The sequence below is a fragment of the Oreochromis niloticus genome, linkage group LG15 (genome assembly GCF_001858045.2).
Source record: "Oreochromis niloticus isolate F11D_XX linkage group LG15, O_niloticus_UMD_NMBU, whole genome shotgun sequence".
NCBI lineage: Eukaryota > Metazoa > Chordata > Actinopteri > Cichliformes > Cichlidae > Oreochromis > Oreochromis niloticus.
Window position 1 is genome coordinate 29,625,794 of NC_031980.2, and position 72,089 is coordinate 29,697,882.

Consider the following 72,089-nt stretch of genomic DNA (forward strand, 5'->3'; position numbering starts at 1 on the left):
CAGTGTGTTGGGGTGCATTTGCAGCCGGTAGGGATATGCGTGGTCTGCACAGTGCTCAGCAGTGATGCAGGGTCATCCAACACTGGCCCAGGGAAGAAGGAGGAGTGGGGCCTTTCCGTGAGACCCCGCCGGTTCCACCGGTAATTCACTCCATGGAAGATTTTCCACTGGAGCAGTCTCGTGATGATACCCTACGCTCAAGCACTGATGTTTCCTCATTTTGTATTGATTAGGGACACATGGGATATGACAAAACTCTGGATAGAATAATGGCCCGATTTTACTGGGCAGATGTGTGCCCAGAGGGTCAACTGGTTAACCAGCTGGCCATTCCAAAAGCACCTTTGTGTCCGCTACCATTAATGGATATCCTATTTGAGCACATTGGCATGGACCTTATCGGGCCATTTCACCGGAGTGCACGCGGACATCGCTTTGTATTAGTTCTGGTGGATTATGCAACACAATATCCGGAAGCACTACCACTGCACACCATTTCTGCGAAGAGTGTGGTGCAGGCGCTGTTTAAGGTAATCTCTGGGGTTGGTAAAGAGATACTGACTGACCACAGCACGTTGTTCATGTCTCGTACACTAAAAGAGCTTTATGAATTTTGGGGCATTAAAATTGCATGTATCACCCTCAGACTGATGGGCTGGTGGAGCGGCAGAATAAGACTTTAAAGTCCATGATTTGGAAGTTCATTCTTGAGGATGAACGTAATTGGAATTACTGGTTATACCCCCTGGCCAGACTCAGGCAATTTTCACTGGGAGATAAATTGCTTGTGTTACCTTTTTCTAACTCAAAGTTACTAGCCAAGTGGCAAGGACCACTTGTGGTCACACGACCAGTGGGGAATGTGGACTATAAGGTGGTATGGTAGGACAGGGGTGGAGCCACACAGATATATCACCTCAACGTCTTTAAATCATGGAGAAAGGCTGAAACCACTTCTCTGGTGAGCCTGGTTAAGGAGAGAGATGAGTTGGGGCCGGACGTGCCAAATTCCATCATTCCCGCTTCCCTCCATTCTGATGACCATCTCACACAGGCCCAGGGAGCTGATGCTGCTGCATTGCAACAGCGTTTTCCAGATGTATTCTCCCCCTTACCTGCCCGTACGAATCTCATGGAGCATCAATTTGAAACACAGCCTGGCATGATGATGTGTTCATGGCCCTACAGATTACCGGAGCACAAAAGAGATGAGGTGTCAGACTTTGATGCTTATCCCATGCCCCGGGTCGACTAACTCCTGGACCGGTTAGGCACTGCATGCTTTTTTATGAAGCTGAATTTGACCAAGGGCTACTGGCTGATTCCCTTATTTGAAGAATCCAAGGGTTGTACAATTTTGTCACACTTCCATTCGGCTGGACGGTGGGGGTGTATGGCGGGGTGTGGCTGGTGGCTCGGTTGCAGGGCAGGAGTGGACTTTTTTCAAAAGTAGCAGTATTTTGAAAAAAATGCTAGACATATTGATTTTGATGCTAGGCCCTTTAAAATAAGGAAACATGCCCTCCATCCATCAGAGTGCATAGGTAAATATCAAAACATTGTTCTACCTTCAAGGTTCCTTTATTTGTGATTCACTTCTTAAAAAGATGAGTCTTTCTGATAGTAATAGGCAACGCAAAAATTCTCTCACACAGTCGGTAATTTTAATATGCCAACATATGCTGTAAAAATAAAATAAATTTAATTCCCAAATCAGTGATGATTGGCCTTTGTTGAAAAACTGATCAAAACGCTAATGGTGTTCTGTATGGGCTACTCAAGGGCAAAAGTTCAAAGAAAAGATTGGGAGGAGTCTGATAATTCCATTATGATATATATTTCTTTCTGAATGGGATGTGAAAATATCATTCAGGGCAGGTATGCATGTATTTATTTTATTTGCAGTTTTAGCAATCTCCCCAGGGCCTGAAAGGCTGCAGAGCTGCTGCTATACCACACTAAGATGCCATAGGTCAGGAGGCTTTCAATGGAGCAGTGACACCAGTAGATGATGTGGCACGTTAAGTCATAACCATGTCTGAGGTTTTAATCGGGCAAGCCTCCTGCTAGTAAGCACTGCTAGTAACAATGTTCTAATCATGTGGACCTGATGTGCACCTATGTGTTAATTCAGGCATTTTAAGTGGTAATAAATATGGGGGTGTCCTAATTTAATCTTCACCATTAACTTGCATTTTTAAAGAATTTCCGTTTTAAACATTTAGTAATATTACTGGAATCTCCCACTAATGTTAAAATTGATATTAAATATATTTCCAAATATATTAGTAAACATACAGGATTTTTATAGGGTGTTAACATTTTTTTACATGAATGAATTTGCCCAGGAACTTGTTGACACCCTCTCTACACCTGCCCTACAGGGAGTGCAGAATTATTAGGCAAGTTGTATTTTTGAGGAATAATTTTATTATTGAACAACAACCATGTTCTCAATGAACCCAAAAAACTCATTAATATCAAAGCTGAATGTTTTTGGAAGTAGTTTTTAGTTTGTTTTTAGTTTTAGCTATTTTAGGGGGATATCTGTGTGTGCAGGTGACTATTACTGTGCATAATTATTAGGCAACTTAACAAAAAACAAATATATACCCATTTCAATTATTTATTTTTACCAGTGAAACCAATATAACATCTCCACATTCACAAATATACATTTCTGACATTCAAAAACAAAACAAAAACAAATCAGCGACCAATATAGCCATCTTTCTTTGCAAGGACACTCAAAAGCCTGCCATCCATGGATTCTGTCAGTGTTTTGATCTGTTCACCATCAACATTGCGTGCAGCAGCAACCACAGCCTCCCAGACACTGTTCAGAGAGGTGTACTGTTTTCCCTCCTTGTAAATCTCACATTTGATGATGGACCACAGGTTCTCAATGGGGTTCAGATCAGGTGAACAAGGAGGCCATGTCATTAGTTTTCCTTCTTTTATACCCTTTCTTGCCAGCCACGCTGTGGAGTACTTGGACGCGTGTGATGGAGCATTGTCCTGCATGAAAATCGTGTTTTTCTTGAAGGATGCAGACTTCTTCCTGTACCACTGCTTGAAGAAGGTGTCTTCCAGAAACTGGCAGTAGGACTGGGAGTTGAGCTTGACTCCATCCTCAACCCGAAAAGGCCCCACAAGCTCATCTTTGATGATACCAGCCCAAACCAGTACTCCACCTCCACCTTGCTGGCATCTGAGTCGTACTGGAGCTCTCTGCCCTTTACCAATCCAGCCACGGGCCCATCCATCTGGCCCATCAAGACTCACTCTCATTTCATCAGTCCATAAAACCTTAGAAAAATCAGTCTTGAGATATTTCTTGGCCCAGTCTTGACGTTTCAGCTTGTGTGTCTTGTTCAGTGGTGGTCGTCTTTCAGCCTTTCTTACCTTGGCCATGTCTCTGAATATTGCACACCTTGTGCTTTTGGGCACTCCAGTGATGTTGCAGCTCTGAAATATGGCCAAACTGGTGGCAAGTGGCATCTTGGCAGCTGCACGCTTGACTTTTCTCAGTTCATGGGCAGTTATTTTGCACCTTGGTTTTTCCACACGCTTCTTGCGACCCTGTTGACTATTTTGAATGAAACGATTGATTGTTCGATGATCACGCTTCAGAAGCTTTGCAATTTTAAGACTGCTGCATCCCTCTGCAAGATATCTCACTATTTTTGACTTTTTTGAGCCTGTCAAGTCCTTCTTTTGACCCATTTTGCCAAAGGAAAGGAAGTTGCCTAATAATTATGCACACCTGATATAGGGTGTTGATGTCATTAGACCACACCCCTTCTCATTACAGAGATGCACATCACCTAATATGCTTAATTGGTAGTAGGCTTTCGAGCCTATACAGCTTGGAGTAAGACAACATGCATGAAGAGGATGATATGGACAAAATACTCATTTGCCTAATAATTCTGCACTCCCTGTATTTATAACCAGATGCTGGTGATTCACCATTTTTCTTCTAAAATCAACAATGAATTTCTTTGTTTTATTGGTGTTTAAATTCAGGGTGTTTACTGCACACCAGCCTGTCAACCACTGCACCTCCTCCCTGTATGCTGTCTCATTTCCTCTTTTCATAAGGCCCATCACATTTGTATCATGTGCAAAATCCACTCTCACCGGCATCTTTTGTCCTGCTCTGTCTACTCTGTTACCTGGCTCTGCTATCATTGAGTTGAGCCATGTCTCCATAAACACCATGATGCGGCAGTCTCAAAAATTCTTCTGAGCAGAAAAGGTGAGTGTTAACTTACTAATTGGAGGCCTGCATAAGTTACGTACACAGTCTTGCTATTGTTTCCTGTTTCTGCACTGCCTCTGTCGCCTCCCCACTGGACAGTAATCCACTGAGATCCTGGTAGTCTGACGATCTCATCCCAGGTCACGGTGGTCAAAAAAACAAATAGACCTTAAACTGATCTGTCTATTAGTCCCTGATGACTGTATTTTATGCTCATATAAGCATATGTGGTACTCACTAACAAGTCAAATAATATAACCATTTCACAGAATACTAAGCCAATACAGGCACTGCCATCTTGATTTTATGTTATAAACAGAAAGGAGAACATCTGATACTCTTTTAGGGTAGAGTAAAAAGTAAGAGAAACAATTAAAGAAAGTCTGAAGAAACTATGCAAACTATAAATGCATAACTGAGTACTGCAATGTGCGTATGTACATATCACCTGAATGATATAGCAGTGGATTATTTCACAGTGTTCATCAGAGTGACAGCCTGGGGGAAGAAACTGTCTCTGTGGCGGCTGGTTTTAGCAAACAGCCCTCTGTAGCTCCTGCCTCAAGGCAGCAGTTTGAACAGATTATGTCTGGGATGTGAGGGGTCTGCATAGATGTATTCTGCCCATTTCCCTTGACATGTAGAGGTTCTCGATGGAGGGAAGATCAGCACCAATGATGTGATTGTCCTGATTGTCCATTGCAGTTTGGCGCTGTCCTGCTTCCTGGCTGAGACGAACATGGCAATGATTAATAAACAGGAAACAGGACATACTGGATGATGGCAATGTGGAAGATGACCTGCAGCTCCACTGGCCTGAATTGCTAAAGGAAGTAAGACCTTTGCTGAGCCTTCTTCCGGAGGACCACTTCAAATCCCATGAAAAGGTGGAATTATGATCGAGGAATCTGAAGTGACCAACAGGCACTTCCTGTCTGTACGGATTTCTTAATAAAGCCTGACATTTTCTTAGCAGTCGAGAGTATAAAAATAGTAAAAGGAAAGAACAAGGGAAATCACTCTGTATATATGTAGAATCACCTAGACCTTCTAATGATTATTACTAATCTTTATATTGAATATTGAAGTCCATAAAAGTATTATACTGCTCAGTGCAGTAAAATGGAGATGGAAAAAAAAAGACCTAGAATTCCCTTTAACAGGCTTTATTAGCATTGCATAATTTTCAGATTTACCTGCCAACAACGCATTCTTATGGTGGCACGTGTTCATCATACATGTCCTTATAAACAGCAGTTTTTAAAGGAGTAAAAGTATCCTTAAGATTCTGTAGTGCATCAGAACCTTCTGACTCCGATGAACTACAGACTTCGACTTCATCGTGAGTAAATACATTGTCTGTCAACTCCACTGAAAAAGGCAGTTATGTCAATGTTCTTGATGTTTTGATATGAAACAGAGCAAAAACAGTTTGACTTACATAATATTAAATTGACATTAAAAGATACCAGACCAGATATGGGAAGGTCAAATAATATACAGTTTTGAGAAATAACACCAGACTAAAAGATAAGATCAAGAATATGGCTCTTAGAGGAAGTTGGAAAAATCAATAAATTGCTGTAGATGAAAATTATTATAGACATCACAAAAAATTTCTCGTAGGAATATTAGTTACAGTGTCCATATGTATATTAAGATCTCCCAGCAAAACAACATTAACATAGACATAAAAGGAACAGTGACCATACAGTTCCAGTGGTGGCTAAGAAGAATGACGTTAAAGCTGAAGAAGTTTGGCTGCCGTGTACTGAAATACCAGACTCACTGGGAAACGATCAAATCCTGGGGTCCAAGCTCCATGGGAAGACTCTGACAAATTTCAGGAAATATTTTAAGTAATAAGTTTCCAACTGAGCAAGGCAGTTACAGCATAAAGGCTGACAAAAAAAACTCTGGGAGACAATGACAGTATAACAACCTCACTCAAACAGATGATAAGACAGTAACTTAAGTATTACAATTAATCAAATTACAATAAGTATGTGGAGAGCTGCGGCAGCCATTAGACCCAGCATTCGTGCAACTGGAAATCAATAATAAAAGCTTTCTTAACAATAACTCACTATTTTTAATTTTTTTTTATTATTCATTTACATTTATAGTTAGATTTTACCGTTTAACATGCAAAAATAACTCATATCAAACAAATATTATTATTATTATTATTATTATCATCATTATTATTATTATATCTCCTTGAACCATGTAAGGTGGAAAGAGTGCTGCTGAGTTCATCCAATGCTCAGATGAAGTGGAAAGAATATTTTGAGGATCTTGTCAATATCACTAACACACCTTTCCCCCCCTCCCCCTCCCCAGACCCTGCTAAAGGGTCTGGGGGATGACTTGCCCATCACTAGGGCTGAGGTCACTGAGTTAATTACACAACTTCTTGGCAGGAGAGGCCTTGGGTAGATGAGATTCACCTAGAGTTCCCTAAGGCCCTGGTTACAGTAGGACTGTCATAGCCTGTTAGTGTAAAGTCACATAGAGATCTGGCATATTGCCTTTGAAGTGGCAGAATTGGGTGGTGGTTTCCATCTTCAAGAAGGGGGAGGGTGTGCTTGAACTACTGTGAATGCTGGACCAGCTCTTTACTCTTTCATTGTTATGAGCCATTTGTTCACTGTACAATTGTAGTGAGAGCTTGGTCTAAATTGCAATAACTTGGACTCATTCTCAGTTGGCCACTGAACTCTGCCAGAGCTGCTTTCTGTGGCCACTTCCACTGATTTTTTTTTTTTATGGAAAGAATTTCTAGGTGGTGCAAATTGGCAGAAGGCTTCCAGTTTGGTGGCCATCAGTTTCTCATCTCTAGTTTTTGCAGATGATGTGGTTCTCTTGGCTTTATCAGGTAGTGGCCTCCAGCTTCCATTGGAGCACTTTGCAGCCAAGTGTGAAGGTTTAGGAATTAGAATTAGCACCTCCAAATCTAAGGTCATGGTTCCCTCCCGAAAAAGGGTGATGAGCCCATTCCAGGTCAGGGGAAAATTGTTCCTCCAAGTGTGTTCAAGTAGCCTGAGTTCAAGTATCTTGGTTCTTGTTCACAGGTGAAAGCGCATTAACAGAAGGAGTAGGGCCACGTCTGTGGACTCTCCCAAGTCCAAAGACTGAACTTCACAACCTATCTCAACAGCACAGGTTAGGTGCCCTTTAGAGAAAGCTCATTTCTGCAATTTCTATCTCCAGCATGCATCTATTCTTTTGGTGAATATCCACAGGTTTCTCCAGAGCTCTGGGTAGTCACTTGCTTGTTGTACGGGTATGTTGTAGTGAGGAGAGAGCTGAGAGTAAATGTGAAGCTGCTGATTGCAATCTACATCCTGTAATCACTGAAAGAAACAGATACAAGCACTTGATACAAGTGACATATACAAACAACTGAAATGAGCTTTTTTCAGAGGGTAGCTGATTTCTTTATTAGAGATAGGGTGAGGAGTTCAGTCATTCATGGGGGACTAGGAGAGTAGAGTCATTACTCAACCGCATCCAAAAGAGCCAATTAAGATGTTTCATGCATGTGACTAGGTAGTGCCTCCTGGGTGAGGTGTTCCAGGCATGTCCCAACAGGAGGAGGCCCAGAGGTACCCAGAGGACACAGTAAAGAGAGATTGCGTCTCTCTGCTGGCCTGTGAATGTCTTAGCGTTGGAACCAAATTGGAAGCTGTTATTTCTTCTCACAAGGATGGAGAATATATTTGTTAATCTGACAGCAGTTTGGAATATTGAAACAGGGTGCAGATAAATTCATACACTCCATGAAAGAATATCAAGTGTTCTCTAATTTGTTTTTGCTGCTTCAGTAGGAAATGTATTTTTAAGTAACAGATAGAAGGTGCAAGCATATGTTCATACCCTATAGTGTGACAGGTACAATACCTCTCAATAAAATGCATATTTGTCTTTTTTTTCCCTTTTTACAGACAAGGAAGCAGCACACTCTGCTGAGAGTGCAGTTTATCATTCTGCAAAGTCACAAAATCTGAAACTGCTTTAATCAATGTCATACAAGTCACCTGTATTGTCATAGTGATGACAATACACTTCTATTACAATACACTTTGACTACTACTTCTCTCACAGTGGCAATGATGTCAGAACCTTTAATTATTTGAATTTCTAAGAGAGTTAAAATCTGTGGCGTCTGTCTGATTACATCATTGCCTCAGTGCACACCTTCAGAAAGAAACTAGCACTACTATTTCCCCAAGCAGTGTAAGAACAGCTCTACTACAAACATTCATGTTTTAAAAATGTTTGCAAAAGGTTGCATGTAACTACAGGATGATTTCCACTAACTTCATGGAAGAAGAAATAGTCAGTCCTCATGATTCAACAGGGAGCAAATGAAGAGAAGCAAATATGGCATAGCATTTTGGATCAACATAACACAAAATTGTGTGTCCAAGTGGCGAGTCCAAGCAGAGGTACTCCACAGTATGAGAATCCAGTTAAACATGGTACCGCAATTAAGAATTCCAGAGGGAGAAGACGTGATGCTGAATCACATGCAAGGTAATAAATGTAGAAGTTTAGATTTGGAACCTAACATTATAACTTGTAGATAGTTGAATGATCTGATGATCAATGAAGGAAAAGCTTTTTCTGGGCTTGGGACCAGTACCTGGAACACATAACTATAATTTATCACATTCAGGTATGTAAAATCTTAGTTGTTCTTGCATTTGTTAAGGAAAAATGCTCCCTGGCACGAAATATCCATCCCTATTTTTGCATAAAAAGTGTTCACAAACAAACTGAGCCATTTAGAGAGGTCACATGGGTTGAGGTTTTTCTAGCAATTATTCCAGAACTTTATTTATGTGCTGAGGATTGTTGGTGTCATTAATATGAAGCAGATAAATGTGAGATATATGGGATGGGTCCAAGTAGCAGTAGCTGAACGCAGGACCAGTGGGAGCTTGCTGATTGCACGAGTATTCTATGGACATTGCTCTGATAAAACCGAGAGAGAAAATGCTTAAATGACGGGGGCAAGGAGCTTACCTTAATGGTTCAACCTCAGCCCCAAGAGGTTCCTTCTCAGGTTCAGCTTCCCAACATGAGAGGGTAAAGTCTTTTATGGGGCATCAGAGAGTGTTACAATCAATATGGCTGTACTGCTTCTCCCTTTATAAGGTTCAGTGTTATGTAGAGGTGTAATTTTAATCATATTTTTAATTAAATTTTGCCTCATTGAAAATCTCTCCAGAAAATAGATAAGTGTCTATGGAACTATAAAAAAATCAAACCACAGCATAGATGTGTGTTGGCGCCTTATAAGTGAACACATGAGCTGAATTAGTGGATGTGTTATTTTGTGGATCAATATTTACTCGTCCCCTGTGTCGTCCAGAGGCTGAGAAAAGTGTAGCTGAAGGCTGTATTTTATTCAGGCGTATTCATGCATTTGCTTAATAGGAGATTACCATTTTAACTACTCCTCACAGGACCCGGTACAGCCAAAGAAGAATGACGGTACTTTCACAGAAAACATGAATTTTGTTACATAATGGAAACAAGCTACAGAGAAGCTGCCCGAAAAATTAAATGATAAAAGGTAACAGATTCTGTGAACTAACCCTGTTTGATTTAACAAACGCCGAGATTATTTTTGATTGCTCCTCTCCTGCTGCACCTGAACCAGCTCACTGATACTCCACTTCAAAAAGTGGGTATGGATAGAGGAGGGATCAATCATTTGTCCTATTATAAGCAGTCACACCAATGGCAAAATGTCTGTCACAGTTGGATCTTTGAGATGATGTAAATAAATGAGTGAAGATGACGTTGAAATGAATTTAGCACTGAGCAAAATGTATTTAAAGTAACATTTTAAATGCAGTTCTGACAACTTTGGGGTGGCCGTAGCTCAAGAGGTAGAGCAGGTGATCTACTGATTGGAAGGTTGGTGGTTGAATCCCGCAGTCTACATGCCAAATGTTCTTGGGTAACATACTAACCCCAAGTTGCTCTCCAGTGCATTCACCACAGTGTGAATGTTAGTTAAAAAGCACAGAATAAAGTGCTTGTGTGCATGTTGTGTAAAGCGCTTTGAATGCTCTGGGAGAGTAGAAAAGTGCTATATCAGTCCATTGACCATTTCATGTTCACATATTGAGATACAGTCATTAAATGCAGCATGTTGAAAAGTACACTTTCTGAAATTCCGAGTCAGCATATTTTTCACTGGAAATCACTTAAATCATTCTCAGTGGGTCAACCCACTTGATTCCTCTAAAGAAATAGACTTGGTAATGGATCAGTTATGAATGTCCATTTGCAGGACGGATCTAAAATGGATCACAGATTTAAAAGGATTACGAATTCAGTCTGGATCAGGCACATATTCATTTCAGCCCGATCATTTCCCAGCTCATGACGTGACTTATTTCACATTAGTGATCTGTGTTCCTTTTTTAAAATGTCTCATCCTTCTAAATACCTATAGTGAGAAATTTTAATATGTTTGCCTTTTATGATAAAATTTTAAATTCAAAGAAAGTTGTTTTTTTAAGCTACAGTGGCTTGCAAAAGTATTCGGCCCCCTTGAAAGGGGGTCATAGCCTGTTAACTAAGGTCTGAGTGCAGTCAGTTGCCCATAGACATTGCCTGATGAGTGCTAATGACTAAATAGAGTGCACCTGTGTGTAATCTAATGTCAGTACAAATACAGCTGCTCTGTGATGGCCTCAGAGGTTGTCTAAGAGAATATTGAGAGCAACAACACCATGAAGTCCAAAGAACACACCAGACAGGTCAGAGATAAAATTATTGAGAAATCTAAAGCAGGCTTAGGCTACAAAAAGATTTCCCAAGCCTTGAACATCCCACGGAGCATTGTTCAAGCGATCATTCAGAAATGGAAGGAGTATGGCACAACTGTAAACCTACCAAGACAAGGCTGTCCACCTAAACTCACAGGCCGAACAAGGAGAGCGCTGATCAGAAATGCAGCCAAGAGGCCCATGGTGACTCTGGACGAGCTGCAGAGATCTACAACTCAGGTGAGGGAATCTGTCCATAGGACAACTATTAGTCGTGCACTGCACAAAGTTGGCCTTTATGGAAGACTGGCAAGAAGAAAGCCATTGTTAACAGAAAACCATAAGAAGTCCCGTTTGCAGTTTGCCACAAGCCATGTGGGGGACACAGCAAACATGTGGAAGAAGGTGCTCTGGTCAGATGAGACCAAAATGGAACTTTTTGGCCCAAATGCAAAACGCTATGTGTGGCGGAAAACTAACACTGCACATTACACTGAACACACCATCCCCACTGTCAAATATGGTGGTGGCAGCATCATGCTCTGGGGGTGCTTCTCTTCAGCAGGGACAGGGAAGCTGGTCAGAGTTGATGGGAAGATGGATGGAGCCAAATACAGGGCAATCTTGGAAGAAAACCTCTTGGAGTCTGCAAAAGACTTGAGACTGGGGCGGAGGTTCACCTTCCAGCAGGACAACGACCCTAAACATAAAGCCAGGGCAACAATGGAATGGTTTAAAACAAAACATATCCATGTGTTAGAATGGCCCAGTCAACGTCCAGATCTAAATCCAATCGAGAATCTGTGGCAAGATCTGAAAACTGCTGTTCACAAACGCTGTCCATCTAATCTGACTGAGCTGGAGCTGTTTTGCAAAGAAGAATGGGCAAGAATTTCAGTCTCTAGATGTGCAAAGCTGGTAGAGACATACCCTAAAAGATTGGCAGCTGTAATTGCAGCAAAAGGTGGTTCTACAAAGTATTGACTCAGAGGGCTGAATAATTACGCACACCCCACTTTGAAGTTATTTGTAAAAAATGTTTGGAATCATGTATGATTTTCGTTCCACTTCTCACGTGTACACCACTTTGTATTGGTCTTTCACGTGGAATTCCAATAAAATTGATTCATGTTTGTGGCTGTAATGTGACAAAATGTGGAAAAGTTCAAGGGGGCCGAATACTTTTGCAAGCCACTGTAAATGTGTAACAGTGACTGACATCAGGAACTACTACTATGAAAACTATCAGGAAGTAGTGTCCTCCTCGGGGTATAGTAGAATAATTATATTGAAAATCAAATGTAAAATTAAGATTCCAGCTTCGTCTAATGATAATTAAAGTTGGGAGGCCTAAATCATGTCAGCGGACATTATAAATACATATACAGTATATAATTTATATCAGACTTTATTCCCAAACTGATTAAAATAACTCTTTTCTTGCCTCTTGTTTTTAAAGATAAATATCAGGGTCAGCATTAACACATGCCTATTCATGTTCCTTGGTGCATTGGATTAAAATGGAGGCCCTGCTCTTTTTTTTCCTGCTGCCGTTGTGAATCATAATCTCAGGGCTTCATAGATGATTCTCTACTCTTGTACGTGCTTAACTCCAAGTGAACATACAGAGAGTTGATTGAACTGTAGTAACTGTGATCACTCCTGAGCTTGTACTGGCAAACTCATTTTAATTTTGTTTTTTACACACACATTTTTCGCTTGCTTGAGTTGTGCGCTTTCCTCCATGCTGCAGCCACTGCTCTGGTCTCCAAATTTTTCACACCACTTCTGGGTCCCAGCATGCTGCTTAGATAGGGAAGGATTGATTAGAGTGATGACTGCCAGGTGTGTCGGCCAGCCTCTCCTGGCACTGGCCCCTGAACCCACTGCCCCATCCCTTCTCTGCAGCTGAGCTACAAAGCACACCCCACCACATGACATAACTTAGATCTGGAGTGGGAAACTCAGAGTTTCCAGTCTCAGAGTTATTCAACACAGAATTTATATTAAGCTCAAAGTTTGTTGAACATGTTTTTTTGATATAGGACCATAAAAACATATGTGGTAGCCACCACCTTCTCTGAGTCCAGCTCTCACTATCACTGAACTGAAAGGATAGAGTATAATTTTTTTCTAAAAAAAAAAAAAGAAATCCCTCATTTGGTGATGTGATTATGGTGGGGGAAAGTAGTGTCTTGCTAAATCTTCCATTTCTGTTCGGTTGGGTTGATAGCTAGTGATTGTAAAGACCGTAAGGTATGATTTACAACATTTTGGTCCTCATTATACCATTCATTGTGCCATCATGTCCTAAAAATGAGACCACTGCCATCTTGTATGTGACAACTACCAAACTGCCCCTGACAAGTTAAATCGTAAATGGACTGATTCTTATATAGCACCTTTCTGCTCTACTTGAGCACTCAACGCGCTTTATATAACATGCCTCATTCACTCATTCATTCAGGCCATTTTTTTTCTACACCTAAGTGCTTTCTATCTAACCTCCACACATATTCATACTCTGATGGATGGATCAACACAGATACATGATGAGAAAAAAAGTATCTAAAGTGCATAGAATAAAGTGCTGTATGTATGGGTGAATGCAGTTTGTATTACTGCAAACGAAATAGCACATCACTTACCACTGAAGAGAATGAATGGAGCCAAAACACATGAGCAAATGTCGCCATGGCATAAACAGAGGCGTGTCAGTCAGTTTCCTTGCACTGCAAAAAGTTACTATAGGTTACAAACTGATCGAAAAAAGTGTGTCACAATTGGATCTTGGAGATGATGTCAATATTTGAGTGAAGATGAGGCTGAAATGCCTTTAAGACCCAAAAAACAAAACATGACTATCCAGAGTTGGGACCAGGAAGCAGAGTTGCAGTTTTACACATCTTCTTTCCTCCCATTATTCTCCCAAAATCCCATCCCCTTAGAGATTGTGTCAGCTCCCAGATCACCAAAAAACAAACCAAAAATCAGCCACAAGTGATTTAAATATAAACAACTCAATAAAAAGAAGGAAGCCTTCAGGTCTGCCCGTCATGGCAGATAGGCATCCCCTCCCTTAGCCTGGTCCTGCCCAAGGTTTCTGTCTCCCGATTTCACACTGGGAGCTGGTTCCACAAAAGAGGTGCTATGAGTTTCTTTCAGATGCAGCCTGATTATTCACAATTTTGTTTTGTTTTAATTTCTATATTTAACAAGAAGCACTCCTTTTAAAAGGAGTACAATGTGTTTAATGAATTTAAAAGAGCATTTGCATTTTATATGGTTCATTTTTATCTTGGCGACATTGATATCCTGTTTTATTGTGAAGAGCTTTGTAAGAAGAAGTAAATATGGTTGTGATCGGTAGCAGGACTATGTTGTGATGGAAAGTAGGAGAAGTTATTCCAGTTCATATATAAACACTTGCACAATCAGTTTGACAGTCTTTGCTGATGCACACATTTTGGAAACTGCCTGTGAGGAACTGAGGACATTTCAGCTCAAAAGCCACCGAGCTACGCCATTTTGGAGATGTCCGTGATCACTCTGTATTCCTTCACGCATAACGGTTTCTGTACAGAACATGCACTCTGCCCTCTGGAAAAATGAGACTACAGACCCTATACATGTAGAAGCATTATTGTAAACCCAAGTCACCACTTACAACAGTCAGCGTGCTTGTGAGTAGCTTTTATTGTTGTTGTTGTTGTTTATTCCAGACAGCTTCCCAGCTGTCTCCACACCAAACTTCACCACACGAGACCACACTCCTTCACCCTGGAACTGGAGGCAATGTAAAAAGGAAGAGCGTGATCGCTTGATGAGCTGCAGCTGGTGTGCCGGCCACCCTGGCACTGGCCCTCGAGCATGCTCCACCACCCCTCCCACACCTCCGCCACAATTATAAAAAATATGTCTAAAAGCAGTCCAAGTTTGGCATTGAAAAGACGTCAACAACGACCACATCTGGATTATAAATAGCCCATACACTAAGATTCTACAGACTCAACACTAGAAGTTCAGTAGACTTAGACAAAAAGACATTACCTGGTGTTACAAAACAACCCATTCAGTGGCCCAAAATTGTACGTCCAAAGATGACTTCTAAAAGACATCACTTCTACGTTACTTTGCGCAGTGGGAAGAGGTCATCCAGATCTTTATGTCTTCACAACAATCCTGAAGTTTAACCTATTGGAGTGTGCTATCTGGCTTCATGAATAGATAGAGCTAGGTAACTTTTGAATAGCAATGAAAATGTATTCTATGCCTTTGAATGACACTGCCAAAGGAAAGCATGTGTAATATAAAAAGAATTGTCCATATCACAGAACCCTGTGGAACTCCATAATGAGCGTGTGTGTGTGAAGAAGACTCCCCATTTACATGAAAAAATTGGAGTCTATTAGATAGATACAACATGATTCAAACCACTAAACTACAAATATAGCAATGCTAGAGCTCACAGGCAAAAGGAAAAACAGAAAGGAGGCGCAAAAAGAAGAAAAGATAAGAATAAGGAGCAAGGAATAATAAGGACAGAGCACAAGTTGAAAAACAGAATGGGTCACCAATTGCTGTATTTTGTGCTAACTGTGTGAGTATAAGTGTCTACGTTGTCAATGTACTTCATAGTGGAAAATGGAATGGCTCTTATATAGTGCTTTTCCACTCTCTCTGAGCACTTGAACCACTTTACTTGCCTCCTTTACACTAGCACTTTTTTCTTGTCACTTACTCTTTCATTGTAAGTGCTTTCAATGTAATATTCACACACATTCATACTCCAGTGCACCTGAGGGCACCTTTTGGCTTAGCATCTAGCCCAGTGATGTTTGGCATGCAGACTTGAGCAGGGAATTGAATACAAGATTTATTTATTTTGTTATACAGTATATCATGAGTAATTTTTCCTGTCAAATCTTGGCTTTAACTGGTTAGCAAGATATTTTCAGGCTTTATTGCCATGTTCAAAGATTTCCACACACAGACTTTTTATCGGCTGTTTCATTTCATTCCAGCTTATGTTCTTGTGGCGAGGCAGTATGGGCAGTTTCTAATGATGTAATTTTTTTGTTTTCATTTTAACAACACATGTTGGGTTTTTTGCTTTGTTTGCTAACAGTAAGATATTTTGCCCAGCTTTGCTCCCTTTTTTTGGTTTCCAAGGATCACATGTTGATATTCCTGGAAGTTTATTATCTTCTAAGTACATTACCCAATAGCTTTTGAAATAATTAATGCAGTCTTGTTCTTTAACTAATGATTTATCCACTCTCCAGTTTGAAATTGGTGGTGTAACTCTTTTCTGTGTCAGAGAGATACATACTGGTTCATGATCACTACGTGATAGGATGAATCTAAATGTCTGTGATACCCATCATAATACATCTGCTAACTAAAAAGTAGTCCTGAGAGTGGGGTTGGGTGAACAACAGGTATCACTTGATAACAAGTCTGCTTCTCACCGTCAGTTCGTCCTGCTACCCCTGGTGGCCGCCCCTGGTGGTAACTTGGCTTCCTTGTTCTGCTCCATGCTCCTTCTTCCCATATCTAAAGCTGCTTTCTGTTCTCACTTCCTACCAGATTCTCCAGTAACCTCTCTCTCCTTTGTTATAGAGCTCCCCATTCCTTTGCTCTCCGTGTGCTCCCCCTGTCAAATGTTTCTCCGCCCTCTACCATTCTCGGCTCTAGGTCCCCTGTTTACGTTTTTGGTTTCTAGCCATGTGTTTGTTTCAGTTTCAGGATAAAATTTTTTCTATATGATGGACATCAATTGCTGATAGTCACTGATAATCACTGTTGCTCATTCCATATTTTGATATAAATTCTTGGAATTAAAAGAAGTTTCTGTCTTGAATAACACGTTCTAGATTTTGTATCACTTTCTTGTCCCATGATGGAAAATTCTGTACTTTCTTTTTCTGACAAATTGTTCAACTTGTGTATTGACTCTGCTCTTGGGTCCAGTTCTTGTGTATCCATCAGTTCATGACAGTTAATATGCAGTACTTTTGGTACATTTTCAGTGTACATTGCAGCCTCTGAATGTCTCGAATGCAAGTAATTAAACACTTTCAGCAATCAACCAAATATATTTTTGTTGAAAACAATTTAAGACTTTCTGTAAACACTTCTTCTTAATTACTCTTATATATTCATATTAGATTAACAATATGTGTTCTCAACTTGTTAGTTGAGGCTTAGGGAGTGCGGTGGAGAGTTGTTAATGCCAATTTCATGCTGTTATCCTAAACAGTGGAACTTGTGTAAGTTACTAATTCCTATATCGCCCCAAGATCAGACTGCTGGCTTACTTGTAGTTCCTAGTAGGAGTTTTTAAAAGTAGAATGGTTGACAAAGCCTTCAGCTTTCAGGCAAATGGTTACTCTATAAAAAAAAAAGCCTTCCATTGAGCTAGGATATATTACTATTCATGAAAACAGGAACAACCCACGGTTCTTTTTCAGCACTGTGACCAGGGTGACAAAGAATCAGACTGAGCAATGAATTTGCTAATTTTTACACAGATAAAATTTTAACCATTAGAAAAAAAAGAAAAAGGAAATTACCGACAGCTTCCCTCCTGGCTTATTTCAAGTAAAACTTTACTAAGTTTTGCTATTTACTTACTCTTCCTTTCCTATCTATCTTTTTGACTCAACTTTTACATTTCTTCCACTAAACCACCAACATATCTTTTCGATCCCATTCCTATAAGACTGTTCAAAGACTTCTCACCATTAATTAATGCTTAAATTTAAAATATTAATAATTTAGCTTCTAAATCATCTGTCATAACATATTCAAAAAGTCTTGAAAAATTTCTTGTCATACATATTTCCAGAGAAATTGCTTATTTTCATGAGCTTCAGTCAGGATTTAGAGTGAATCCTTGCGCAACACGAATGAAGGTTACAAACAATCTTCAGTGGATTCATTTCTCTGGTTGGGCTGTTAGACTTTAGTGCAATTCAATAATGTTGATCACAGTATTTTACTACAGAGATCAGAACGCACCAATGGCATTATTGGAGTTGTGCTGCAATGGTTTGAATAGTATCTATCACACACAAAATTAGCAATGTATTTCCACAGGGTTCTGTTTGGACTAATACTTTTTACATTATACATGTTCCTCTTAAGCAATATTATTAAGAAATGCACACAAAAACGCATACATTTTCATTGTGCTGCAGATGATACTGTGATTTGTTTGTAAATGAGCAGCAACAGCCACTTGCACAATGAAGTTGTGACACTCTAGCAGGTTGCCAGTACTGCTGGCTCAAAGCAACTGATGTTTGACTGTTTAGAGGCGGAGCCCAAAGGAAGACAACGTCCCAGTGTGATTAGATATTTTGGACAGTGCAGGTTCCCGCGTTAAACAGAGTTACACCATGGCCATAACATAAGTGTTGTTTTAAACCTTACTCATTTACAATTTGGAAAATGTTTACTGAAATAATTATCAACAGTCATTGTTTGCTGTGTAGCAGTGGCAATACTGACACTGTCACCGGATTACTGCAGTGCAGTGCATAGTCTTCAGAACTTGTCTTAGAATCTTCTAGTTTTAAAGATTTATTCAGTATTAGTCTGTTTTATAATAATACATAATATTTATGATTAACAGCACTGAGGAGAAAACAGAAAAATTGTTTCTTAGTCAACTGAGTAAACTTTATAAAATGTGAACAAATATAAAACATGGTTATGCTGCTGCCAGATGGACACTCAGTGAAACACAGCAGTACACATCTGGCTGCAGCGCTTCACTCACTGTGGGTTCAGGTTCAGGTACATGTTACAGGTTCTATGAATAGACAGTCTGTGGAGTGGACAGGAGCAGATGTGACAGGCTGTCTTTTTATAACACAATCTGCCAATGGTAAGCAACTCATTTGTCTAATAAGAAAATTTACTTCAAATTCCCTATATATATATTCATAGCTAAATCACACCACAATTTATTAGTTGATTCATATTTTAGAATAATCTATTTCTACTACATAGAAACGGTGCTTATACAGAGTTTATTGTAAAATATTTGCCTTTTTATATATATTTTTTATTTTTTAATGAATGATTCAAAAGTCTCTATGACGGAGTTGATCTTGGTTACACATCAGTAACTTGCTTTCTTGAGGATGTGCAGACTTTTTCCAACAGTTTTCCAATTTAACTACATGTGATATTTCTGCTGTGCACTGGGTGTACTCATTTATCACTGGCTTCACTTTGACAGTATGTTTCATGTGTTTTCTGCAGATTGAGCAGCTTTTTGTTGACAGGTTTAAATGTCTCCATTTTGGCCAAAGATATACAGTAATTGCTAGGCCCCAATGCACACTTCACACTAGCAGCGCAACCAAAGCAGACACTCTTGTGCCTGATGGCTTCTTTGTGAATGTGGCTTCTGGGTTGGTGCATATACTGCGCCCATGAATTGAAACTATTTACTCAGATGATTTTTTTTTTTTTTTATCACACTACAGAAAAACTATTCCATATCCCCTCCCCTGACAAGTCCTATTTCACCTCCTGGTTATACTCTTAAAAAAATGTATCTAAATAAGTCCACACATTCCAGGTGTGGTATTTACATTGCCAATCAGTAATGTAGGCTAGATACAGTAAAATAGAACTTTTTTTTTCAATACGTATGTGTTATTGTAGGGTCTACCTTACAATATTAAAGCGCCTTGAATGTTCTTGTGACTTGGCGCTGTATCAATAACATTTAAAACTGAATTCTATATAATAGAAGTTCAACATTTAAAAAACAATAAAATTTGAATTCAGACTGATATAAAACATTTTTTAAATCATGTGAGTTTCAGTTTTCTTTTGTATGAAACTAGCTGTTAGAAGTGTCCTCCAAAGAACTACTTTTTACTTTGACTATATTTCACAGCCTTTTTTTTTCTTTTAATTAAGATTTTTTTTAACAATATCTGTACTTAACTTAAGTGTACTTTCACCACCTCTGCACAGTAGCATTTAAGAGATCTGTGTTGTTTCCTACACTTTCCTGCCTTATCCTTTTCTTGTTCAGAACCATGATCACAGTTGACTTGGATTGTAGAGAGTACAAAACAAATCATCAGTTTATTTTGTCTCATAGGCTATAATAATAATTTTTACAAGTTGAGTCTGACTTGTTAACCTGCAACATAAAAAAGCGCCAAAAATCACCAGTTAAATCTGACAGTAAAAAAATCTTCAACCCTTTGTCTTTAAAATTATAAGCTATAAATGTCCCTTCCTCACTACTCTCAGAAACATAATGTCCAAAAAAAACACATTGTGTATAATTGAGTGGCCAAGAACAAAACTGCATCTTTTGCGCCCCAAGAACAGCCGCACCACTCACCACCCAAAATAACATAGCTAAAGATCAGCTCCAAAGAGATCCTTATGATTCAGTTTTCTGTTGTTTATCTGGATGTGTGATCAAGGAATAATTCTTATTCAACATTCTTTTTCAAAGAATGAAAGATGATACAGTAGAAATAAAATAGATAAAACTGAACAGATTCACGTGTAAACAGATTCATATTATGTAAATAAAAATCGGGATCATCTGCCTGTGGCTGCAGATTTGAGGCCATGCCTCTCTACACTATTCAGAAGACGATGTAATTTCCTGGAGAAGCCTCTTCCCATTGTGGAGTGCTGATCTGATTGCTTTTTCTGTGAAGCCACACAAGTGTTGCAGCTCTGAGTGAACTTATTAATCATTGCAATCTTCAGCCAAAACAGCAGGTGAGTTTGGAGATATTGAAAATGTTTGTGTGAAACAGCTACCATACTACCGTACTTAGCAAAAACATAAAATGTCAGACTGACAACTGACAAAGTCCATCATGTTGGGCAAGAGTGAATTTATACAGTTTTTTCAGAGGAAAAAATATAAAAGGTTATTATTCATTCATATTCAAAGACACTCAATCTTATTGTTGGGGTCTATTCCAGTTGGGCTGCATGGTCCTTTGCAAATCACAGTCAGTGAGAATGTTTTACTCATGTGTAGGTTTTAATTAAAAACACTGTGTTATTAATTAGTTCCTGGTTGAATCAGATGACTGCATCTCTCTATGCGTGAATGGTCTGGAAAGATAATGTTTCTCAGGCTGCAGGGTCTAAGATGAAATCTCAAATTTCAAACACCCACATTCTTCTGAATGTGTTTATTCTACAAAGACCACTATCACAGAACATGTAATTTCTTTTAGAAACTTATTCACAGGAAAAAAAACAAAATAAATTCCATTCACAGATTTCACCCTTGATGATGTGATACAAATAAGTCAAAGTGCATGTTGTGAGTTATTTTTTGTGTTTATTTTGTTTTAAAAAGGCTGAGGGTAAAAAAGTAATGCATTTTTTACTGACGCGATTGTAATTTAAAGGGTTGTCTTTAGAAATACGGCAAGAGAATGTGAACAAAACAATCAAACCAGCACAAGTGGATCTCTGGTGTTCACTTGAAACATAAAAGCATTCGCCATAGAAGCTGACCAAAGCTGACTGGACTGATTAGAAAAGAGTATGAAATCTTTTTTTATGCTCTCCCTTCTTCCAGAATTTTTTGGAATGTCTTTGCTCCACACAGACTGCAGCAGAAAAAGAAATAGCCCCTTAACTCAAGTTGTTATGGAGTGGTGTTTCTTTTGAGGATGATTAATGAAGGCTTCTACCCACAAAAAACAGAAGTGTTCTTCCTCATCAGACAAGCGATGCTGATTAAGCAGCTGAAGTGTTCTCTGATTACTGGCTCACCTCTTATTCCTACTTCTTTTCTCTTGGCCCTATATAAATTGGTGTGTGTGTGTGTGTGTGTGTGTGTGTGTGTGTGTGTGCAGTGTCTGAGCTGATGTGATGAGCAGCGTTTCTTTCGGGAAGGAGGGGATCTGCAACTCCCCATGCTCCCCACCTGTCCATTAGTTCTAGATGACTAAGTCTACTTCAGCTTTCATCACTCTGATATCCACACAGAGGCCAGGCCAGGGTTTGAAGCGATCCACCAGATGGGGCATTCAACCCTCTAGCAACTGGACTCCACTGCAGTCCACTGCTAAAATACTGACATTCCATTTCAGCCTTACACATGCTGTATGGCTAAATGATGGTTTTTGAGAATTGAACTTTTATTAACTTCATCCACTAGGTCACAGGAAAAATTAGGGTTAAGTTTTATTTTACCAGCTTTTTAAATAGGCACCATTTCAAAGACTGGAAGATACTACATTTCAGTGTCTTGCATGCATTCTGTTAACCATTGCTTGTAAATTCTAAACTTATTCAGTAAACTTTAGTGCAGTTTTTTGTCAATGACCACTGATAATATTTACTAATTATTAGTAAGGTTGTAATTTACATGTATTTATCATTAACTTGCTTATTAAAATAAATTAATCAGTTGCATATAGTTTTTTTTTATTATTTATATATTAAAGGCCATGCAGAAAAAAAAAAAAAATTAAAAACATATTATTTCAGAATTTTCCGGATCCAAGCTTGTCATGTAATGCTTTGTGTTTTTGCAGAAAAGTCATCTTCAAAAAACACACGGTGAAAAAAATGAAATCAACATCATGTGATGATGACCTGGTCTTGATGTTTCTAAACAAGAAAAAAAAGAAACAGAGATTCAATGACACTTGTTGCCAAATAGTCTGACTGGTCTGGCGTATTTATTTGGGTCAGAAAAGTTAAGCTTGATACATATATGCTGTGCTCATTCATTTGCACAGTATCTCAACTTGATGCAATACGTGTGGCTAATGTAGTTTCTTTAGCAATTGTCTTTTGCAGTATAGTTTAAATTTATGAAGGCAGACAAAAGTGATTTTTTTTTTTTACATTTTATTTGTGTAATTTTGCTATTCAAATATTCTCTACAGTGGCACAAACTTGTGATGTAAATGGCTTTCACGTGCAAATTTCTTCTGAATTCGTAAAACCCATTGGAGCTCTTTCAATACTAAACTGTTGTGTGCCAGCATTAAATAAGTTTGATATTCTATTAGAATACACATGCCAAGAAAATATCACTTTGTAGATTGATATGGATGAATAATAGCACATAAATGAGGAATATTGTGTGTTTCCCTATTCAAAGGACAGCACAGAGCTAAGGTTTGTCAATCATTATAAAATGTCGCAAGAGAGTCAGCTTTGACAAGTCAGTACAAAATCCAAAGAGACTGAGTAGCTGAGCGGTCAGCATACACATGCATAAACTGTCACTGGAGCCTCCTGAGTGCTCTCCAAAATGTTTATACCATACACATAATTCATATTTGTTTACCTACTTATGCGCTCCTAGTGGGAAATGATGATCACTTGAAACAATATTAGCATCTCAAATATTATACCAAATTTTGCAGGGCCACTCTGGGATACAGTTTGTTGAGCAAAACAAAGAGTTGCTATTGATTGTTCTCCTGTTTGACCAAATAGCTGCTCTGCACCTGTGTCAATCACTTTATTATGGTACACATAGCTCTGTAACACATTTACCAGGCAACCTTGAGTGCGTCACTCAAAGTGCTTCATGTGACTTAATTTAAATTAGTCACTTGATCTCTCCAAAGTTATTTTGATGTGTTTTTAATAATGCAAATACATTTCTGTGATCTAAACATACATCATCTGAATTTAAATGAAATAAAATAAACTGAAACTAAAGGCTGCTGACTGATTTTTTATCTTTCTTGACTAAAAATTACACATTGATGTATGACGGCCTAACAACATTGTCACGGTGTTTTGATTTTTGTATCATTATTATTGGTCTTTGGTTTCATCTCGGTTTATGATTGCTAGTGTTTTGGTTTCTGTTTTGCATTTCTAGCTCTCTGGTTCTTCTGTGTTTGTGATTTCTAGTTCTTAGGTTTAGTTCTGCCCTCGTGTTTATTCTCTTGTTCCCCCGGTCAGTTGTGTCTCATGTCCCTGTAACTCTGTGTTCCCTCTGTTCATTATCTGAGTCCGCGTCTGTGTGTACGTGTCATATTTCCTGTTTTATTTTGATAGTCTGTGTCCCACATCGGTGTATCTAGTTTTGTCCTCCCTCGTCTTATTATATCTGATTTGTCCCAGATGTGTTCGTCCTGTTCCCCATCCTCACATGATCCTACCTGTGTATTTTAGTCCTCAGTGTTCCCCTGTTTGTTGTTGCGTTGTTAATGTACACAATCTCTTCGTGCTGTGTTTCTCCCTCGTGTTCCTGGCAAAATCCTAGTTCCTAGTTTCTGGTTTAGTTTTCCTAGTTTTAGATTCTTGAGTCAAGTTTAGTTTCTAGTTCATGTTCGAGGTTCTTAGTTTGCTTTTGTAAAGTTAAGTTCTTACGAAAAGAGTTCCCAGCAAATACAGCTGTGGTTTAAGTTTATCATTCAGTTTATCATTCATTCATTGAGCATGGCTAACAAATAACATTTTTGTTTTTCCTGGACATCAAAAAGATAAGAAATAAGATTAGCATTTGGAACTGTGGTGAGAAAGCCTGAATTAGTTCTTATTTTGCCATCACCAACTTGTGGAACATTAAAAAAGTAACAGAAAAATAGTAATACCAATGTTAGTATGCCTGGCTTTCTACTCGGTACCAAAAAGGTTAAGAAGCTTTGTAAAATGGAAATAAAACAATGCAATGATTTGCAAATTTCATAAACCTGCATTCTATTCACAATAGATCATATAAAACATTTTAACTAAGCTTTATATTGATTGTAGTTAAGCTTATACAATCATTAGTGTTTACTGAAGACTTACACTAAGGAGAAACAGGGCCTTTTACCCATACAATTAGAATTGTTTTTCAACCAGAGTTGCTCTCTACTGGCCATTTAAGGCTTTTAGGCATTGGCTTGACTTTTACAGTAGTACATCCATCTTTTATACAATCTATGGTTTGAAATCTAACCTTAAACGAGAGGGTGACTGTTTTTTGAACCCAAACTGGGAGCTGGTACCACAAGGAAAAGGTCTGAAAGCTAAATTGTTTGCCTCTGAGTCTACTTTGGGAAATCTTAAGAAACATAAGTAAGCCTGTATTCTGAGAGCAAAGTGTTGGGATCATATAGGATGGGGCCTGGTAATTTAGGACTTTGCAGTAATATTATTATACAATGTATGTATATGTTGCTCATATTTTTCCAATTTGATCTTAAACACAGGATTCAATTTTAAATCTTCTCACATCTCACATACAAAGGTGAAAAACTATTGACATAGAAATATGGAAAATAGAGACCTGTGGTCAAGAATATTACACTCTTCATGAATTAAAACTCACAACAAGAAAATGCTTTGCATCAGGACAGGTAAGTGGGCATCTACTAATCTACGGAAGATTAGTGGTTTGCTTCCTGGCTCCTCCAGCCTGCATGCCAACTAACCCCAAGTTGCTCTCCGATGCATCCATTGTAGTATGAATGTAAGCTAGGAAGCACTAAAATCTTAGAAGACAGTGCTTGTTTGAATGGGCATGTTGTATAGAGTGCTTTGAGTACTCTGGGAGAGTAGAAAAGCGCTATATAAGAATCAGCCCATTTACAAGTCCAATGTGTAAACACATCTTCCTCATTCATTATTCTTTGTCAAACCAACAAAGTGCAGCCAAATATTTTTAATTAAGCAATTGTGTGTTCCTTGAACAGCCTAGATTCAAACAGATCTAATTTAGCATGTCATGTAAACCTATTGCTTATTATCTTTTATTGTCAACAGTGGGATGAACCTGGGCACGTGCACAAACACGCGCACACACACACACACACACACACACACACACACAGTTGTGCAAAGAAATTTGGAAAAACACCATCATCAGCACGTCCGCCGTGGCTGACGACGCAAATAGCAGCTGTGCTTGAGTTGGAGATCAGTGAAGCCAATCTCTTTGTAGATGTATTGTCACCAGAAAAAAATTTTGCAGCTTCTTCCTCAGGCAGGCCTGTGCTACAATTACTGATGAAAGACCCCATCTGAAGATGACACTGATTTAACAAGCAGCCTCAAATGAAAAAGTGCTGTACTGAATGACAAATAGAAAAGTATTAAAGAGGTAAATCTGTCAGAGAAGGTATTTGTCCTTGAGCCCAGATACACACACTGTCTGGTGTATGCATGCGGCCGATAGTAAGAAATCTCATTGTCAAAAACAGAAAACTTTTTACACTCATACACTTATTTAAAAAAAAAATCTGACTTTAGTATTGTCTCTCTCATCAAATATATGTGCATTCAGTTTTCATTAGCACTATCACAGCTTAAAAGTCAAGCATTCACTGAAAATTCTTTCTTGTTTTAAGAAAATAGAAACACCACAGCTGGAGTGGTGTCCTGATTAATTGATGAGATGAGAAGCATAACACATGAAATACTGATTAAAAACTCCAGGCACCAAGTGCTGCCTATATGCATTTGCAGACTCTATTGTTCACAAGCAAGTTGATTCAAACCCTGACTCTAGGTTGACTGAGAAGTGTAGTATAACATGAAAGACAGTAAAATGGCTGTTAACATATTTGGAAAATTGGAAAAACGTCTTTACTACCTGCGCTGTTTACCTTATAGATTAATAAAAATACACATTCCACCATTTTAGTAAATTTGTTACAGACTCATGGATTCATGGATGGATGAGTCGATAGATGTATGTTTGTATGGAAATTAAATACATGTTAAAGAAATTCATTTCCAAGAGAGCTTACCAAATGAGCCTCTAAGGAAAGGGTTACTCAAAAAGGTTTGTATGGAAATTTTTACCACAGGTGGAGGAGGCCAACTTCAAAAGTGTTTAATTTTTGGAGGGAACCTGGATCTGGATTTGGGGGCAGGAATTTGAGGGAAAATACTTTTATTTAGTATTTTTAAATCTACTTTTATTTATAGATTTAAAAATACTCTTGAATTGAATGTATAGTGTGGGTCCCTCTTAGACCTAAAAAAATAAAATTCTCTGTGTCAAATGTAGCTCAGTAGACAGAGGTAGGGATATAGCACTTAGTAGTAGTACAAAAGTACTATATAAGAACCACTCCATGAACCATTTACCACATTGTTTGGAGTTCCTTTTTTTAGAGTTTGTACAATTCACCACATGGACATTTTAGTTTTAAGCTGAGTTTGGGTTACATGACATAGGGACAGTTCATCAGCAAAGCTTAACCCCCTACTTAATTATTTTTCAGTTGAAATCAAATAGAGGCTGAAAAACTTCCTGAAACAAATCATTGTTCATGTAGACCTTTTCACTTGGAGACCCCCACCCCCAAAATCCCAAAACATACAGTATCTCCATCTACTTTCCCCTTTCTCTTTTTTTCCCCCAACCTAAACCGCTAACTTGAGCAAAATACAAAATTCACAATTTCTTTTCTATTGTCAAATGTCAGTTTCAAGTCCTAAATTCCTCTCACCTCTCAGACACAGGTGTCAAGAGAGGTGGGTTGCATGAATCATGACAACTCCAACTTCAAATCCGTACAGTGACTCTGCTCCCGTGACAAACTCTGTTCTCAACACCTAGTGGGAAAAAACACATCAGTCGAACTGGCAAGCAACACACATGCAAAGTTTTCACCAGCTAACTGGGGCTGACAAGTGAACTCAACAATCCAGCGTCGACTGAAGCTCAGCCATACAGTTAAATAGAGAGGCTGGTAACAAAAGTATCAGCTGCAACTTGGTGATGGCTGATGAGCGGCAGGTGTGGCTGCCTCCAGCACGGGAACTCTCCTCGGCCTGATGACACTTCTAAACCAGTCCTTCCGGAAACACATACGCACGTCCCAACAACTATACAGATAAACAGGGAAACAGAGGACTGGGAGAGGAGCCAAGACAAAACACATGACAGCAGAGTATGCCTACATGCAGTTCAGGAGGCCAACCGTGGTTCCAGCAGTAGCAGCAAAACAGTTCAGGCAGCCAACCAAGCGGGAGGCGACAACGGCGAAACACTTCTGGTGGCCGACCGCGGATCCGGGAGCCATGTAGGCTGTGACTTGGCAGGACGTTGACTTGCAGGCCAAACAGGATGTGGACATACAGGGCATGGCCTGGCCAAATGTGGACGCACAGGCCTTGCCAATCGTGCTGGAAGTAGCTTGGCAGGATTTAGACATGCAGGCCCCAACGGCACGCAGACCTCTGGCTTGGACAGAGCAGGACCTGACGGTGCACAGACCTTTAGTGTGTCAGCGTAGCAGGTCCAGACAGCACACTGACCTTCAGCTCGGGTTGAGCAGGTCCTACTGGCGCGCTTACCTCCCACTTGGACTGAGTCAGTCTCACCGGCAGGCTGAACTCAGACTCAGCCTGTTACGTAGCAGGACCTGACGGTGGTGGTGAAGCCCCAGGCTGTTGAGCAAGTATTTGATCTGGTGGTTGACCAAGTGGTTGATCTGGCGGATGGGCTCTCCTAAGCCTCCAGCAGGAACAGGCACAGAGTCAGCAAGTGCAGAGACCTCTGGCTGAGGCGAAGCAGGATGGTGGACTGGCTCCCCTGAGCCTCCAGCTGACGTGGCTGGATGCTGGATGAGCTCTCCTGAGCCTCCAGCTGATTTGGCCGGATGTTGGACGAGCTCTCCAGAGCCTCCAGCTGATATGGCTGAATGCTGCCTAGATTCAGGGTCCACCGGGGGTCCAGAATAAACTTAGCCCTTGTGCTTAATCTTTGGAGAGGCCCCGGTCAGAGTTTCAGTCTCTGGGAAGACCACACCAACGTCTCTGAAACTATATTCTCTGCCACAGACAGACACAAACCAGTATCAAATCTCTCAGTCTCAAAATCAGGAAATTCAGGAACACAAACCACATTTGAGAGAGCAGAGGAATAATATTTTACCTTAAAGCAAGGCGACTCAGCACCATAATCAGTCTCAGAATTAGCTGCCCGAGTCATACAAACAGAGTCTGCAACTTCATAAATCGTCTGTGAACAAATTTCCTCTGTAGTTAGCTCCGGAGGCTAAGCGTCCGCACCCCCCAGAGGTACTCCAGACCGCGTTGCTGGTGAGAAGCGCTGGTGACATAGTCGCCGTTTCCTCTTGGCAAGTTGATGTAAAAGGTTGTACCTGTAACATGTGACACAAGGTTCAGTAAACAAGAAGCAACTATATTCCCTGTGTGTGGATCACACATTATCCTGTTTTCCTTCTTCACCCCAACCGGTCGCAGCAGATGGCCGCCCCTCCCTGAGCCTGGTTCTGCCGGAGGTTTCTTCCTGTTAAAAGGGAGTTTTTCCTTCCCACTGTCGCCAAAGTGCTTGCTCATAGGGGGTCATATGATTGTTGGGCTTTTCTCTGTATTTATTATTGTGCTATCTACTGTACAATATAAAGCGCCTTGAGGCGACTTTTGTTGTGATTTGGCGCTATATAAATAAAATTGAATTGAATTGAATTGAATCATTGATTCCTACTTTTGTTTTTTTGAAGATGCAACACTTATATTCAGATTTATTTGTTTAATCAGAGTAAAAGCCCCAATACTAGATGTAAGCCTGTGTATCAAAGCATTTGAAGGAATTTTAGGCTTTATCTTTTAGTAACACTGAAATTCCTTTGTTAATTTGTCACTTTTTGAAGAAAGAAGGGAGAAAGCATTTATTTTTGTAGACAAACATAAATACATGCTACGCAAAAGGAGAACTAGTTTTAAGAACTAGCATTGCTTTTTTTCCATCTAATGACAAAATTTTCACCCCTGAGACATTTATGGAAAAAGACAGAATTTCTTTACACTCTTTATCTATGACATGAAACATGACTGTTTAACTGTTCAGCTACTTGGCTGCCAAGCACTCCTTTAATTTATTGTAGTTACACACTGAAAAGCTGGTGCATGAGACATAAACAGCCCCCAAGGAATAGAAACCCATATAACTACTTGTACCTCATGCTGCTCAGTGGTAAAGCCTTACCCACTGTGCTAAGAGTTTCATTCAACAGCAGCCATAACCTCCAGCTGACCCTGCTCTCTCACTTTCTGTCTCTCGCCACCTACTCTTCCAACACACTGCATGTGCATGACTTCTTGCATCCCAGTCTCAGAGAATGACTGAAGTATGATGAATCATTGCCTTGCTGAGAAATTGAGATGTATCTTCACTTGTGTGGGCAGAGAGGGGAAAGAAAAACAGTAAACCTCAGCAACGGAATTTTATTTCTGCTTTTAAGAAAGAATTCCTATAACATTTGTCTGTCACTGGAAATACCAATCTGTTCTGATTTCTAGGGTGTCAGATAAGACTGTTTTGTCACATACAAATAGTTCTGAGGGGTTGCATAGCACAAAAAAGTACAATTTCAAATAGGAGCAACATGTTTTGCTAGTGGAGTCAGTTCTCCTTTTTTATTTCATTGCAAATGTCACTGGTAAATAAAAAAAAAAAAATAGAAAGTACACTGGTATAAATAAGCTTCCCTTCTCAATATGAGTCAACTTCAAGTCAAAGGAAGTTAGTATGTGCTAAGAGGCAACAGTCTCTACAAAAAGGATGCCAGGTAAAATAGCCACACATCAAATTCAGATGTTTTTTTTCTGGATAAGGGTCAATATCAAACTGCAAGAATTTCTTTTATGCAAAAAAACAAAACAAAAAAAACATTTTATGGATGCACTTACCTCAACTATGACCCTCTAACTTGATTTAATCAAACACCTAATATGCTGTTCCATAAACATAAGTGATTAAAAAATAATATTCTGGTGCACATAAATTAAGTCAATTTTTTAACATTACAGTAAACTTCCAAATATGAATTCACTGAATTACGCTGGCAAATGCTGTATTATTATAAACATTTAAACCAGAATAAATGCTTGGTTGACTGTCCACCCTACATATTCCACACATTAGATGGCAGCACACTAATTGCAATTGTTTTTTATTTTTTGCCTGTCCTGTCCTTTCCCAAGCGGATCGTTATGGCTTTTACCATACAGGTCCACTTGATTGTCATAGTTTGTTCGATCTTTATTATTTATTTATTTTTTTACTTTTAAATTATTACAATCGAAACGGACAGGACCGGCAGATAGGAAAGAGAAAGACGAAGGAAAGAGAAGTTGGGAAGAGGCTCAACAGAAGGAGACGGAAAGAAAAACAGAGGAGAAAAGAGACAGAGACAAAATCACCTGCTGGAAAAGAAAAAAAATCAAGCAGAAAGAGAACAACACAATAGGAAAACCGCAGCAACAACCAACATAAGCATAAGTAACAGTAAATAATAAGTATTGAATGCTACTGAGCAGAAAGCAGTACTAATAAGGCATGATATGTTTCGAAGCAGCAGCCAACCAAGATAGTGTGTGTCTGTGAGTACCTGTTTGTACAAACAGGTACTCAGGTGTGAACACCCGTGTGCTTGTAAGTGTGTGTAAGCGCGCTTGTATTCACAAGGTTTCTCCATGTAAGTGTCTAATAGCAGGTGTGGGGAGCCATAGCCCTGCCCCCCAGGACATGAAGCAGGCATGGAGGAGATCCAGGCACCACACATCTAGAGGCCCCCCAGAGCATGAGAGCTCCAGAGCCCAATGAGTTAGAAGTCTAATATTAAAAGATGAAATCTCTCCAAACAATCTGAACTGCAAATGACCTCAAAGGCATGGTCCTCAGGGTGTCCTGCTGCACTAAGACCATCATACATTCACCAAATGAACTATTGGATGCCAGGTTCATGCAGTAGAACCTGATGAAATAGACTTGTTTAGTCAAGGAGGCTACTGCACAGAATTCTGAGAGAGAAGCACTTCACCTTGAAGCCAATAAGGTGGAGAGACCACATACACCCTTGCAAGGGCTGACCTGCCTGCCCATGAGAGAGTGTTGTCTTAGTGACTGGCTACCCGAGCAATTAGCTCTATAGTAGACAAACAGCTGGTCTGTTGTCCTGTGGGCCTGGGTCAAAAGAAGGTACACTATATTTGTCAAAAGTATGCACTCGCCCATCCAAATCACTGAATTCAAGTGCTCCAGTTACTCCCAAGGGTGACTGAAGAAATTTCTAATAACAAAATGGTATGGGGGCAGTTCGGAGCCACTTGGACCATCTGCAGGAGAGACTGAAGGAGAACAAAGGAAGGGAAGGTATACAGTAGATATCTAGACATTCTGTACTGATTTTTTCCTGTACCCTACCTGGGGCTGGGGTTGCTGGTAGTTCAGAGCTGGGCCCACTGCATCCCAGGGTTGCTGCTGGTTCTGGGGGGCATCTGTTTATCCACACTTCTGAGGGTGGGGTTCCACATATATATTAGATTACAATGGATGACTGAGAACCTACATAGATGATGTGGATGGATGTGTGTATCTTCTCGTGCAGTTTCTCACCACAATCAAGATTTTGCATGGCAGAGGTCTTAGATATCTGTTGAGCCCCCTTAAGTCCAAAACAACTGCTTTGGAATGAGCAAATAAGGTGTGTAGGACCCAGCTGCCTATGGCCTATCATCTCCCTGATTGCCTTCATTGCAAAGGAGAATAGAGATCTCTCCTGTAGGAAACTCCCTGTATTAAATATATGTTACCACCAAAGGGGTGCCTGACCCTATCACTGATAATTGATATAGGAACTGGAAATGATAAAAGCCTCCCAGGATAGCTCAATCCCATACCAGTGCCTAGAGACAGACTGAAGAGAGTGCCCTGGGAATCCCCTGAGACCCCAGTTACCCTGAGAGGTAGCAAGGAACAATTGTGCTTTATGAAATAGGGTTTCTGGGCCTTCTGGGGTCCTGAACCCTGATACGTAGCTTTCTGTTGGCTGTTTTTAGCCTTGTCTTGGACCCTGAGGTTGCATGGAGCCAACATTACCCAGTTGTGATGGTCTACCCTGTTGCATTACTGGGACACACTCCCCATGGCCTTGCCTTGCTAGAGCATGGCTGACATTTCCTGAGCACAACAATGGACTTCCAAAGTCTGCCATAGATTTAAGCTTGAGTCTAGGTCACACATGATAGGACCACAAGTAGTTTGAGAAAGCAGGCATGGTCTTCTCCCTGAAGCCAGGACTGAGACAGCTAGAGGTGGGCGAAAGAGTCCATCATCCTGCTGGTTGCCACTGCCTGTTCCTTCATTAGCTTCACCACGAAGGTGGAGATCTAGAGTAACTCACAGCTAGATCAGAGAGCTCCCCAAAGATGTTTAACCAGATCTTTCGAGCTGGTAAAGGGGGAAAATAGCAACTGTATTAACCAGCTGACCCTGTCATTGGATTGTGTAAGTGACATCAAGGGCCCCAGCACCAAATCCTCCAGATCAGGAAGTAGTCACATGACCGATTTGAGATGACGTAGCAGCAAGACGCAGCCTGGTTGAGTCTCCTTTTCAACTTGTGTTGAAAGTATGGATTTCAAACTATAAACCAGTTTTTACATTGTATTGATAGGCAAGTAAAACCAGAGTTACGATAAATAATTTACTCAATGCCTTATCCTGAATAGTGTCATCATGTTTTAGTTCAGGAGGAAACAGAAAAAAACAGATTTTCTAAGAACAATGGTTGTAAGAAGAAAGTTGTAAGTTTTTGTGAGCAAAAAAAAGAAAAAAAAACATGACACACCATTTGCTATTGGTGGAAAATGCAGGATGTCATTCAATCAAAAAGTGATTTGGCAACATGTGGTATACGGTTGCTTAGAAAGATGGGGAAGTTGTGGGAGTAGTAGTAGTAGTGTGAACGAGAGAGACAGTGATTTTAGATGTTAACAGTTTGTGACTGTGTTGTTATAGCTTGAATGTGTTAATATGCTTTTGTTTTGTAAGATTTGGCACCCTCTTGTGGCCTCAGTTTGTACTCGGGAAACTTGTTATGCCCAGCTAGTTTGGCGCAAGTGTGCAGTAGAGGTGAAACCTTTGCCCACATATGTCTATGAGTTTCGGTGGCATATTATAACCTTACTATTTGATTTGTGATGCATGTCTAATATGAGAATACTGAGTTACTATTTTAGCTTTGTACATCCATTTGTATGCTAGCGAATATATATTAACATGCGTTTGCCAACTTATTATGAGGAATAATACTAGTTCACTGAAGGTTTGTTTAATTTAGGCAACTTTGATATTTATGTTGTTGCTGTTTGTTGATCTGTTTTTGTGTTTATTTAGTTTTACAAAAAAAAAAAAGAAGAGAAAGGAGAGACAAAGAGGAAAATGGATAAAGAATAGATAAAAACTCAAAGTAACACGGCATTGTAAACTGCAGATGCAGACCACAGTAAAGAAGAATCTGAGGGAAAAGCATTCTCTTCTTCTCATTCTGTTTACTCTCTGTCTAACTGGATAATCTAAGTCAAGCCCACATCTAGTGAGGACAGAACAGTGACCTTTGGATTGTTTGAAATGTATAGTGTAGAGTTGTTTTTTTGGCAGCCAGGTGAGTACCCAAAAAGCCTAGTTGATGATGAGGGGCAGACAGCTGTGTGTTCAGAGAGAGTCCTGCCTGACTTTGTTCACTCACCTGCCTTGTCTCATGGAATTCCCTGCTCAAAATCCTTTGACAAGGCAGTGAGAGAAACAAAAGAAACAGGAATTACTCCTTGGCAGAAATGGAGCACAGGGAACAATAAGGAGAGCCTATTTCATCCCACCCGGTCACACCTGAGGAGGAAAACTACAGACAACCATCCAATGTTAGACCAAAAAAAAAAACAAAATTTGGAAAGCTGCTATACTGAAATGTGGGCTTGTTGATCCATACTGACACACACACACTCACAGGAGAGTCATTCACTTCTTACAAGTATAGACGAAATTTTAACAGGTTTTCCACAGGGACCACAGTGTCATTGCCAAGGTTCTATGGTACTCGTCAGTATTCAAACTTTATTTATGTTTACATTCCAATCCAATATTTGTTGTTTTTAAAAATGCTAAGTATAAGCAATAATATACTCTTTTTTGTCAGTTAATGTAGATAAAAATATACTGAAAAATAATTGCTGTCCTTAAACTATGTGACAGTCTTTTTAACAACAAATCTTTTTCAATGTTTTGAGAGATTGAAATTTTCAGTGATGTTTCTGCAGAGTGATTTTGGGAAACATCAGCTGTCAAAGGCTGACTGTAAAGGACAGACTTCCTGGATCTGTTGCAGAATTTATGAGTGAGGTTCAAAGCCTTAACACTAACTTCAAACACTAACTTCACTTTTTTGCCACACTATCGTATCTTCGTAATGGCTTTAAAAATAAAAAATTAATTATTTGGTTGCACTTTCTATTACAGCTCGGTAATAAAGTAGTAATAGTAGGGTAAGAACGTGGAAACAAGAATTTAATTATTGTAGTTATTACTACTCAGTTATCAAAGTAATAACCGTTAATATCCAAGTAATATCATGGTAGTAACTGTGGTAACAGTTGAGTAATATTACACTGAAATGTATGTAATTGTATTTTATGTACTTTATTTATATAAAGACACATTCAAGACTGTGCATTAAAGGTCCAGCAGTATGTTTTTCAGTTGGGTTAGTGCTGTGCAGTGTTGCACTTTGTGTTCTATCAATCTAATATCAAGTAAACACAGGCCACTATTGCAGATACCAATAATGGTACAGATACCTTTAACCTATAAAGGCAGCTTACGTAGGGAAGAGAATGTTTCATGATTTATGAGTTGAATCATCGTCAATTTGAAATTGCATCAATTCTGAACAAATTTTCATGACAACAAAATCTGGGCTTTTTACTTTCCACAATAATTAGTTAATACAGCAAAACACATCTTTCAGCGTTTTATGTATTTTGAAACAGATTTTTGGGAGAAATGGAATATAAATGTGCCTCCCTCTAACGGAGGGAGGGTCACCTTCTTTTCTTTAAATATGCTATAGGCTATAATGTTTCTGACATTTTTCATAGTGTATGACTGAGATATATATATTTAATTTAACGCAATTCATTTGGCTATATATTAAACTTAGAGGATAGAAGCAAAGTATTGATCTTGTTGCGCTAGTATCGGTAGGATACTAATGCTAGTCACTGTACTGATACCGTCAATATTTGAATTGATCCGCCCACCTCTAGTTTGTGCATATTACATTAAAAATAAAAAATAAATAAAAATATTGGTTAAGTCAATATTTTTATTTTTATACTTTGGAACTATCTAAAATTGAGGAAATACAGATTACCATAGCAAATGTCTTGTTTATTGCCTTACTGTTTTCAAAATGTTAAGAGTTAATGTTATAGTTAGGCTTAGGTAAAGTAGAGCAGTGTATAAAATATATTTATCAATACCTGAAGTCACCATACAGTATAGAACATGAAGTATTTTAATTGTAATACATAAGCATGACACTTTTTTATGGAATTGTGTGTGGATGAAAGCGACTGTTTCTGTGCATTGTTCAGAACTTGTGGGGTTCTTAGCAGTCAGATGGAGGCTGTTTTAAATCAAGAGAATTTACTGTGGTGATCATCCCACCTAGTGCTCTACAATATTATAAGTGATCTGCAAACAGGCCATCCTGATGGCTTCTTCATCGTCACTGGGGATTGCAAAGACTGGGATATTTTTAGAGAAGCTGCTGCATACACAGACACCGTGGACCTGGAGGAGTACACAACCTCAGTGACCAGCTACATCAGCAAATGCATTGAGGATGTCACTGTCTCCAAGACCGTCATCACCTGTGCAAGCCATAAACCCTGGTTCTCTGCAAACCTATGCAACCTGGTGAAAATCAGAGCCTCTGCCTTTAAGTCCAACAACAGAGAAGCTTACACTACAGCCAGAATAGACCTATCACGGGCCATCAAAGAGGCAAAGCGGGAGTATGCAGAAAAGATCAACACACACTTCACAAGTTTAAAGGACAATTGGCGAATGTGGCAGGGTATTCAAACAATCACAGGCTACAAGCCAACACCTCCGGCATGCAGCAGTGGTCCATCCTTGCCTGACAAACTGAATGACTTCTTTGTAGGTTTTGAAGCAGAGAACAAAGAGCCAGCAAGGAAGATGCCCCCAACAACCAAGTACTCTGTCTGTCCACAGCAGATCTCAGGATGACACTACGCAGAGTAAACCCGCGAAAAGCTGCAGGACCTGACAACATACCTGGCCGGGTGCTTTGGGAGTGTGCTGACTAGTTTGCAGACATCTTCATGGACATTGTTAATGGACATGGACAACTCCTGTGCAGTTGAGGTAGGTCAGCTGTTCACTGCTATCAGACTCCTCAGCAGCTGACCTACCTCAACTGCAATTTGCGCATCAGGACAATTTGCACATCAAGTTTTTTTGCACATTAAGCTCCTTTGTACATCCTTTTACATTGACAACTGCATACCTCACTTGTCTTCATTTACTTATTTTGTACTTATTTATTTATCTTTCAGTATTTTGTATCCTTATTTTTACCTTAATTATCCTAATATCTTGTCTTTTTTTTATCCTTATTTATCTTATTCCTTTAACCCTACCTAACTTGGCATTTGTGTATGGAAAGCAAGGGAAGAATTTCATGCTTTTTGACAAATAAACAATAAACACTTTGAATCTTGAATCAAATGCACTATAAACTGGACCTGGGAACAATATGCTTTGTCCCGCAGCAGTGCGGCAGGCGAACAGGCACGACATTCCCAGCGTGCTGAGGAGGAAAAGACGGGGGTGTCGAGCTGGGAGGGAGCGCCATTGCCCAAGAAGGAGATGTTATAGACCATCTCTTCCTTCTGTAGTCACTGGAAATGTAAGATCGCTGCCCAATAAGATGGATGAGCTCACGTCTCTAACCTGGTCACAGAAGGAGTACCAGCAATATACCATCATGATGCTAATGGAGTCCTGGCTAACACCCCTAACTTCAGACACGAGCATGACGCTACCTGGATTCCAGCTGCTGCGGGTGGACAGGAAGAGAGAGCAGTAAGAGGAAATGAGGGGGACTGGCAGTGTTTGTGAACGACAGAGACATTGAGCTGTTAGCCGTTAGCATGCGGCCGTACTACCTCCCCAGGGAATTCTCGCATGTTATCACAATAACAGCGTATGTCCTCCCCTCGGCCAACGCGGATGCAGCCGTTGACTCTCTCCACTCTGTGGTCAGCAGACTGCAAACGCAATCTCCGAGATCCCTTCTCCTAATATCAGGGGACTTCAATCATGTCTCACTGGACTCCACACTGCCTACCTTCACCCAGTATGTGACATGCCCAACCCGAGACAATAGAACATTAGACTTACTGTACGCCAACGCAGAAGAGGCATATAGTTCACCTCTCCCTCCCCTGGGCAGATCTGATCACAACCTGATGCACCTTGTCCCTGTGTATGAGCCCCAATGACTATAGAAAACATGGGCGACGCGACAGCTCCCCAAAAATGAAGCCAAAACGTCTCTTTCGCCCCCTGGTGTCTGGCTGCAGTATAGGTCATAAACCCCGCCTCCTCCATGTTAGCGGATGGGACTGGGGTCAGACTAAAATAAATTAATTCTCCTCAGATAATTTTTTTCCAAAGATTCTTTCTTTTGTTTTCAATAGTTCTCATCACGCTGATTTATGTCCAAGGGGTCTCCTCTCCCATAAGTTTGATTCTAATTCCTACCGCGGTGATGTTAAATTGGGGTGAAACGTCATCATAACAGCTTTGACTGTCAGCTGCAGTCACAGAGAAACTTGCGTATCTCTGTTCGGGAATAGCAGATAGAGCGTAGGCTCTGAGAGGAGGGCCAGCATTTACTTACGAAAACACGACGGACTGTTTTAACCTGGCAGCCTGAGGTGTTCTTCAGTAAACTGGACTACCCGACAGAAGGACCCAAGGCCCCGCTGCACTTTTTCGGTAAGTTAAACGTGTTTGTAAGCTAATCCGTAACTACCGTCCTTAGCTAGGTCCTGAGACCTAGCTAGCTAAGATGAGCACTCGGCTGTCAGGGTTCGTTTAGCTAATCTGTGCAGGTGAATGAATTTACCCTGACTAAAGAAATCAAGAGAAACGCCCCAGGCTACTCAGTCACTAATTACTGTTACTGTACTTTTATTGCAAGTATTATACTGTAAAGGCAACAGGCTGCACTCTGCTAAAGCTCCTGTGCAGAGCTGATTCTTAAATATGTGCAAACAGCGTGTTTTCAGTCTCTTGCCACATCTGTAAAGACAGTAAAACCATTTTTAAAAAAAGAAAAAAAAGCTTGTACTTCAGTAACTCCTCATTAGGGATGGGTACCGGTGTCCAGTGCCATGATAGCACCGGTTCTGACATAAACGGTAGTAACCAGACCGAAAAGCAGCGTACATTTCGGTGCTTTATTTCGGTGCTTTTTTTTCCTGAGCCAATTCTAGCCAATCATTTTATGTTTCCGAGGATAGTAGGCGGGGCCAGGTACATACGTTCTCTTAGAGCAGAGCTACAGATTAAAAACGCCCAAGGCGAAGCGATCAAAAGTCTGGCTGTACTTCACAGCAAAAGATGCAAACTCAGCAGCCTGCAACAAGTGCTTTAAGCTGATACTGTGATACTGTCAAAGGAGGTAACACCTCAAATCTGATGAAACACCTGGCGATGCATAGCGGGTTTTTTTAAAGCCGAGAAATGCGCCGTGTTTGATAGCTTGCTGCGAGACCTCACACCGTGCACATCTACTGCGGGTGTGGTGCCTGTTATCGGACCCGGAGTTAGCAACATCCCCCAAAAACCTGAAGAGGAGAGTCCATTTCTGCTACGCTGACAGGGCTAGGGGAGCCCTGTCAGCGTAGCAGAAATGATGACGGATGATGATGGCAGCAGCAGCCGTTCTTCTCTGCGTGAGTAGCTTCATGTTGTTCGTGTGTAATTAACGTTGAGTACGCTAACCACATTATTACATTAATGCATGTAAGGTGAACTAGCAAACACCGTCGTAGTTACATGCGGCTGGCTTCTTGTTTGATGGCAGATACTCCCTTCACCCTGGCCAAAATGGCTAAAATGACCAAAGAAAAAGTGGAAAACAGTTAAACATGAGAGGTTTTTGGACAAAGTTTGTGTTTTTTCCATTGTTTAAGCACTGCTTCCAGCCAAGAGTGATACCATATATGCCCTATAGCTGCAGAAAAGGCTAACATTGTTATCTTTTTACAAAAAAAACAGCTGAACATGAGAGGTTTTTGGACCAATTTTGTGTTCTCCATTCTTTAAGCACCGGTTTGAGCACCGTTTAAGCACCGGCACCGTTTCAAAGGTACCGGTTTGGCACCGGTATCGGATAAAACCTAAACGATACCCATCCCTACTCCTCATTAATCAGTAACTATGGATTAAAGTACTGTACTGTACTGTAATACTGAAAAAAATGTAAGAGAAGAACTTCAAATCCTGAGTGTGTGAGGACAGAAGGATCATCTTTATTTCAATTTTGAGGGATAAAATTTATATTTGAGTTTGATGGTACTGTTCTCTTTGTGATTACAGGAGCTGCCCTCAGATTCAGACCTCAGCACCACCCAATGACAGCAGACAGATCATCTAACATGTTCACTGCAAAATGAATTGATGAAAACAGTACAAAGGTTAAAGTACCACATGTGCTGTAGTGAAAGCTGCAGCTGTTGTATTGATAAAGTTAAAGACAAAAAATCAAAAGGATTAATCACCCATGTAACTGTGTCACTATGTATCAGCATTAACAGGACCTCAGTTTGGTGTTTCACAAAGCGGCTGATCTCAGACCTGCACAGCTTCCGTTTCAAACACTTGATGTACTCAGCTGCATGAAGAGCACATGAGATTTTCTCTAACACAATTAAATAAAACCTGATGAAGGTCAAAGGTCATCACTTGTATGTTGAACTACAAACCTGTGATCTGGAATTCTTTCACAGTTTTTTGCAGATAGTGTGTTATTTACCATAAAGTAATTCAGAGTTATTCATTCCAGAGTAACCAGAGAGGATCATATATTTTTAAATATATAACTTTCTACAGGACTGAATATAATATCTTTATGTAAAAGTCCGGAGCCTCTGGGGAGTATCCGAGTATTTATAACATTACACAAACCAAAGGTCTCCATCACAGTGTTCATGAAATGCTGGGTTTATCCATCTCCTGGGGCAAGCCCTTATGTCCCCCTGGGACCATTTTCAGCCACTTGCTTGTTTTAAATTCAAGCCATTTCCACTGTGTTTAGTGGAATATAGCCAAACTTGCCAAAGGATTTTTTTTTGTTTTAACTTTAAAATTTTGATATGAGTTTCTTAAATTAGCCTAAAATAGCTGAGCAGCAAAAAAAACTTACACTCATCCCCCTAGTGGCCGTTTTCGCCCCATTGTCAACCATTATAAACGCAATTTTTCATCCCCCAATTATAATAACATAAATTAGTGCATTACTTTATGTTAGAATTTCAATGTGAACTCATGGTCTTAAAATTTGTCCACCAGGTGGCGCCATTTTTTCACTTTTGGAGCATAGAGCGAAATGGAGTAAAATTCCATATTTTTTCCATAGTCTTTCAGCTCAAATAAATGATAATTTTGTCTCACTATCAGTGTTTCTATGTGTGTGTTTTTAAAAAAATATAAAGGTCTTTATGCCCCCCAAAAAAGAAAGACAGAAAGAAAACAAAAGTGTGTCTGTGCCTAACTTCAAAAGTCTTTTCTCTTAGAAGCGCTCACTGCAATATAAACAAAATAAATATAAAAGCAGGGGCCAAAACCAAATTAGACTTTATTTTGTCTGCAAGTTCGGGTTGTTTATGCAGGTGCACTGCAGCAGAGGTTATATGAATGAGCAGTAGCGCGGGAGTAGTCATTTTCAGGATGGCACGATACTATCGCACCGAGCAAGTATTGGAAATGGTCCTGGACTCTGAGCGCCAGGATAGCTCCTCGTCATCCTCCTCTGAGGATTCCGGAGATGAAACGGATTATTCTGTGGAAACAGAGCAGCCGGATTCCAGTTTTTGTGAAGAAACCTCTGAAAATGAGAGCGAAGAGGAGATTGAGATGGAGGAAGCAGCATCGATGTGGACTTCCAAAAATGGGAAAATCATTTGGTCATCCACAAATACGGAGACGCTCTGGTATGTTCCAGTAGCCACTGGTGTCACCCAAGGACCGACACACTATGCCGCCGCCCGAATCAGGGACCCGACATCCAGTTTTGCACTCTTCCTCACGGATGAAATTGTGCAGCACACCGTAGCAATGACAAATCTGCACAGGAGACGCGCAGTCGCCGATTGGAGAGAAATGGACTGATGAATTTATGGCATATGTGGGGCTCCTCATTTTGGCCGGCGTATACCGATCAAGAAACGAACCCACTCGCAGCCTCTGGGCTGAAAAATCCGGACGGGACATTTTCCGGGCCACCATGTCCCACAAGAGATTCCACCAAATCGGTGGGGCGCTGCGTTTCGACGATAAGCTTTCCCGACCCCGACGCCATCAGGACAAGCTGTCTGCCTTCCGCAAGGTGTGGGATTTGTGGACGCATTGTCTGGAGCTGCTGTTTAACCCAGACAGAGACATTTGTATCGATGAACAGCTGGTCCCATTCCGAGGAAGGTGTAAGTTCAAACAGTACATACCAACCAAGCCTGCGAAATACGGGCTAAAAATATGGACTGTGTGCGACGTGAAAACGTCCTATGCCTGGAGAGTGCAGCTATACACCGGCAAAGCTGGCGATCGTGCGGAGGTCAACCAGGGGATGAGCGTGGTAATGGAACTAACTGAGGGGCTCAAGGGAAACTTCATCACGTGTGACAATTTTTTTACTTCATTTGCTCTGGCAGAAGAGCTACTGAAGAAGAAAATGGCCCTGGTTGGCACAATCCAAAAAAACAAGCCCGAGCTTCCGCCTCAGTTGCTCCGGACAAGAGAGAGAGCAATCTTTTCCTCCGCCTTCACCTTCACGCTCACCCACACCGTCGTTTCGTACGTCCCCCGACGTGGGAAGAATGTGCTATTGTTGAGCACGAAACACCGCACTCCCGATGTAAGCGAGGAAGAGAAGCGAAAGCCAGTGATCATACAGGATTATAATAGGTGCAAAGGAGGTGTCGACAACCTTGACAAGGTAGGTGTCATTACGCATCAGTTACGCACAGATTTATTCATTCTTGCTCATATATTCTTGTGTAAAATATACATAGGTTTTACGATTTCGGGTTTTTTGTGTTTTTTCGTTAGGTTGTTGGCACCTACTCCTGCAGGAGGAAAACAAACCGCTGGCCAGTGGCTCTCTTTCACAACCTGCTGGACGTCTCACTGTACAATTCGTACGTGCTGTGGACAGCAATTGACCCATCTTGGAAACAGCAGAAAGCATAGAGGAGGAGGCTGTATGTCGAAGAAGTGGGAGAAGCTTTGGTAAACCCACACATATTCAAGCGAGGGCGCCTTCCCCGCATGTCAGGTGCTGCAGACTTTGTGACGAGTGTGCAGGGTGCTGCTGCAGGCCCCGCCCCAATCCCTAAACCGGGCAGGAGTTCTGCCCTGAAAAAAGGAGGCGCATCTGCAGCACCTGCTGCAAATGCGGAAAGTCAACATGTAAGGATCACATTATGCCCGTTTGCAGACTCTGTTTGAACTGAGCAGGAATCAGACACACCTCAACATTCGCTCCACACCGCCACATTCGCTCTTCTCTCCTCTCTCCCACCCTCTCACTCGCTCTTTCTTTCTCATACCTTCCCCCATTCCCAAAACATAAATGTTCATGTTCATTGTTCTAAATAAAAGTTTTTTCTGGTTCAAACTGATCTTGTATTTTTATTTACATAATTTTTCATTTTATTTCAGAACACAACAAGGTAATAAGCGGGGTAAAAGTGTATCACATAATATACCATTATATTGAATTACTGTGCACCTGCAAAAAAATAATGATGGATCAAAATGAATGTTAGTAGTAATCATTGGACCATCCAAAGGCCTAATTATAATAACAATCAAATATTACTTCAAATGTATTTTATGGAAAATATTTGAGTTTTTTGTTTTTTTTCTGCTAAAAATCCAGTGCGCTCATGTAATGAAACTGGAATTTAAAGGGTTAAAACAACGAAAATATAATTAAAACTTTATATGAATATTTCAGGGAGAAGTAGTTTTAAAAGACTGACTAATTTAAAGTGGAAAAAAATATGAATATATAATATTTTTATAGCACTTTTTGGGGCGTGGCCGTTTTCGGCCCCTAGGGTGATGAACGTAAGTTTTTAAAGGATGACAAGAGGGCTAGCAAACGAATTAATAACAGAGTGATTTTAGAACTATAAGATGATAAGCTGTGTGTCTTTTTTTATAACAGTGACATGGTTGTATTTACCTTAATTAAATGAGTCGTCAGTCGCGGTAAACCAGCAAAAAACTCGAGCAGCCGGGCTACGTAAAAAGTGTAAGGGGGCGTGTTTGCGGTCACGTCCAGCGGGTGTGTGGGCGGGAGCATTACACAGTCGCTCCACCTCAAGTCACTACTGCGTAGACTCTGGCTCCAAAAATGCAAGATAGCAGCCTCCACAAGCGGGGTATTTTGGCTTCATTTTTGCACAATCGCAGGAGGCGCTGTCGCATCGTCCATGTTTTCTACAGTCAGTGATGAGCCCTTAGTGCGCAGGGAGCCACCAGCCACCCGCACAGTGCAGAGATGGTCGGAGGAGCGCGAGGAGGTCCTTAAGGACTGTTTTGAGTCTACTGTGTGGGAGGTGATCTGTGACGACCATGGAGAGGACATCGACAGCCTTGTGACATGCATTACGGACTATATTAACTTCTGTGTGGATAACACCGCACCCACCAGGACTGTGCAGTGTTTCTCCAACAACAAACCTTGGACTACCCCAGCAATCAAAGCAGTCCTCAAGCAGAAGAGGAGGGCCAACCCAGAGACGAGGAGGAGTTTAAAAGGGTGCAGAGAGAGCTGAGAGGACTGATAAGGAATGGGAAGGACAGCTACAGGCAGAAGAGAACCAGCTTCAACAAAGCCACTTTGGCGAAATCTGGAGAGGCCCCAGAACCATCTCCGGCCACAAAGATCAGAACTCTCTACCCAGGGGTGATGTGAGGTGGGCATATGAACTGAATCATTTCTTTAACAAATTTGATTTATCCGTGAGGCAGTCTTCAACATCGGCTGAAGACTCACCCACCCCCACTGCTGCTGTACCACCTCTGACATCTCAGACACTTCACACCTCCTCTACTCACCCTGCTCACTATTCCCCACCCCCAACAACAGCATGCAATACACATTCGACACAAGGCTCCAGCCTGTCTCTCTCAACCACCCAGGTTTGGAGGGAACTGAGGAGGATTAAAGCCAAGAAGGCAGCGGGTCCAGATGGCATCAGCTCAAGGGTTGTCAGGTCCTGTGCAGACCAACTGTGTGGGGTGATGGAGCACATTTTCAACCTGAGCATGAGGCTGGGGAGAGTCCCACAGCTCTGGAAAACCTGTGTTGTACCAGTGCCAAAGACTTCACGTCCCAAGGACCTCAACAGCTACAGGCCAGTGGCTCTGACATCCCACCTGATGAAGGTAATGGTCTGGGTGAGTCACAATAATTTTCTGCAGTGTCTGCTCTCCTCTGGGCAGAGTCTTCATCACTCCTCCCAAGATCAACACCTGAGACTAATCAGGCCAGCTGTATTTAAGACCTGCGCTCACAACCAGCCTTCGCCAGATCATCTGCTAACCTACGTTAGTGTATGGCTTCATGACAATCATGTTACTCATACAGTGGGTTGCAAAAGTATTCGGCCCCCTTGAACTTTTCCACATTTTGTCACATTACAGCCACAAACATGAATCAATTTTATTGGAATTCCACATGAAAGACCAATACAAAGTGGTGAACACGTGAGAAGTGGAACGAAAATCATACATGGTTCCAAACATTTTTCACAAATAAATAACTGCAAAGTGGGGTGTGCGTAATTATTCAGCCCCCTTTGGTCTGAGTGCAGTCAGTTGCCCATAGACATTGCCTGATGAGTGCTAATGACTAAATAGAGTGCACCTGTGTGTAATCTAATGTCAGTACAAATACAGCTGCTCTGTGACGGCCTCAGAGGTTGTCTGAATATTGGGAGCAACAACACCATGAAGTCCAAAGAACACACCAGACAGGTCAGAGATAAAATTATTGAGAAATCTAAAGCAGGCTTAGGCTACAAAAAGATTTCCCAAGCCTTGAACATCCCACGGAGCACTGTTCGAGCGATCATTCAGAAATGGAAGGAGTATGGCACAAGTGTAAACCTACCAAGACAAGGCCGTCCACCTAAACTCACAGGCCGAACAAGGAGAGCGCTGATCAGAAATGCAGCCAGGAGGCCCATGGTGACTCTGGACGAGCTGCAGAGATCTACAGCTCAGGTGGGGGAATCTGTCCACAGGACAACTATTAGTCGTGCACTGCACAAAGTTGGCCTTTATGGAAGACTGGCAAGAAGAAAGCCATTGTTAACAGAAAACCATAAGAAGTCCCGTTTGCACTTTGCCACAAGCCATGTGGGGGACACAGCAAACATGTGGAAGAAGGTGCTCTGGTCAGATGAGACCAAAATGGAACTTTTTGGCCCAAATGCAAAACGCTATGTGTGGCGGAAAACTAACACTGCACATCACTCTGAACACACCATCCCCACTGTCAAATATGTTGGTGGCAGCATCATGTTCTGGGGGTGCTTCTCTTCAGCAGGGACAGGGAAGCGGGTCAGAGTTGATGGGAAGATGTATGGAGCCAATCTAAAGTGGAGCCAATCTAAGTCCAGATCTAAATCCAATCGAGAATCTGTGGCAAGATTTGAAAATGCTGTTCACAAACGCTGTCCATCTAATCTGACTGAGCTGGAGCTGTTTTGCAAAGAAGAATGGGCAAGAATTTCAGTCTCTAGATGTGCAAAGCTGGTAGAGACATGGCCTAAAAGACTGGCAGCTGTAATTGTAGCAAAAGGTGGTTCTACAAAGTATTGACTCAGGGGGCTGAATAATTACACACCCCACTTTGCAGTTATTTATTTGTAAAAAATGTTTGGAATCATGTATGATTTTCGTTCCACTTCTCACGTGTACACCACTTTGTATTGGTCTTTCACGTGGAATTCCAATAAAATTGATTCATGTTTGTGGCTGTAATGTGACAAAATGTGGAAAAGTTCAAGGGGGCCGAATACTTTTGCAAGCCACTGTAGTTCTTGTACTTACCTGTGCTCTCTTGTGTTCTCAGTAGATCCTTGAAAACTCATTCGGCATCACAATAGTCTCACTCACCTGGACCGGTCTCCTCTTGCTTCTCTGCAGCCGGAAATCTCTCAGTCTGTTCTCTCCAGTCTCACATGCCGGCCTTCTCTGTCTGGAATCTCGGATCATTACTCCATTGGACTCACCCAGGCCTCTTTTCCACTCCCCCCCCCCTTCTACGGATCTACGTTGTCATTTCCCCAAGCCAACTCTGACTCAGCTCTCCCTCTGTTTCAGTGCCAATACCAGCTCTCGTACCACTGTTCCCTCCTGTTGAGCCTGTCATAGTTCATGTTCAAAGTTTACAGTAATTTCATAGTTCATGTTCATAGGATCAAACTCATGTAATCTGATATTTCATAGTTTATGTTCATTTGCCTTAGCCTCATTCCTAGCTTTAACACTTGTAAATATTATTGTCACAGCATCACTGTAAATAAAGTTCGTGTTCACATAATTTTGAGCTTCCATTTTGAGTCTGTTGGGTCCTCACATTCTGACTTCGGCCCTGACATGTTTTTGGGGGGTTTTTGTAGTGCTTGTTGGATAAGTCTCTATGCAGCTGTGATAGTCCTTATTAACTGATGTATTGGCCCATTAGGTGACAAGTGAGCAGGGTGGAGTTCAGCGAGGATCACTTCATTTGCAGTTAGTGATTTCTTAAATCATTCCATTACCATGCCAGAGCTGCACTGCAGCATTTTTGCTGAGGCATTCTGTTTCATTTAAGCAAGTTGGATCCAACACCCTTTTTTTCTACCTCACATTGTGAAATTAATTATTAATATGTAATACTCTTTTGATTCACTTATCAATTTTAAAGGACAAACACAATCTAGAGTAGGCTTTTTCTGCCAGCTCTTACCCCTGAGGACACAGCCAGACTAGTGGAAAGTGATAAAAGAAACTAAGCAGTAATGTTCCTGAAATAATTTCATACAAACAAAACTTAAGCTGATGAGAGCTGAATGGCTGCTGTACCAAGGAATCCAAAGGAATAGTGGATTGTTTATTATTTCTAAGTGCCCTGGCATTTAATGTCTACATCCTTCATAAAGAAATATAACACATACAAGGTGGTGTATATTATAGGGGGAAAAAGCAAAAGGAAATTGTACCCACATAAGTACTTTGTGGTATTAACATTTTATGGTGTTACATGCCAAGATAAGTGGCATTGTTGTTTTTCTGTTCCTCTTGTCTTTCAGGTGTCAAGCCTCCACCTATTGGCCCATTCACAGTTAATTGGCACATGTGTATTGGCTGATCTCGACACTGTAGGCCAATCCCCTGCCGGGGATCATTACAAAAGGGCAAGCTCCCTAGCAAGCTAGGCCTGCTGTGAAGCGGTTGGCAGTTGTCGGGTGGAAGCAGCATTTGGAGGTTTTGTGGATTATCGGGAGACAGTTTGAGTGGATTGTTTAGTTTTGGCTTTGGAATACAGATTTGGATCACGGATTTTGGCGATTGGCATAAGTTGGTGTGCGACTGGACTGGAATGGCAACACAGGTAGAGGACGATGATGACATGGATTTAGGAGACTGGAAGCCGGTTATAGGACAGGGTCAGGTAGAGGAAGAAGAGTAAGAGAGGATGGAAGTATGTTAGGAACTCAGAGCAGCAAACAAAGTTTATAGGAGAATATCTCAGATGACAGGGGTGTAATTCGGAAAAAGATTGTCAGAGAAGAGTTTAACCTCTTAAGCCCCAAGGGGGTTTCTGAGCTTCCTGCTCGAAGATGAAATGTCCAAAATTAATTGATTATTTTTTTTGTAATTACAAACTCTGTGCTTATAATCTTGGTATCAAAATAAAGCTAACACTAGTGAAATTTCATCAGAGATGTAAATATTGCAGCAGATATTACTGTGTCAAAGTTACTGAGAGTGAAACACAGAAAAAGTAAGCAGATTTTATCCTCGCCTAATTTTTTTATTTATTTCTTAGCATATAAAACTTTTAAAAAATGTGGTTCGGTTCAAATTTCATTCCAGAAATTCAGAAACCAACATATAAACATCATCTGTGCAAATATTTATGTTTCTAAAGTGAAACAGTGAAAAATAACAGCACTGTCAATACATGAATATCCAGACGTTGTACAAAAAGGTCCAATTTTGGCACACCATCCAGTTGAATTTTTTAGGTATTAAAAAGCAGAAATTAATTAATTTTATTAACATACCTAAAAATGTTTTTTTTTAAATATATTTTTGAAGAATTAACCACACATTCACATGGCAATGGCCCTTTTCTGCCATGCGCATGGAGCGTTTAATTGGCCTCTGGCCCTTTAAACTCTGGGGGGCTGTAACTTTGGTTTCTGGTTTTTGGTTAATTTGCATGATTGACACCTCTTTTTAATCGTTTGAGCCAATAGGATCATAGTAACAATGTCACGTTCACATCACTTCAACCAAACAGAAGTCGTAAGAAAACCCACGTGAGCCCAAATTCACTGCATGTGGCGTCTGTCCAGTCATGTGTCTGTAGGTGGGTCTAAAATTGAGGTTGACAGAAATGGCTCTGAATAGGGAACAGGAAACCATAGAACATGTTTTATTGCATTGTCAGAAGTATGATTATGAAAGAAGACAACTGATCAAAAAGCTGGACGATATGAGAGTGAAACTGGACTTGATTGATTTATTTCGCACGAACTCTATAAGTGAAAGTCAACAGACTATCTTGGTTTTTAAGGCAGACCCATTTGTTTGGGAGGATTTGACTTTTTTTTTTTTTGGTCATTTCGGTCCACACTTCACACCAGTTGGTGGCGGTAATGCACCATTTTGCTGTTTGCCAACCGCCAATAAACCCTATAAAGAAGAAGAAGAAGAAAATGGCTCTGACGCGGCTAGTTAGGCGTGGTAACTGCTGATAATCACGTGGCTACAGGCTACCAGCGAAAATAACGAAGGAAATCGGGACGGTTAAGACGATTTCTGTCTTAGCGCATGTACGCCACTTTGTGTTTTTGTGGTCTTCTTTTGTGGCTCATTCAGTGAATTTTGGTCAGAGCGTAGTGAAACTTGGTGTTTGGAATCAGTGATAGCTCTGAAGCCTTTCTTTAGCTGGTTACATGAGGTCTGAAGAATTTAGAAGAAGAAATTATATTTATCACCCCGTGTTATAACCGATTAAACGTGATCTCCTCCTTTTTGCCCCAGGTACCGGGGGCGTGGGGCTTAAGTGCTTAAAATAATATAGAAATTTAGGCCGGAGGATGAGGGAATGCAATTAAGCCCGATAGTTTTGTCGAGAGAGCTGAAAAAGAAGTTTGGAGATGTAACACTAGCTAAAGTACTAAGAGATGGAAGTTTGTTCATAGCCATTAAGACGGAAGAACAGAAAAATAAAGTGTTAAATCCTGAGAGTACTTGCAAAAAGTGTGTCAGAGAAAGGAAAATATTGGGGGAGTTTAAGGTGGTGTGTGGAGTAATCAAAGGTACCAGTAGAGGGAGATCTAGAAAAAAGAAATCACACAAAGTATTTCTGGCAGTGATGTCAGCAGAATTAAAAGACTGTTGAGAACAGTCAGTAGGGAAAGCGTTGATAGTCTGTCTGTAATCCTGGAATTCCAAGAACCGTTTCTTCCAGGTAGAGTTAAGATAGGGTGCATAAATTTTGTCGAGTTTGGATTTTGTTATTAAAGGGTATGAAAGTGTTCGGAGGGGTAGAACGGAGGGTAGAGGAGGAGGTTGTGTTATAATTATGAAACAAAAAGTTAAGTATAGAGTTTTGGGAGAAGGAACACAGTTGGAGTATACTGTAGTTGAAACTTGGACAGAAAATGGAAGCATCAAGGTAGTAGATTTTTACAACCCGTGTAGAAGACTGTCATTGGAGTTAATGGAAGAACTTGGGGTACACTTAGGGGGGAAAGTAATTTGGTGTGGGACTTTAATGCTCATAGTACATTATGGGGAGATTACAACAACCAAAATGAAGCAGTAATTGAAGAGTTAATGGAAGTTAAAAATTTGGTATGCCTAAATGACGGAAGCAGTATGAGAATCAATACTAGGGATCAGAATCATCAATTGATCTCACATTAGTGTCAGATTTGTTGGCGGGTGTTTGTTCATGGCAGTAGTCAAAGAGATAATGGTGGGGAGTGACCACTATCTGGCACAGACTGAGACACAACTGAAAATAGAGAGACATGGTACAAGGGGTGTGCAGAAATGGTGTTTTGGGTATAATACTGGATAAATACAGGGAGTGCAGAATTATTAGGCAAATAAGTATTTTGTCCACATCATCCTCTTTATGCATGTTGTCTTACTCCAAGCTGTATAGGCTCGAAAGCCTACTACCAATTAAGCATATTAGGTGATGTGCATCTCTGTAATGAGAAGGGGTGTGGTCTAATGACATCAACACCCTATATCAGGTGTGCATAATTATTAGGCAACTTCCTTTCCTTTGGCAAAATGGGTCAAAAGAAGGACTTGACAGGCTCAGAAAAGTCAAAAATAGTGAGATATCTTGCAGAGGGATGCAGCAGTCTTAAAATTGCAAAGCTTCTGAAGCGTGATCATCGAACAATCAAGCGTTTCATTCAAAATAGTCAACAGGGTCGCAAGAAGCGTGTGGAAAAACCAAGGCGCAAAATAACAGCCCATGAACTGAGAACAGTCAAGCGTGCAGCTGCCAAGATGCCACTTGCCACCAGTTTGGCCATATTTCAGAGCTGCAACATCACTGGAGTGCCCAAAAGCACAAGGTGTGCAATACTCAGAGACATGGCCAAGGTAAGAAAGGCTGAAAGACGACCACCACTGAACAAGACACACAAGCTGAAACGTCAAGACTGGGCCAAGAAATATCTCAAGACTGATTTTTCTAAGGTTTTATGGACTGATGAAATGAGAGTGAGTCTTGATGGGCCAGATGGATGGGCCCGTGGCTGGATTGGTAAAGGGCAGAGAGCTCCAGTCCGACTCAGATGCCAGCAAGGTGGAGGTGGAGTACTGGTTTGGGCTGGTATCATCAAAGATGAGCTTGTGGGGCCTTTTCGGGTTGAGGATGGAGTCAAGCTCAACTCCCAGTCCTACTGCCAGTTTCTGGAAGACACCTTCTTCAAGCAGTGGTACAGGAAGAAGTCTGCATCCTTCAAGAAAAACACGATTTTCATGCAGGACAATGCTCCATCACACGCGTCCAAGTACTCCACAGCGTGGCTGGCAAGAAAGGGTATAAAAGAAGGAAAACTAATGACATGGCCTCCTTGTTCACCTGATCTGAACCCCATTGAGAACCTGTGGTCCATCATCAAATGTGAGATTTACAAGGAGGGAAAACAGTACACCTCTCTGAACAGTGTCTGGGAGGCTGTGGTTGCTGCTGCACGCAATGTTGATGGTGAACAGATCAAAACACTGACAGAATCCATGGATGGCAGGCTTTTGAGTGTCCTTGCAAAGAAAGGTGGCTATATTGGTCGCTGATTTGTTTTTGTTTTGTTTTTGAATGTCAGAAATGTATATTTGTGAATGTGGAGGTGTTATATTGGTTTCACTGGTAAAAATAAATAATTGAAATGGGTATATATTTGTTTTTTGTTAAGTTGCCTAATAATTATGCACAGTAATAGTCACCTGCACACACAGATATCCCCCTAAAATAGCTAAAACTAAAAACAAACTAAAAACTACTTCCAAAAACATTCAGCTTTGATATTGATGAGTTTTTTGGGTTCATTGAGAACATGGTTGTTGTTCAATAATAAAATTATTCCTCAAAAATACAACTTGCCTAATAATTCTGCACTCCCTGTATGGGTATCCAGTATTAAATGATGTTGAAGTTATTGCAGTGATATCACAGTCTGGCAGAGGCAGACTGTATGAAGTGACAAAGAGGACCCAAAATGCAGACACGATGGAACGAGGAAGAAAACTTGAATATTAAACAAAAATGAGCCGTTTATTAAGGCTGGTAAAACATTAAAAAGCACAAGGCAGAAGCTAAACAATGATCTAAACTGGGGAAACTAAAGATAAACATAAAAAAACCAAAACATGAAACCTGACGTGGATACAAAGACACCTGGAACCTGGAAACGTGGCACAAAGGACAACAGACAACCTGACACTGAACAAAGGAGGACAGAGGACTTAAGTACACAGAGGGATAATGAGGGGATGGGGAACAGGTGGGAACACAGCTGGGACAAATCAGACCTAACAAGACAAGGAGAAGAAAAACTAGACACACTGCACATAGGACAGGGACTTTCACAATAAAACAGGAAACAGCATGGAACACAGACATGACAATGTGAACTTGACAACATGCACAAGAAGACAAGAAACACGATAGACTAACACAGAAGACCTAAGTGAAACATAGCTAAACTAAACTAAACTTAAGGCAACCAAAAGATAATCCTATTATACAACATAATTAAAAGGATAACTTAAAAACTCAACAAGTAAACAGAAAACGCTGGGTCAGAGACCCAGGATAGTGATAAATGAAATTCATAGCTTAAATAATATTAGTGAAGAAGTTCAAAGGGGAAGAGAAATTACAATTGCAGAAAATAGGGGGATACTGCAGCAAGTAGACAACACAAATGATGCGTTGAATATTCCGTTTACAAAGACAGAATAAGCATATGATGTGATGTGGTGAGAAGGTCTATTAATTAAAATTAGGGAAATGGGTATAAATGGTCGAATGTTCAGATGGATTAAGGATTTATTTGGTAGGTAGAGCTGGGCAATAGAACGATAACGATATGTATTGCGAAATAACTTTTTCTCGATAGAAAAATGAAACTATTGCGATAGACCTCGTCTCTCTCTCTCTTCCTGTCTTAAAAAAAAAAAAGAACAGCCAATCCAAATTAAGTAGCGCATAGCCGAACCAATCACAGCCACAGCGTCACGTCACGTGACTTGTTACGTACAGCACAAGTGCCCAGCCGCACATGTGTATTTGTTTGGGAAGCAGCCAGCCGCCCGGTTAATGGAGAAAATGAGTTTGCCCGCTAGAGAAAAATCAACCGAGAGCTTGGGTGACCAGGTTACCGAAGAGAAGACAGATGACGGTTCCAATTCCGGAGAGATTGTTGAAAGGAAGGGCCAGAGAAGTTCCGTAGACTAAAAGCGCTAATTCGTCATCGAAAACAACCAGGAGAATCCCTGCGAAGCAACGACAGTCAATTGAGTCGGCTTTCTCCAACGTCTTACCATATGACAAAAAAGCTAAGAGACATAGTGACATAACGAATGCCATAGCCTACTGTCTTGCTAAAGACATGCCTACCAATAAACACGGTCGAAAATGAAGGATTCAAGCAGCTAATTGAGATAATAGCTAAGCTATACAACAAGGAGAGATTGAGAATTTCCTTTTAGTTCTCAGTTTATTTGATATTGACAAAAGTTAGTCAATTTTGTCTGTTCTTCTGTAAAACAAACTAAGATTTATTTTTAGAATTAATATTTTGTTTCTAAGTGGAATTGACAATTTAGTGGTCTGTTTTGTTTGTTCTATTTTGAAACTTAAACGCTTTAGCGGCTACCTTTTGTGTAGTTTGCAATATTTGCCTTTATTTATCTGAAACTGAAGTCTCATGTTCTTTAAGTACATCTGCCCTGTTGAACTTATTATGGGAAATAAATATTTAAATCACAACAAGCTGCTGATTATTTCACATTTTACTTGTGAGCAACGGCACATTTAAATCTTACAAATATAGTTATTTGGCTTATATCGTGATATATATCGTTATCGCCTGAAATGAAAAAAACATATCGTGATATGAAAAAATCTTATATCGCCCAGCTCTAATGGTAGGAAGACGGAGTTATTCGGGAAGTTTGCCAATAGAAAATGGAATGCCACAAGGGAGCATAGTGAGCACATTGTTTTCATTGCTGATAAATTATGTGTTTAAGAACATAGAGGGTGTGGGAGTGATAGCAACCATTCCCCAACTCTCTGTGAATGGTACTCATGTTCATTGACCAATGGTCATAACAATTTGCATATTAATGACCAAGAAACTGACCTCACAGCCCATTGTTCATTCAGTGGGCTGGTTTCAGTCATTGTGCAAATGTAGTGTTTATAAGGTTGGGGAAACCTGCAGTCAGTTGAGAGTGAAGAAGTGTGAGTGAGTGATGAAATAATTCTCCCACTGAAAATGCTATGTTACCCCGGTACCGCGGCAATGGAGCTTAACAGGTTAAACTATGTTGAACAAATTTTTTGCCAATTATTTGTCAGTACTGTAAACTAGTTGGATGATTATAAGGACATTGCAATGTTTTTCCCTTGACCAAACCATCCTTGAATGCTACTTCCTCCTAAGGATTCCTCCTAAGACAATGTTGGCACAGTTAGTGTCTGACTGTACTAATGTACTACTGCCTGAGTGCTGTTCATTACTGTAATCCATAACTTTAACATGGAAGGGATGTCATGTTCATCCAAAATGAAAAACAAAAGAAAGAAAGAAAAATGTTTAAGCAGTGCTGGCACAGCTTAGTGAAAATTCCAGTCAGCAAATCAAATGCAAAATACCAGGAGTGACCAGTGCAAAATTTATTTGAGCAAAATGACTTAATTAAGGTATAATGGTCATCCCCCTCAAATCATCCCTGACATTCAACTGAGCTAAAACTAGAAACATTGTGCTAAATCCTATTAGCTTCTGTTCAGTGCTAATCCATGTCAGCAATAAGCAGCTATTAGAACTTCATAAGTTCCCTGCCCAGAAAAAGATGCACCAGTAAAAGGATTACTCAAACATGCTCTAAGTATTTTTAATTAAAATATGCATAGTCAAACACTCTCAAGGTTCAAACCTTGGTAGAAAAATAAGTCCAGTATTATACAATGAAACCACGGTTGCCTTTGAAGGTGCAAAACGTTTCATCAATCAATCAATCAATCAAAGCTTTATTCGTCACATGCAGGTTGCCCTGCAGTGAAATGGGACCCCCCCGACCTTACACATACAACACAGACATTACATGGGGATACAGGTCGGAGATTGGTAGCATTAGAGAAAAAAAACATTGAAATGTACATTACATTGAGAGAGTACAAGAGGAAAAAAAGAGACCCCTACTCATGCTGTGCTTCCATGGTAGGACAGCATGAGAACAGGAAACAAAAAAACTCCTCTGCACAAAAAAGCACATGAATGTCCACAGCACAACATTATGAAGGACATGACAAGCCACGGGGTTGGGTGGGGGGTGAGGAGTAATCCGAAGCGAACACAGCAGCCGCCCTGCACAGCGCTATCATTCCAGTGTGGCACATAGACCCGCCGTGTTCCCCCGCAGGAAACAAGCATCGAAGGCGTTTGGAAAGGGAGGGGGATCAGTGTATGCTTATCAGTATAAGTGTATGTGTGTGCGTGTCCATAGTTCAGCGGAGACAGTGTCCTTTGCCCTGCCAGGCTAAGTAAACAGTCTACCAGCCAACCCAGGTGGCCTTGCATGGGATGGGAAGGAACAGTCTCAACATAGTCGTTATCAGGGATTGTTTTGATCGGCTCCAGCCTTGAGCCCGCAGCTGGCGCCGGAGGTGTAGCTGCATTATGATTGCGATTTTCTTCCAACAACTCATGAGAATTTCGAGCTGTTTCTTTTAGCACTCCGACACTGGTCTCTCCATCTCCCGTTGGATAGCTGCGAATTTTTCCATGATGTTATTTACCTTCAATTCCGTGGTCTTGTCACTCTTTTGCTCACAGATCAGATTCTGAGACCTCACGACCGCAGCCAACTGATCCGTGATGTATTCCAGCTTCCGCCCATAGTTGTTGATTTGAGCGGATTCTTCCCTGATGTGTCCCAATATCCGCTCAGAGATGTTATTCTGAGTATTCACTGCAGCCGCAATTGCCTCCAAGCTCTTGACCATGTCCCCGTCTGTGAGCCCTTTCTGAAAACCCGCAACTCGTCCTGTCAATTCAATCTCAGCGGGCAGCTTTGTGGGGGTTTGGACAGCCGGTTCCGCTTTCTTAATTCTCCGATAAGCCAGGGCCAAGCCAACTCCGATCAGCAAGAACCCTGTTATCATGGTTCCGAATAGGTAGATATCTTCAGTGTCCTCGATCGACAGTCCCGCCAGGCACACGATCCTCCATTTCAGGCACGCGATCCTCCATTTCTGCCACCCGTCCATCGTGTATCCGGCAGGGAAAGTCCCTCCAGGGCACTCGGGCTCTCCCGAGCCCAGACTTCTCGTTGAGAAGAGGGTGTCAATAGCATTCAGAGACCAGTTGATCAAATCCATAGTTCTCTTTACGTTTTTAGACACAGACTGTGAGAGAGTGTTCCAGGGAAGTGAAAAAAAACCACGAGACAAGACAAGGACATAAGCAGCTAAGCAGGGAAGATAGGGGAAAGGAGGAGAGGAGAAAAGTGCGACCGCCTTCGCTGAGAGCCAAACGAAGGCGGTCGCCTTGTTGTGTTTGTTGGGGATAAAACTTAAAAACATACAGTACAGCACTTCAGAGTCACACTGCTAGCGATCAAAGATTTATGCAAATTTGACAAGCTGAACGCATTCTGTACTGTACAGGAGACACGGCACGAGATTGATTGACAATGGTCTACAGCCAATCAGGACGCAGAACACAATGCGCTGTAAAAAATAAAGAAAAAAAAAAGGAAAATTGCGCAAAAAAAAATCAGCGAAACAGCAAAGCTGCGAAAAGTGAACAGCATTATAGCGAGGGACCACTGTAATCATGATAAATTATGATACATCTGTAGATTTTTCGATTACACATTCAATGTCATGTTCTACTGATTCAGATTTGGGAAGGTCAACAAAGTAGTGATGTGTCGGTCGCGAACGAAACGGCTCTTACAGTCGACTCTTTGAAGTGAATGACGCGAGCCGGCACCTTATTGGGAGCTGTGGGTTTTTTTTTTTCCTTCTCTCACCCTCTCTCGCACTATTTTTCCACTTCACTCCGCACACGAGCCTTGTGCTTTGCGCTGGGAAGAGGGGGAAGGGGCGGTAGTTACATTTTATGTGGAGTGAATAAATAAAAGTATATTTACAGTGGCCGCTAGAGACAAAGTACGTACAAACCTGGAAGCATGTACAAACTCCATAACAGGTAAAAACTCCATAGCACGTACAAACTCCGGAGCACGTACAAAACACAACAGAAGTGCTCCAGGATGCTAGGCGCAGTGTTGAGCTTTTGTTACCTAGTGGCTACACAAGCCAGGAATTACCAACATGCGGATTTGGTGTGTGGTAGTAACAGGTTAATGAACATTTTTTTTAAATTATTTGAATATATATGAGTGCTTGTGTATAAATATACAAACAATACACATATGCTTTCAATTGTGTAATTTATGTGGGTATCTAGGTAGCTCTGTTTTGGAAGTTCAGTTAACGCTAGAAATGTGTTTTGGAGTTTGTACGTGTTTTGGAATTTATACGTGTTTTGGAGTTTGTAAGTGCTTTGGAGTTTGTACGTGCTTTGGAATTTGTACGTGCTTTTTGGAGTTTGTACGTGCTTTGTCTCTAGGGGCCACCGTGTATATTTATATATAAACATATATAAATAAAACCACTTTTTTTTTTTTACATTAGTAATTCCTTTTGTGCATAATTTTATATTGTTGTTAATAATAAATTAATTAAAGCAACAAAACAACCTGAAGAGCCGGTTGGGAGCCAAAAAAGCCGGCTCTTTGGCTCGGCTCACTAAAAATAGCTGGAAATCCCATCTCTACAACAAAGGCCACTGAACTCACTCTTACACTCATAAACCCACTTTGTCACCCACTTTTGCTTTTTGACATGTGGAGCATTACTCCGATGAAGTAGACATCAGAGGTATAAACAGCAACAATAATGACTCTGGCTGTGGAATTTTAAATATTAGATTTTAACATTTTTTTAACATTACTCTCAAGTCTGTTTTGAGATTGCATACAAGTAATTTTTCATGTCCACAAACAAGTCCACAGCCCCTTTATCCCCATTTGCACAATTCATTATGTCAAAATTTAAAAGACACTGGAGAGGCAGCCTATGGAATCTCCAAACAGTGAGACCATTTAGGGCACATATTGGCAAGTGTTTCACTTTAAGTGAACAACCTAATTCATTTGAATAGATGTGATAAGGTGCCCCAGCAAAGTTGCTCTTTATGTGGTTCAAAAACACCACCGCTACACTAGTGATGACACCCATGCTGGACTTTAGAGGGCTTTCAATGCCATTACTGCACGAAATAATTAGGAATTTATTCAATCACAGGTCCCAGAGAGACACATGTAGCTGTACCCATTTCCCCAGAGAGGTAAAAGTGACCTTCTACTTACAGGACGGCCAGCCTAAACAGGAGGTTGCCCTTCATCATGCGGTCTCACTTTCTGAGAATGTATTATATGTCCGTACTATTTAGTGCCTTCCATGATGCATTAGAAGTAAAGTGACTACAATGTTCATCTCTAGTGAGGACTGAATCCCTGTGCCAGAGACCAAAGTGATAATTCACTTCTGAAGCCATTTTAGCAAATACTACATTATTAGGCTGAAAAGATTGCTATGTCCGTCTTTGGGTCCAATGCACCTAGACAATTACAAAAGTAAGCCATGCATATCAGTCATGCACTGGCTAGAAATAAAACCCAGCCATTGCTTCTCTCATGATGCATCCATATAAGCTTGTTTGGGAAATTGGATACTGTGGCAGTCATTTATTACTCATCACTCATCTCTGTCTCTATCTCATTATAGACAGGTGTCACCTTTCATTTGTAAAAAATTTCCATTTTTTTTCTACTTCCTAACAAGGATGAGCAGAAGCAGAGTAATCTGTGATGGAATTCAAAATCTAGCCTGACAAAATACAAAACACTGGTTTAAGGGTACTTATTTGTGTTTTTTTCCCACACTCTGCATGTTAACAGCAAAGAGAAAGGTAGAGAATTTTTCCCTGAGTGAATGATTGATTGAGTGAATGACAAGAGAATGATTGCTTCAAAAACATTGCTTTCTCCATGTACTTGGTGGACTTTTAATACAAAGGGCCACATGCTTCTGAACTTGGCCTATGTAAGACAAATGAAAACATAAATCTTGCTTTTTCAGTGATACAATAAACATACTTGCTATTCAATAATAAGATATTTCATTTTTTATGAATGCCCCATAAGTGTTAAAATTTGGATACGTTCACAAAAGAAAAAATAAGGACATTTGCAATGTTTTGCCTTCCCCTGACACCCTCTTGGATCCATAGAGGTGGATATCCAGTTCTGTGGTTTTGTCAGTCAGGTCAGGCAGCTTGATGGCAGTGTGTAAGCATTTGCATTATTTTGTCCAAAGTTAATCTTAAATGGTCAGCTGCTAAGATGCTCTGCTTCAAATTTTGAAAAAGTAGCTGCAAGCTAAGTACGGCCCTACAACATTGGTGGTGAGGCCCACTAAGGAGAAGAATGAGCCAAGTACTGCAACATCTAGTTTTTAATTTGTCTTAGACCTTTGTTTAAGTAAGTCTGGATCAATATAAATTATGACTAGGAAACAAAGATCGCTAGTAGTTATCAAAATTTTTCTTTTGCTTTGTGTCGTAGTCTATAATTTTCAAGTGTACTTAAGAAGCAGGACTCAGAACTGGTGTAATAACAGTGCATTTATTTACAGTGAAGCAAAGGTCAATTACAATAACAACAGTGATTGTGAGTTGTGGTCCAGGGCTCCAATATTCACAAAATCCAAAGAAACTCTTCTTCACGGGAGTTCTAAACCCTTTATCTTCTAGGCTTCAGCTCACCACAACTGTGAATTTGATACGTGGAAAAAGATGGATAGATGAATGGATGGGGGGAATATTTTTACTTTCAGCTCTTCTCCCACCCAGCTTACAACCTTATTACAAACTACAGAGTTGCTGCTCTTTAGAAGCAAATCCTAAGGCTCTTTCAAGAGCTGCTCTGATCTATTCTTTTCTATTACAGTCTATTTTGTTCCTTTCCAAACTTTAACTTTGTTATTCTATTCATCCCTGTGTATTTCTATCTCTCCAGTTATCGTGCTCTCTCTCTCACTGTCTGTGTGTTTATCTGTGTTATATGGTGAGCTATATCAAATTTGGAAACTACACTACTGAATGGCAACAGCTTCACTGAAAGTACGTCTCAGCCTTGTTGGCACGACTGGAACAAAAACAGTGGAGGAAGACCCATAACCAGTGACCAACATGAAGGCTGGGATAAGTTCCTCATGTTTCAAATTACATTCTTATATTAACAATGTCTTTTACTGCATTATATTCACATGTTTTTAGATCAAGTGGAAACATGGAAACAGAGCAGCATCCATCTTTTGGTTTCCTTGCACATACACAAAAGCTGACATTACAGTGAATGGCATGGATCAAAATGAAAGAGCACAAACTGCGCAGCATGCTTTGTACAAGATTCCACCAGATAAAGTTAATCTTTGCACTACATGAAGGGAAAAAACAGTCTTGGTTATCTAAATGTGTAATTTTCACATGTTCAGTCTTTTGAGAATCTGGAAAAAGTTAAGGAGAGCCTTAAAGTCAGAATTGTCATTTGACATGCAGACACACTGTTGGGTTCATGATGTTCAGACGTTCTAGACAAAGACCTTTATTTTTGTATCAAGCACCAGCCTAGAGGCTTCATGGGAAAACAGGTATACATACATTTGCACTACATAATTACATGAAGATATCAAATCAAAGGGCGTAATGATTTGTTGTAGTACTGTGTTACTTGTATTTCATTGTATTTTGTTTTTTGCTCTCTCTCTTTCTCCTTCTGTGTGTGTGTGTGCGTGTGTGTGTTTGTTTGTTTGCATATTTTTCCTTCAACACCAGCAAATGGCAGAAGACATTATGGCAATGAATTAGAGAGTCAAAAACAACATTGTTTTCTCTCCTAAATGGATATTATGTCATGGTAGAAGCAACAGACAATAGTTATGGTTTCCTGTGGCAGTTTTCCTTTTGTTTAGTTAAGTGTGCTGTCAGTGAAGATAATTTCATAGCAAGTAATAAGTGTCTTGTGTATGTGTGTGTGTATTTTTCTTTTTTAAATCGAAGGCGGTGTTGGCATTCTCTTTAAAAAGACGACATTTCATAAGGTGATGGTTGTGTGTGCCATTGTGGTATACTTTGGTCTGAAATGAAGGAACTTTTTTCTTTCAATGTTACTGGTATGGAAAATGTCCATTTTTAGCTATTCTTCAGGTGATAAATCATTGTTTTTCTCTAGCTGCTTTCGGTGGCACTTATATGTTGTTCAAATGAATTAAAGAAAGATTCTTGGCTGATCTGCAGTACTGCATTGTGTGTAATGTAAAGGCTAAACTGCAGATATAGCTGAAGGGTGTCAGAGAGGGATGCCTCAGGATCTGAAGATGATGCCAGCACTTAATGATAAGAATCTGTAACTGTATGAATTGGGAAATGAAGAGGGGTGGCTCTCTAAAAATATTCGAAAATTTGGCCCATATTTAATGTGATAGTAACTTTAATTAGCAGGCCTAGAGGATGCCCATCAGCATAACTATTCTCTCACTCAAAAACGTTTGCTGCAACCCTGTCATTTGTCTTTTCCCTTCTGTACCATTCGCCGAAACTGACTGTTGTGCTGTCTTTCCTTAATGTTGTGCTTCTTTGTTAAATCAGAGCCCACAAATCAAATCCACTCCCAATTTTGTCAAATGTGGAACTCATTCCTCACAGTCCTCTTGCTCTGGAACATGGGTACAATGAGTACAAACCATGGAACATTCCTGAACTGTAACTGTAAATAAATATGGTTGCACTCATTTAGGTGGAGGAGTACACCTTCACTGGCTATGGATCTCAGAGATTAATAACCTTTCACAAGAATAGCAGAGATTATTCTTTAAAGTCACACTATATAATTGTTGGCAACTATTTGAGATCTTATTAATATTTAGATTTGATGTCACCTTCTAATTCATTGTGCTGTGGGTAAACATGCTTGCTACCTCTTGGTGGTGTTTCTAGGCTGCATTTATTTATTTTATTTTTTGGTTGTGACCATTATACTTAAAATATTCAAACATGCCGATGATTGAAATAAATCATGAATCTGAAAAAAGTTACCTTTCGTATGTTTACATATCATTACTACCATTCAGTGTGAAGTACAATACTGTAAATTCACTGTGACATTAAACTTGTATGGCTGAAACTGTGGAGATTTTTTTTTTCTTTTTTAGTCATAATGCAAACCTATGTACAGTACTGTAACTGTAATAAAGACTCTTAATGTCATTATTTGTGGTGGCACCTATCAACTGTGATCTCTGACAATACAGTCAAGTTTATAATTAACGAAGAAAAACTGAATTATGTTCAATTATTATAGGTACATATGTGCCCTGCTATAATGAGGATGATTGTCATTACTGACTTTGTGAGCTTACATGCTACATAATTCCTTTTAAAATTAACACTCTTAAACTTGATTGGCTTTGATTTTTGACCAACGCTAACAAATTCAAGTTTAATATATTAAAGAAATTCTGCTCAGTTAATATAGGTACATGTCTAATAAGTCTTATTATGCTGGTATGCCACATAAATGCTACATGAATTACATGCCACATGCACCTTTTAATTTTTTTCTTTTTTAAAATTTTAAGTAAACCATTACTTTTATATCCAATAGCCAATCACATTTAAACAGATTAACGTATTAGTTGTGCAGTTGGTGAGGACCAACTACAGTTTCTCATTGTTCTCCTTAAGGTTGTTTTTGGAGCCATCAGTGGTGATCAGTTATATGCAGGCACTCCTTGAGCCTTTGTCACAAAATTAGTTTTTGTCAGAAGACATTGATAATTATTTTAATATAATTAATTAAGGTAATACCATTTAAAAAAATCTTTTGTGAGTGTTTATTTGTGCCTATGTAGTCATATTTGTGAATTTTTAGTTGGGTCCAACCTAAAAGCTCAGGTCTTTTCACTGGAACATTATATTCGAATCAGTGAAGGACAGAGTCATTTTACATCAGGCAATTTTATTTCCCATACAATAAATAACAAATTAGAATCAATATAAGACTCCAATTTGGATTTTAAGTGATATGACTGCATATGCTTATCATACATGACAAGATGTTCAAAGGACAAGAAATACCTTGTTTATCTCAACAGTTGGGAAAACACTGTGGCACAGTAGTCAACTAAATAGAAACTATACAAACCAGTGAGGAGCTTGATAAAGGAAAACCTACTATAATAAAATAAGGAGCTCAATTATAAAATGAATGTAGTAGGTATTATGGTATGATGTAGTAAAAATTTTCTGTATAAGTCCCCATGTGAGCTGAAACAGATGTTAAAGAAATTGCATGTCCAGTAAGTGGTGCAGAGAGTGGTCAAGATCCATTAATTATCCACAGCCATTTACCACAGACACAGTCATTTGGGTGACTTCTGCTTCAGCTGACAGAGGAATCCACCCAGTGTGTTCACTCAAACTGCATTCAAACGGCAATAGCAATGACAAATTCCCTCAGCAAGGAACCCGTGTCACCCCCTGTGCACAATCGATAAACATGTAATTACTTTTCTTGAGAATCAAATCAAATGCAACTATTCAATAGCTACTAGATAATTTCTAATAAATTATCCCTCAAACAGAGACAGAAGCAAGCAGGATGTAACAGCAAATGGCAGTGACAAGTGATAAGGCATTTATAAGCAACAGTTAAAAAACTGTCTAATCCATTTCCTACAGTATGCAATTACCAAGGTAACTATCAAAATACAGGTGCCAAATTAAGGAAATCAAACCTGAGGCATTATAAACCACTGCAGACTAATATTGTACATAGAAATATGTGCATGTTAGGGATAATTACATCAGTATCATTAATGTAAAAGCAACCTATCGCTAAACGACATATCAGTGTCACTTTAATAAATTGTGCAAGCCAGCAGTTTTACACTAAGCAAGAATGAAAAGGGTTTTTGGAAAGCTAGTTCACAAACCATGATATTATAGTAATTATTTGGGCAGTTTTATCTGCAGCATCCTCCTCTTTGGAACTGCAGCCTCATCCTCTGGTTTCTGTTAAGCTGCTGTCTATGTCATCATACTGATGTGAATATAAAATGAGCAAATGTTCACAGTCACATGAAGATATGGCATGCAGGCAACCAGCAAATTATAATAATAAGAATAAGAATTAACAATAATAAAAACTTAGGCTACATCCACACGTACACGGGTATTTTTGAAAATGGAGATTTTCCGTTTTCGTTTTAAAAAATAATCCCGTCCACACGTAAACGCAGAAATGAAGGAAAACGCTGCTAGGAACATGCCAAAGCAACAGGTGGCGATATATTCCTAACCGTGTAGAAATGTTGGCCAATCAGAAGTCTAGAAGCCTCGGTGGGAAATAGTAAACAAAGCTGGGGCATAGAAGCAGAACCGAGTGGTATGTGTGGAGGGACAGTAACTGTGTGTGCATATGTAAGCATTTAAACACTGCAGAGAGTACAATTAACAGTAACAGTATTGTAGAAATTCATTTCACCGAAACAATAACGTGGCGCACAGTGTGACGTCAATGAAGGCGCACACCTTTGACGCTGCGTTTTCTCCGTTTTTCTCGTCCACACGTAAATGCAAAAACGGAGTTTTCGAAAATATCCACCCTGGCAGGCATTTTAAAAATCTCCGTTTTCAGTGACCGAAAACGCCGTTTACGTGTGGACGAAAGGTGCAAACGCATAGAAAAAAATCTGTTTTCAAAAATACCCGGGTACGTGTGGACGTAGCCTTAGATGTTTCCATTTTCTCAATTACTGCATTGGCCTGATCATGGAGATCACAGGGGCAGAAGCATCCTAACCTCCCTCCATGCCTTGCTGTCTTTGCACACTTGTACTCTAGTTATTACACAGAATAAAAACATACATGTTTTGGAAGGATTTGAATCCATATGCATAAACTTTCAAGTTGACAAAAAAAAAAAAGTTTGAATTCGGTATTTAACAGTAAAGTAGTATACACACACACACATACACATGTGAGTGCAGTCACACAAGGGCCATACAAGGGCATGGTTACCAGTATAACATTTTGAAAAGGAACTGCAGATCTGTTCAGTAGACATTTTATCGGTAGAAATGTATGAGGGTAAATTCTCAAGAATATGACATAAACTAATAAACAGTGTTGGTCAAGTTACTTGAAAAAAGTAATTAGTTACTAAATACTGATTACTTCTCCAAGAAAGTAATCCTGTTACATTACTGATTACTTATTTCCAAAAGTAATTAGCTACTTATTACTTCGTTACTTTTAAAAACATGATACACAACCTGAATATGTAATAAAGCAATAGACCTTTCAGCCCAATTCTATTTTTTTTATGCATAATCCATCATATAAAGTTGAATCAAATCAAAAATTGTTTTATTAGTTTTAATCTTTTAACATTATGCACTTTGCATTAAACAAAAATTAAATTATATGCAACTGTCTTTGACTTGAAGAAATTGTTTAACATTTAAACCTATTTTCTGCATATTCCAGCATATAAAATAATGTTTTGTGTTTACACTCACTCTTTCAAATAGATGCAAGTAAAACACACCAAAAAATAAATAAAATCAAAGATTTAACTACACCAAGTCTTGTTGCTTTTAAATCTATTGTCACCTATTTAGCAGGAGTGGGGTCGGTGGTGATTTGTTCGGTACCGCAGTGGTCATGTCAGTGGGGGGATTTGGGGGTTTCTCTGTGAATTTCACATTTCCGTGGCAGCATGCTAGGTGCTTGCTCAGATTCAAAGTTTAATTTTTCTCTTCCCACGCAGAGTGTAAAGCGGACGCTAATGTTTTTGTCACTTTTTACGGAATAAAACTTAAAGTAATGTCATTACTTCCAATCTGCTGCATGGTAGTACTTTCTCCCGCACTCCATATTATCCACTGTTAATCTACACACATCTGTTGCTGCCACGGACATCACACGCTCGTACGTCATTGCCATGAGACACTCTCACAAACAAAATCACAATGTCTTAGTAACGCAGAAACGCAGCGTGCTTACGGGAAAGTAACAGTAATCTAATTACTTTTTTGCAATAGTAGTAAGTAATAGTAAGGCGTTACTTGTAATGCATTACTGCCCATCTCTGCTAATAAATCATGTAATGACAGTTTAAAATATTTTACCTGTAAGTAGTAAAAATTTACGTTGAGAAACACACAAGCTCTTGAAAGAAGTTTAAGGACAGATGTCAATGTAACCTATATTAACATAATAAATAATAAATGACAAGCATTTCTCTATATATGTTCTTTTCTTTATTTATTCTTCACTACAGTCTTATAGTCAATATATGACAATAAATAACTAGATTTGGAGTTTTTAAAAATAAACTGTGGTGGTGTATAGAGACCACGTAAAAATTTGTTTCACTTTCCAAATACTCAGGTACCCACAACTGTAATTTTATTAATTTTTTATTTTTTGTTTTAGTTGTTTGCTCTTCACTGAAAAAATGAGTGCCCATCCACAAAATTGCTGAGTGATGCTGAAGATGCAACAGAATGACCTGAATGTCAGTAGAGTGAACTGAACTTTACAGCTATATGGATGAGACATCCCTACTGGAATTAGTGTGTTTCCAATCTCTTCTGGGTGAATTCTTTCCCAGGACAAAATTGGGCCAAGTTTCACAACTTTGAAAACAAAAGTCATGCCTCCCCAGGTTAAAGATCTCAGAGCAGTTGGTTAGAGCTTCAGTACAACATAATGAGGATTAATAACTTATACTTAAGAAGTATAAATATCAGGCCCCTATGTAATATGGGCTAAATATGACAGGCTCAGAGATTTCTTGGCCCTTGAGGATCACATAAAGGGATTTCAAAGGCTGCCAGTAATTAACAAGAAAAATGATCAGATTCAGTTTTATTGTCAGATTGCTTTTTTTAAAATTTTGAAATTATTTTCTACAATGCATGTCACAAAGTTTCATTGTCTTGTTTCAATTTAGATCATCCCAGGTACTATGGTATTTTTGAGTTTAAATGTATTACTGCTTGGTGAATTTATACATTTGTTCAACTGAATTTTTCTCAATCGTCATTTGAATTTGATGTATTTATCTCTGTTGTAATAACTGTTATTCATATGGCACAATTGAGACACAAGAAAAAGAGAAAGAAAACTAACTTTACTGGTTGCTGCAGGATGTAAGGTAACCCTAACCCAAAGCAGAATATTAAGAAAAGCAAGAAAGCAATTATAAATAAAAGCAATTCAAAAATCAATTTTGGGAGCATTTTAAGAAGTGACTGCATATCTCACAGTCAAATTTAGATTTAATCTTCACCTTTTGGATCAAATCTAAGCTTGAGCACACTTTGACTGGTGACTCCAAAGAGCACTGTTTGCAGCACAGTATCACACAGTCACATGGCAAAAGAAACTGGCTGTGACAAAGCCTTAAAATAAATAACCACAACCAAAATATGGACATTGCCTACGATACCTGTGTGTATTTGGTTGTTGGCTGTCGTGCTCCAGTGCTCATTTACATAGCTGAATGACTCTAGAGGACTTCAGGATTTATACTGTGGTCAACAAAAACTTTCTGCTGCAGGCTTCACTGCACTGTACTTGTTTATTTGCAGCCTAGGCAACCATCCAAGAGCTGTTGTACTGCAGCAGAGCAGATCCTCTCAAACATACTGTAAATATAGTTCTAAAAAACCACAACAGATAGCACCCAACTGTACTCTGATATATTATTATTATTATTATTATTTGTACAAAAACTAACTTTGCTGAGCACAAACTTCTGATTTCTTTTCTTCAGATACTCACTTTGTAGTACAAATTACACCAGGGAACTGGCTGCCATAGCCACTGCTTTAGAGTTTCCCTATTTTACAGTTTTCGCCAGAGCAGTTGGAGGCTTATTTTCTTTTTATAAAGGAGAACTCCTTCACAACCCAGATTGTGATCCTAGGGAATTAAACCAGCAATCATTTGATCAGATACTACTTAATCTTCAAGCTTCTGCTGCTTTAGGAAATTAAAAATGATGCATTATACAATCATTGTCCTATAAGATATTTCTGGTTGACAAATATTGCCCTAGTGCATGCAAATAACACTTGGGGTACACAGTCTGCCATCAGGGAATGTTCTGTGGTAAACTTTTCTAATCAAAAGCAGGCAGGTAAAAAAAAACAACAACTAACAAATAGAAAGAAGTTACACATTACTAAGTGATGAAAATGTGGCACTGTGATGTTTTCAGCACTGTCATAAACATTGCTATGTATCAGTTCTGTATCTGTCACACATGAGTTAATTATAACAGCCTTGGAGGAGGCTGTGGGGTCCACTCCCCTTTCCTCTCGTTGTGTCACATTCAATTTCACTTTACGAAACATTTAAATGGGTGCTGTGCTTGTTGTCTTTGCAGCTTTGGATCACTGTCGTCTTGCCAAACAAGCACAACAAATGCACTCTTCTCCCAGTCCCGTCCAGCCCAAGCTGTGTTTCGCATCGACACAAACTCAATTATTGTCAGTAATTACAAGTATCTTGGGGTGTTTGAGTGGAAGCTGAATTACAAAAGCTACAAAACAAGGATTAAATTGCTTGAGCTCTTGATAGGAGCAAAGGGAGCCATAAAACTGTCTCTCAGATACAACTGGCCCGATCTGTCTAAAGCTGCTGGTATAATCATTAGTGTTTGGTTTATTGTAAGTGCTCTTGTGGTCAGTTTGTACAAATATCCCTTTGCTTCTTCACCCAGGGGTCATGAGAAAAGTCAAGTGTGGATGACATTAGCTTCATGCTCCATATGCTCCTTATGCATACATAAGAATCCAGCCAACCATTACATTAATGGTTGGCTGACAGATCCTGGTGTGCTTTTCATTTGAACAGTTGTCTCTTAGCTGTTGTATTTTAACACTGTAGGAATAGCGTTTGGTTAATAACATTTTCAGATAATTATTTGATCCTGATTAGAATTTTTTGTGTTAGGTTACCTTATTTTTATTTTCTTAGGTTATAGTGTAGAAAATCTCACTGCTAGATGTCAGTAGTTTGCAGATTGCAGTCAACTTAATTCCGTTTTCTTACCGGGGCCTGCTATAAGCTGGGGCAAGAGGGGGCAATGCCCCCTTAAACAAACGTCCTGCTCCCTTAAGTCGAACTTTTAGAAGTTGAGAAAGAAAATAATAGATTACCCACAAACTGAATATGGACAAGGTTTACTACAGTAGTTGAAAAATCCGCTGGAAAAGCCACAAATGAGATGATAGGTTTCACATCTCGTTCACTCTTTGCCTCCGTGCACTGTTTGTGCGCAGACTCGCACAGCACTCGGCGGAGAACTCCCCCTCCCCCTAACTAAACACCCATGCGACACATCTTCCCACTGCCTTCAAGCTGGACTCAAGTTTATAAAGAACTCGTGTCAAAGTATTGTGGTTAAGTTAAATCCAATTTATTAACCTACCTCTGAGATGAAGCTGCGAAGAATGTGCTTTCTCCCGTTTAGCTACAGCAGGCGATGAGGTGCGTTTAATGTCTCTCTGTTAATTTGATTTTTCATGAAACCGCGATAAACATGTTGTTGTTGTTTTTTTATTACTATACCAACCCTTTTTAGTTTTGTAAGAGGTCTTTTTTTATTCTTACTTCATTTTGCAAATTTATTTGAATTAGGCCATCCAATTGAGATAGATTTTATGTTGTTGGTTGTAAAGATCTGGATGGATATTTTATTTCATTCTTTAATTCTATTTTTCAGTTTTATTTTTCAAGACTTTGTAAATTCTCTTTTTTTTATAACTGGGCCTACTCTTTTTAGTTTTGTTAATATTGGCAATAGTGAGAAGTGTTATTGTTGGGTTTGAATATATTCGATATAGGCTATGCAATTAAGGTAAATGTTCTGTTTTTAATTGTTAGAATCTGATTAGCAATATTTCATTTTATTTTTTATGTTTTTGCTTTTCTGTTTTCCCCCTGAGGGATTACCACCTTAATGTGGTCAGGGGATTTGCATGTCTTAGTGACCATAAAAGCTAGACCAGCAGAAGCCTAGCCTTCAGGTGAGACACCGAAGTTGGTCCGGTCTTAGGGTAGTGGCCTGACAAAGTGCAATCCAGTTACATGACAAAAACAGTTATCCAGAGTAGGGCAGCCACAATTAGTCGAATAGTCATGATTATATCGACTATAAAAATCGTCAATGACTAATTTAATAGACAGCGTGTTGTTTGAAGCTTTGTAAGATCCTTAAAGATGAGGAATAGGTAGTAGGATTTAAGAGTGTAATAAGGGACTAAAAAAAAGATGGAAGAAATGCATGTACAAGGATGCCAACTGCCGTTAAACGCCAAAGAAGAAGAAGAAGCAGTCTCTGGTATCGTAGCTGTGTCCAAATTTAGGGGCCGCAGCCTTCGGAGGGTGCATTTTTAGGCCGATTATGTCACAGTGATGCGACGAAGGCTGTCCAAATTCGAAGACTCCCCCAAATGCAACCGACAAATGCATCCTCCTTTTCCCCAGATTTGAAGGATTGGTCGGGTGTATCCTTCATGGCCCAACCTATCCCAGAATTCATAGCGCGGCCCAGCCAATTTGCCATTGTTGGAAATTAGTTTTAACATGACTCTTTCTGGGTCACAAAATAAACTTTTAAGATATTTTCAGGCGAGAGTGTAGCTGTGTAAACTTCAAATATCTGCTCGATTTATCAAGACATCACATATTTGCAAAAGTGCTCCGATATGTGCAAA

The 72,089-nt window shown here is 39.9% G+C and overlaps 2 protein-coding genes and 1 long non-coding RNA gene across 3 annotated transcripts in view; 2 read left to right on the plus strand and 1 right to left on the minus strand.

Moving 5' to 3' along the window:
* Window positions 1-26,854: 26,854 nt before the first annotated feature.
* LOC109194913 (uncharacterized) lies at window positions 26,855-38,362 on the minus strand. The gene is made up of 3 exons (XR_003214291.1): window positions 38,282-38,362; window positions 28,919-29,147; window positions 26,855-28,815 (listed from the first exon to the last, which is right to left on the minus strand). It is a non-coding gene; the product is annotated as an uncharacterized LOC109194913 (long non-coding RNA).
* Window positions 38,363-42,395: 4,033 nt separating this feature from the next.
* LOC112842355 (piggyBac transposable element-derived protein 4-like) lies at window positions 42,396-43,445 on the plus strand. The gene is made up of 3 exons (XM_025898647.1): window positions 42,396-42,770; window positions 42,876-43,103; window positions 43,217-43,445. The coding sequence occupies exons 1-3, from the start codon at window positions 42,396-42,398 to the stop codon at window positions 43,355-43,357; spliced, it is 744 nt and encodes a 247-aa protein (XP_025754432.1). The 3' UTR covers window positions 43,358-43,445.
* A 25,663-nt stretch (window positions 43,446-69,108) lies between these two features.
* The window catches only part of LOC112842501 (uncharacterized), a 6,976-nt gene continuing 3,995 nt past the window's right edge, over window positions 69,109-72,089 (plus strand). The window contains exon 1 of the mRNA XM_025899189.1: window positions 69,109-70,860. The gene's annotated coding sequence lies outside the window, so the exon portion shown is untranslated. The remainder of the gene's footprint in view (window positions 70,861-72,089) is intronic.

What these genes read in the sequence shown, in the direction of transcription:
- LOC112842355 (XM_025898647.1), top strand. Translation starts at nt 42,396, where the DNA reads ATGTCCCACAAGAGATTCCACCAAATCGGTGGGGCGCTGCGTTTCGAC. An exon ending in AACTAACTGAGGGGCTCAAG is followed by an intron (nt 42,771 to 42,875) that starts GGAAACTTCATC and finishes AAAAACAAGCCC; the next exon opens with GAGCTTCCGCCTCAGTTGCT. An exon ending in GTGTCGACAACCTTGACAAG is followed by an intron (nt 43,104 to 43,216) that starts GTAGGTGTCATT and finishes TTTTTTCGTTAG; the next exon opens with GTTGTTGGCACCTACTCCTG.